At 42.7% G+C, this 72089-nt stretch overlaps 1 protein-coding gene across 1 annotated transcript; it reads right to left on the minus strand.

Moving 5' to 3' along the window:
- Positions 1-8727: 8727 nt before the first annotated feature.
- On the minus strand, positions 8728-59632 carry LOC124711772 (UDP-glucosyltransferase 2-like). The gene is made up of 5 exons (XM_047241987.1): positions 59423-59632; positions 41845-42428; positions 33144-33366; positions 31361-31580; positions 8728-9056 (listed from the first exon to the last, which is right to left on the minus strand). The coding sequence occupies exons 1-5, from the start codon at positions 59571-59573 to the stop codon at positions 8756-8758; spliced, it is 1479 nt and encodes a 492-aa protein (XP_047097943.1). The 5' UTR covers positions 59574-59632; the 3' UTR covers positions 8728-8755.
- Between the last annotated feature and the right edge of the window lie 12457 nt (positions 59633-72089).

Here is a 72089-nt window from a genome sequence, read left to right on the forward strand (position 1 = left end):
TCACTGATGACATTGTAATTCTGTCAGTGACAGCAAAGGACTTGGAAGAGCAGTTGAACGGAATGGACAGTGTCTTGGAAGGAGGATATAAGATGAACATCAACAAAAGTAAAACGAGAATAATGGAATGTTGTCGAATTAAGTCGGGTGATGCTGAGGGAATTAGATTAGGAAATGAGACAAAAAGTAGTAAAGGAGTTTTGCTATTTGGGGAGCAAGATAACTGATGATGGTCGAAGTAGAGAGGATATAAAATGTATACTGGCAATGGCAAGGAAAGCGTTTATGAAGAAGAGAAATTTGTTAACATCGAGTATAGATTTAAGTGTCAGGAAGTCATTTCTGAAAGTATTTGTATGGAGTGTAGCCATGTATAGAAGTGAAACATGGACGATAAATAGTTTGGACAAGTAGAGAATAGAAGCCTTTGAAATGTGGTGCTACAGAAGAATGCTGAAGGTTAGATGGGTAGATCACATAACTAATGAGGAGGTATTGAATAGAATTGGGGAGAAGAGGAGCTTGTGGCACAACTTGACTAGAAGAAGGGATCGGTTGGTAGGACATGTTCTGAGGCATCAAGGGACTACAAATTTAGCATTGGAGGGCAGTGTGCAGGGTAAAAATCGAAGAGGGAGACCAAGAGATGGATACACTAAGCAGATTTAGAAGGATGTAGGCTGTAGTAGGTACTGGGAGATGAAGAAGCTTGCACAGGATAGAGTAGCATGGAGAGCTGCATCAAACCAGTCTCAGGACTGAATACCACAACAACAACAATAATATCACAATTATAAAATAGATAAAAGTGTATAATGAAATTAAATATAACGGTTTTGTTGGAGTCATGAAACTGAGCTGCAGCTCAAGTGAACACTACGCTATTACTAGAGAAGAATTCTTCAATATTGTGGATGGGTTGCTCTTTTAGCTTACACAAAATAGTAGTTTCAAACTGCTCCCGTGGTAAAGACTGAATGTGATCAGGTAGAGCATTAAACAATTTTAGGGCCACCATTGGGAAGCTGTTTTGTGTCTTTGCTAATAGACACCTTGGCATGTCGATACTGTTTTTGTTGCTAGTGTTGTATTTGTGAACTTCATTTCTCTTTCTGTAAATATCATGATGTCTCTTTATGTGGAAGAGGCAGTTCAGTATATACTGGCTGTAAACAGTCAGAACTCCTAACCTAGTGAAAATGGGTTTACAGTGGTCTGTTTTTTGCTTGAAGTAATGATCCTCATTGCTTTCTTTTGCAGTAAAAGCACATTCTTGCAGCCTGCAGAGTGGCCCCAAAGCAACAGCCCTTAACTGATGTGGCTGTGGAACATTGCATAGTACACAGTTAGAAGGTACTGTTCTGGTACTATACTTTTCAGTTTCCTCAAGAGGTACAGGACCTGTGAACATACACAGAACATACATGTTTCGTGCGCTGTTGCCAGGTTAATTTGGTATCAGTGAGAAAGCCCAGAAGTTTAACATCATCTGCGTTACCCAGTGCTCCAGTATTGATGAGGTTGCATATCAGCCTCTGAGATTTTTCCTCATTAATTTTTATGTTGTTCATGATAAACCAGTCCTTAGCTTCATTGAACAAGACTTCTGCTTGGACTGCCTGTTCAACATTCTCTCCTTTTGAGAACAAGGTTGTACCATCCACAAACTGCAAGGTGTGCCCATTGGAGCCTATGTTATTTACTAAGGAACAGCAGGGGCCCTATTACTGATCCCTGTGGCACACCATGCTGTAGCTTTTTCTCACCTGAATTAGCTCCTTGCTCAGAGACAATCTGTCGTCTGTTTCTCAGGTAGGATTCAAGAGTTTGCAGGACAGATCCCCCTATACCATATGTTTTTAGCTTTCTGAGCAGGGCCTTATGTGGGATGCAGTGAAATGCCTTACTAAGGTCATGGAGTACTAGTGCTATAGACTCTTTGCCTTCAAAACCCTGAATTATGCTTGTAACTAAGTCAAGTACAACTGTTGTTGTTGACCTGCCCTTCTGAAAGCCATGTTGTGCATCAAAAAAGAGACTATTTTCTTCAAAGTAACTTAATAGTTGTACTTCCATTATCGATTCCATCGCCTTCGTTAGTACTGGTATTATAGATACGGGCCTGTAGCTTGACACTTCTTGTGGACTGCCTTTTTTGTAAACAATCACTGTGCGTGTTGCTTTCAGTAAGTCTGGAAATTCCCCTGCACGGAGGCTTTTATTTATTACTACTGCTAATGGCTGTGCAATTTCACTGATTATAGTTTTTAACATAGTACAGGACATGCCATAAATATCAGGGCTCCCTGAAGATTTGTAGCTTTTTACAATTTTTATTATTTCTTTTGGATACACTCTCTTCCACATTACCATGCTGCATTTATTCTTAAATTTCACAGCAGCTGCAGGATCTATTCCAAAGTCAGGAATTTCATCCACTGTGTTTTCCACTATTTTTATAAAATAGTCGTTAAACTCATCTGGACTGCAAGAATTAGAGCAAGAGGTGGGCTTTTTCCTGTGCTCATTAACCAGGTCCCATGCTGCTTTACAAGGATTGTGAGCTTCTTAAGTAAATCTGGCATTGCTTTCCTTCTTTGCTTTTTCTACTTCCTTCCTGTAGATCCTTTTGGTCTGTAAATAACTAGATTACAGTCTATCCTTAATATCTATATCTTTAGCAGCTTTGACCTTGTCATTTAGTATTTGGACAATACATTTTATTTTGGCTAGTCTAGGAGTATACCACATCTTTACTTTGTTAGTTTTTTGTCTACATTTTGATTTAGCATTTGAATATCTCTAGTGTTTTAATAGGAAATGTTCATCAAATTTCACTTTAAGGGTCTGGAACATGTGATTGAATGCAGAATTTGGTGGCAATTCATCAATTATTTGGTGCCAACCTATAGAAGACACTGTAGTTTTGAAATCATCTAAGCTTTTCTTTGTAATAACTCTATTTCGGAATACATAATTTGAATGCCAGCTGGGAATTTGTCATATACTTACTGAGTTTGTCCATAACTTCATGATTACTGCATGGTGATCTGCTAGTATAGGATCCACCACACTTACTTTGTAGTCCCAACTATTTAGGTTTGTCACAATTGTGTCAAGACAAATAGCTCCTCCTGTTGGTAGAGAGTTTCCTACAAATAGCCCATAGCTGCTTACTAAGTTCATGAAAGCTCTTTCTTTATCATTAAATTCTCCAATATGAATGTTGAAATCTCCACATAAATCCCATTTCTCATTCACTAGTTTGTCTTTAAGAGCATTAATATTTGAGGTATTCAGCATTTGTTTCTGTAGCACAATTTTTGTTATTTTAGGCACAACTGAATGTTTGTATTCTATCACCTGACAGAAGTTACTGTAAATTACCTTATCTATAACATATTTGTTGATTATAGCATAATCTATTGTAGTGGAGCAAGTGTCTGTCATCCTGGTGTCAGAGTTCACTATATTTACAAGATTATATCAGATCAGTACAGTTTCAAGTTTACTATACTATTTGAGTTTGCATCTATATTAAAGTCACCTGATATAGTAAGGTCATTAGAACTGGCCTGACCAACAAAACTACTAAGTTTATCCATAAACGACATTATATCAGCATTTGGTGGCCTATATACTCAAATCACTTTATGCTTTGGTAACTTAAGACCATTACTGTGGAGTACAATACATGTAATTTCAATTGATCCTTCTTTGGTGTGGTGTTCAATAAAAGGAAATTTTTTAGCTTCTATATCCTTATTAACATAAACATTTTGGCTATGGCGACAGACCATGCACAGAAAACTCCAACTTATTATGATAAGACACTTTTATTAAGGTTCGTATAATTACAGAAAATACAAGAAAAACAATGCAGAAATTCACGACACGCATATCACTCAGTCAAGTAGTAGACAGGATGCCCAAAGTACCTTGACTCTCCAAAGACCATTTACTATTTACTCTGCACTTCGCTAGTGGAGTTACTGGCGGTCGCCACAGCCCCCCCCCTGGGAGTGCGGAGCACTGGGGGAAGGATGTGGATGTCTTCCTGTGTAGTGGCGTTGTGGGATGCTCACTGGTTGATATCAGCATGTGCTAAGAGTCCATACTGTTTGTGCAGGGTGGACTAGTGCTTGTATTGTCCACCATCCAGTGGGGTGGAGGGTGGGAGGGGGGGGGCAGACTGGTTGACCTGCACGTGTGAACTGGACTGGCACAGAAGATGTCGTCGTTGCAGTACAGGCGGAGACGGGGATGCAAATCTTGAGCATCCCACCAGTGCTGAACGTTGCAGCTATGGCAGATGTATCCATCCCATTTGGGATAGGGACTGTGCACAGGATAGTGATATGTGACGTGGGTGTGGACCCACGTGAAGTTTCCCTTATGCGGAGGATGAAGATGGATCCGTCGTGGAGCTGCAAGGAAAGCTCATCACTTCGGCACTCAAAGGCGTTTATTGAGATGCGAATTTCATTGACAGTGCATGTAGAGGGCACTAGGTGGGGTGGGAAAAGTAACGTAGTTATGGAGAAACACTGGAACACTCTGTGGGGGATTGGGTGCCAACACTTGGGATGGGGTAATGTCCCACACAGCATGTGGTTGAGCCTGAGGTTGTGGATTGTCACACTGTGGGAAACAAGGGTAGAGTATTGTCATACCTAACCACTGAGTTGCCCACAGGTGTAGGCTCGGTGCACATATGATAATGGTGGGGCGCAGGGGAGTGGACAGTCTGTATGAGATTGAGGTCGTCACCTGATGGAAGAACCCTCGACTCGAGGGGGTGTGGTACAGGTTCCTCGATCGTCCAGGCTGGTTTCATGCATTGGAGGGAAACTGTCTGCTGGCAGACACTGACAAGGATGTCCATAGTATTGTCCGTGCGAGACACTACTCGATGCGGGCCAGAGTAAGGTGGCTGTAATGCCGGTTTGACTGTGTCACCCCGTAACATAACAAACTTGCAGGAGTCCAGTGCCGTATGCAGGAATACCTGTGGACGGGTATGTGGTCATGGAGGAGGTGTGCGGATCACGGCTATGTGTGTCCGGACACGCTCAACTATCGTGGGAAGGTCGGATAGATCGGCGATTGCTTCGTCACTGACGAACTCTGCGGGGAGAACTAGGGTCTCACCAAACAGGAGCTCTGCGAGTGAAGCCCGCAGGTCTGTCTTGTGAGCCGTACGTATTCCTAGCATAACCAAGGGAAGGGCGTTGCACCACTCACCACCGTGGCACATGAGTGCCGCTTTCAGAGTCCTGTGCCACCACTCGACCAGTCCACTGCTCTGAGGGTGGTGAGCCGTAGTGCAGAATCTATCAGCCCCACAGAGGACGAAGAGTTTGTCGAACAACAGGAATTCAAACTGTCTTCCCTGGTCGGTGGTGATGGATGTAGGGCAGCCAAATCGAGCTATCCAGGAGGATACGACTGCGTGTGCTACGGAACCCGCTGTGATGTCCTGCAGGGGTATTGCCTCCACCCAACGTGTAATGCGGTCAATGATGGACAGGATATACCTGAAACCATCAGACACGGGTAACGGTCCTACGAGGTCCACATGTACATGTTGGAAGAGGCCTTTCAGGATGTCAAATTTACCTAGACTGGGTTGTGTGTGCCTGCCGACTTTGCTGCGCTGGCACAGTAAACAAGCACAAGCCCAAGTACGACAGTCCCTCTTCACATCTGGCCACACAAAGCGTTCTGTAACCAGACGCGTAGTAGCCTTAGCACCAGGATGTCCCAAGTTATGTAACGTAGGGAACACTTGACAACGCAGCACAGGAGGAACAATAGGCTGGGTGGTGCCCATGGATGTATCACACCACAGTGGTTTTGCCGAGCCCGGTAGGTTGCACAAAACGATCTGAATGGAAGTATCTGGGTCCTGTCGGAAGTTGTACAATTCGGTGTCACTGTCCTGTAAGTGAGCCAATTCGTCGAAATTAATGGCGGACGAAATTGCAGTGATAAGTGATAGGTAGTCAGCCACCACATTTTCTGAACCTCGAATGTAACGGATGTCTGTTGTGTATTGGCAAATTAAGTCCATTTGCCGAAACCTACTTGGGGGAAGGTCAGCAGCGGGGTTACGGATAGGTTCCGCGAGGGGGCGATGGTCTGTGAAAATTATTATATTCCTTCCTTTGATGTCTGTGCAGAAATATTCTACAGCTTCATAAACAGCAAGCAATTCACTGTCAAATGCTGACGATTTACGTTGAGCTGTAGATAGTTTTTTGGAAAAAAAACCGGAGTGGTTGTGTCGAGTCATTGACATGCTGTTGGAGGACTGCACCTATTGCAAAATCACTTGCACCCGCTGTAATAGAGATGCAGGCATCTGGCAAAGGGTGGGTGAGAGTGACACCACGTGCTAATGCTGATTTAAAGTCTTCAAAAGCTCTCACCATGTTGTCAGACCACTGTACTCGGCGACTGTCAGAGATTTGTTTCCTGGCCAATGCATCAGTCAAAGGGGCTTGAATTGCTGCCGCCATCGGCAGGTTACGACGGTAGAAATTGACAGTTCCTAAAAACCGGTGTAATTCACCAAATGACACTGGGAGAGGTAGATCACGAATGCAGTCAAACCACTCCTGCGGGGGGCCTATATCATCCGAAGAGACGGTGTACCCCAGAAAAGTGACAGTGTTGCAGCGGAGTTGTGACTTGTCATTATTGATCTCGACTCCGTTACGTGTCAATAAGTCCTGTATCGCGGCCGGGTGGAGTTCATGTTCCCTGTCGGAGGGGGAAAAAATTAGTGTGTCTTTGAGGTGTGCGTAGCAATATGTGCAGTTAAACAGGAGTGAGTCTATAAAACGCTGCCAAGGCTGGGCCTCGTTTATGAGACCATAAGGCATGTAACAGAATTCGTACAGGCCAAAAGGTGTTATCACTACTGTCTTTGGTATGTCACACTGTTCCATTGGTATCTGTAAGTAAGCCTTGCGGCAGTCCGAGACACTGAAGATGCGTGCTCCGCTAAGTACTTGCACAAAGTCTTGTATGTGTGGTATCGGGTAGGCTCACTCATTGTTTCCTCTTGCATAACGAACTACCCACACAATATGGTTGTGGAGCCAGACTGACAGTATCCCATACATTGGTGTAATGTTCCCTTCTTATTGCACTCCCTACTAAGTATACTCTTTCATAATCCCTAAATTTAATATTAGCAGAAGATTAATGGATGGCAGAACTGGTCCATAAAGTGGTTTATATTTTCAGATATAAGGTTTTGCTTCTCTCCTGGAGCAGGGGCAGGGTGGTTGTGGTTGAGGCCTCTCTTCATGTTTTCTCAGTCCGGGATCAATGACCACTCCCCCTTGCAAAGACCAATCTTTTACCCCTCTGTTTTCCCAGTTTTTATATTTTGGCTACCGTTTTTTTACCTCCTCCTGCATGTGTCTTAACTTCCTCATTTTTACAGTTTGACTCCTCTGACTGGATCCGTCCACTTTTAGCACACCCTCTCCCTTCTGCTTCGGATTTGCAGGACTAATGCCCTCACCGTTTAGTACTGTAACCTTCCTCTCAATTAATCGATCCTAATCCTCTCCAGTCTTTTTCCTTCCTCTTCAATTCTTCTGCCAGAAGAAAGAGCCTGGAGGAGAGGCGCTGTGTGGACCTCACCAGCAGTTGAGCTCCTGTGAGGAGATTGTATTTGGTATTTGGAGCTTGCTGTGAACAGTTATCTGTGTACACATGTTCATGTTGCATCTTCATTTTGTAATACAGTGTTTTATAGCAACATTATTCCGCTTTCTGTGATTCATTGCAAACAATCAATCCAGAAACTCCGCACTATTTTAAGAACCAAGAGTCTCTAAAATATTTGTAATCCATCGTTACATATAAATTTCGGAGTGGCAGAGTCAGAGTCAGACCCAACGTCGGCACATAGTCTACTCTTCTCCAGAAGCGCCAAAGGAGCCACAAACTTTAACTTCCCCTTTCTTTTGGCGCTCATCATCTGTTGTCACGTGCATTCTCTCCGTTAGACACTGTGACCAGTTTTGGATTTTACACGGGTTACTAGTGTGTAGTTAGACATCAAGAATTGTACACTACCACCTAGAATTGTGTACTACTACCTTTCTTCCTAGAGCCTAAGCAGTTTTCACCCATTACCAAGATTTGAATCACCACTTCTACTCTGAGAACCAGCCCTCTAGCTTCATCTCAGCTGTAGAGATAAGTTTATTATAAGAGCTTTCGACAGATAAAACAATGTATGGCTAGTTGCATAAAGACATTGTGATTTATGGAACATTTGAGAAAAGAAAATAACAGATTATTTTAAAATGTTGGTTTATATTTTTATTGTAATATTCTAGTGTTTTTACTTTTTGAATATTGTACATAGCACCTAAAACAATCTCACTTATGTAGTAAAAAAATGTAATTACATACAAAACTTCTGTAAGTAAGTAGAAAATACGAAAAGTATTGTTTTTGAACAATTATTAATTAGTGAACAGTCTGTATATGGTCACTCCATGGTTTTCTCTGATATTTGAGACGAACATAAAGTATTCTTGTACCACTTTATTTTGTGTCCGTTCTTATATCAAGAGGTAGTTTCTGTTCCAAGAAAAATGAATAAATATTGAACATTGGTGTGTCATTTCCTCTCTAATCACTCTGCCTACAGCTGGCAGACTTCACTTTGATCCATCCTACAGCTTGTTATAGTCTGTAGGTCCCTGGGACCTCAACTTGACAGCTTCTAATCCTTCTTAGCTCCTTTCCCCTTCTTTGAGGCTGAGCCACTCTTGCTGGAAATAAGCCTCACAATGACCTTCACTGCCACGACTGCTGCCGCTACAGCTGCTGCTGCGCACGCCAGCAGGAAGAGGATGACATCTAGCAGCAGGTACTGGTACCACGTCAGGTCCAGAGCCGCAGACCGCATGTGGCGCGCCCCACCGTGGCGCAGTACGTACTCTATGGAGTTGATGGCCGTATCCAGAGGCTTCTCCGGTCGGTCGTGGAACAGCCGGGAGTACTTTTTTGCGTTCTCCATATATCTGAAATAATTTTATACGTGTACCCAGTACAATTAGTGTGCAAGGAGAGAGAGAAAAGGAAAAACAATAATGATATAAAATTGGTTTAGGGAGTGTGTCAACAATAAACTGACTGAAATAAATTCTCTGACCACGAATATCTTGGCATCAGCTGTACTAGATATACTACCTACTGGTGACACACACAAATTTGTGCCGGACCGGGACTCGATCGTGGATTTCCTGCTTATTGCAGGCAGTCACCTTAACCACTTCGACTATCCGTGCATACCTCGCAGACCGACCCAAACTTCCATGTGCCACACTGTCCACGTTCCTATACAGTAGTCCCCCAAATTCATCATTTAATGCTCACAGCTTTACCCCGTATTCATGTGCCTGTGAGAACGAGGCTATGACCATTAAGTAATGAGTGCAAGGGACTGTGATACGGGTATGTTGACAGTGTGACGTGTAAAAGTTTGGGTCAGTCAGGAAGGCATGCAGGGTAGACCAAGTGGTTAATGCAACCACTTGAGGTTGTCAGGAAATTTGGGTTCGGGTCCCGGTCCCGGTCAAGCACAAATTTTCATGACACCAGTAGGTAGTACATCTGTAATTAATACAGCTGATGCTAAGGTATTCAGTCAGCGAATTTATTTGGGACAGCTGTCAATCATAATTAATCCTAGCAGTATCAAGGCATTTTCCACAATGCACATTACCGAGGGGGGGAGGGGGGGGCAAGTGGGGTACTTTATGCCTACAGTAAAATGTTGAAAGAAACAAATCTCATTAACTGTTGTTGAATTATATGAACAACATACTTTTCAGAGAGATACTGATGTGTAAGTAGGGTCCAGAATTTGAAAACAGCTTTTAGAACACTCTTGGCAACATCAATAATGTGTACTTCTGTCTTAATGACCACTACGAAAAAATTTTAAAAATGCAAATTTTGTTCATTGTTGGTTGACTGTTACTCTCAACTCATAAGTAGGGCCCTGAACCTCAAAATACTGAATACAACGTTCATTGTGGAAAGTAACATCAGTTAGCCTACTCAGATTTAAAATTTTGGTCTAAGTTTAACTGAAAAATTTAAAACCTCCGAATTTATAGGGAATCAGGTAGAAGGATTAATTAAAAACAATAAAATTAGAGAACTGACTCTGCTCTATTTTGTTGTACAATCACCGTAAGTTATAAAACATATGATGACACAAATTACATGTAAACATGTTCAAAGGTTAAATATACTATTCTATTTTATTTTATTCAGAATGGGAGAAGCCTGTACCACTCAAATATTACTGGAAAGTGACATCAGAATGAGGTGCACTTGTCCAGCACATTTTCCAACTGCCGTAGACTTTCGTGGTGGCATAGACTGTTACAGAAGTAAGGTGTGAGTGGTGATGAGCGGCGGGGAGGGGGGGGGGGGGGCATTTGTAGGCTATTCTGAGCTCAGTAGTGAAGCGGTGAGGCATCCCCTTTAACAATACAGCAATGTGATAGTGTTGATATGATACCAGCAGCTAGGGACAATAATTCTATTTAGTCCCACTGTGACGTGAAAGTAATGTTGCGTCTGCTCTGTGCTGTGAATGGAACTGATGAGAGTGGTTGCTGTTTTCAATATTACAGTAAAGGTTACGTGGTGGACTCCCCTTGTGTCAGGATGTCACAACTAACATTTTATATTCTTAATGCAGAAATGGAAATGACTTGTAGGTTATAGACCAGTGAACAAGTCACATCTTTGTTTTCCAATCAGACTCATGTGTATACTTTGCAAGAAATTGCCTCATTTCTTTTCCTGCCAAAGTAATTCTTTTATTTTGATGTCAGTTCAGGAGGACAAATGTGTAGTTAATCGAAGATAACTAATAAAGCCTTCCGTTGTATTCCAATTAATTATACTTTGTCTGTTGATTCATTCGTGGAACAAAATCTATACTATAAACATCTTCTAGTTATGCTTACAGAATATTACATGGCCACCACACCTTAGAAATGCAATGCAGTATTAACACGTGCACTACAAAAATTGTGCTTGTAGAATTTAAATACGTGTGTAACTGCCTTGGCATAAAAAGAAACAAGGTAATTTGTTGCAAAGTGTACACTTCAGTCTTTAAAAAAAGAAAAACCGGAACTTGTCACACAACTCTAGTATCACATCCATATATGTTGGTGAATATATGAACCTACTTGTATTAGCACATTTTTTAACACTCACTTTCGCGTTACCTTCGCGATTTACCCAGTTAATGTAGATGGGGTTCAGACTATTGTTCTTAGAATTTGTTCAGCCCCTTTCCCTGGCATGGTCAAAAAGTCGAACAAACTCAACACAGACAGACAGAGATGTGTATAACACCAAATATTAAACAACTTACTTCAATTAAATTAATAAGAAAGTACCAGAATGTTTTACAAATACGTTGGTGTCTAAAAATATTTGAAAATAGCAGGACCCAAACCTGCTCCTTTCGAGTTGATAACTACATGTCTTTACCCACTATAGTGCAGTGTAGTCACTGAACTTCTGACACTGCGTCTCATCACAATCTCCTGAAAGCTTTTACCGGCGATGGGACATTAACAGAAATTTACTTCTAACAAATCGTATCGAAAGTGACATGTTTGCGATAAATGCTAAATGCACAGTTGCCGTGAAACGACATGGTGTCACATGACGTAACTTAAGTTAAAATACAAAAGCAGTGAAATACGTTAAGTAAAAACGACGCCTCCGGAGTTCTTTATTAGTCGACTGCTATCGAGTTTTCATGGAAGACACGAGATTTTGAAGTCATTTCCCAGGAAGCTTCGAGTGACACTGTTTCCTCCCTTACAGAATACATCTGTTTTCATGTTGTATTTTCGTTAGAAGTACTGCATATCAATGAGTGACAAAGACGCCTCTCTTCCTAAATTATTTTCATTTTCTTTTTTTGATATTTCAAACATCTCAAAAGTAAAGCCACTTGCTCTAATTTCGACTTTAATTTAGTTTATTTATTGATCATTTTAACCGAACTAACAGAACAGCCGCTGAGGCTAAATAATATCTTCGAGACGGAAGAAAACGTCAACACATATCCGTGACATCAACAAGGTTACTTTGCAAGAGCAGTATTTGGTATCATTGAGAGGAGCAGAAAGGGTTACTTCTGTTCCCAACAGACTGAAAATTCGCAGTAAGTAGCAAGTCCAGTACAAATTTAGAAATGGCTGATAATGAAATTTTCACTGACATCAATAAATGGTCTAAAGGTGAAATAAAATTTTGAAAATACCCACTATATGCAATTCAGAATCTGTAAGAGATTTCCTTCCAGCATTGGTTTAACGTGAAGGCATGCAGATTGAAGAACTTGACAATGTTAAATTTCTGGAATTACAACTCGATAATAAATTCAGTTTGGAAGGGCATAACACAGAATTGCTGAAGCTCCTGAACAAATCTGTACTAGCGATGAGAATGATGTCGGACGTACGAAATATATAAAATAAACTTGCATACTCTGCTTCCTTTCTCTCTAGTATGCCATACGGGATCATATTGTGGGGTAACTCGTCATACCGAGCAAAAGTTTTTAGCGTGTAATAAGACTCACTTTTGGTGTAAATTCAAGGACATCATGTAGAAACCCGTTCAAGGAACTTTGAATTGTAACCACTGCTTCTCAGTATATTATTCCTTAATGAAATATCTCTATTTCCAACCAATAACTCAATACATAGTATCAATACCAGCAATAAGAACAATCTACATAAAGACCTAAAATCACTTAGTATTTCAGTTTTGACAGCACTTGGTCGCCGGCCGTTGTGACCGAGCGGTTCTAGGCGCTTCAGTTTGGAACCACGCGACCGCTATGGTCACAGGTTCGAATCCTGCATCGGGCATTGATGTGTGTGATGTCCTTAGGTTAGTTAGGTTTAAGTAGTTCTGAGGTCTAGGGGACTGATGACCTCAGATGCTAAGTCCCGTAGTGCTCAGAGCCATTTGAACCATTTGAGCACTTCGCCACAACAGTCAAGAGGCTTATACCATGTGAGAATGCTAAAACTTTGCTATCGAATCCCTGTCTTGTATATTATGCTTTAATGCGTTAATCGACGTTCACTATTTTGTTTTGAAATCGTTTTAGATACTTGTTTTTCTTCTTCCATTGGCTATTCTAGCCACTGTTAATACAAGTTTGGAAATCTCCCACCAGAGTGCATTAGGATGCTGTAACGTAAGTATCCTTTCATCATAAGACAATGATTGGTCAGAAGCCGCAGCACACGTACTGTGGTGTTGTTACGCTCTTGGAAATACGTCCTACTTATGTATGAGATATCTTATTACTAAGTTACGTTAAATGAAACTTTAAGATATTCAACTGTATTAACAGTCATCAACGTTTTTCTTAATCTCGATTTAGCTACGTAGTTTTTATTTCCAAAATCGTGTAGTCACGGCTTCTACAACGTTGTTCTCCGATTGTCGCGCTATTAATGTGCAGCATGGAAATGGCTGAGCCTGCTTTCTGTTCCGTAGTCAAACACGCGCGTGGAACACGGTTAAAAAGTGCCGAGAAATAGGCTGCTCTTAATCTTTTTCATAAATTTACGGAGATAATAGGCTTTGAAGTTTTCCCAGTGACATATATAATGCAGTTGTTACACAAACCCTCCTTGAATATGTAGTGCAGTCGCTAGCGTAATGGAATGTGAACCAGTTGAGGTTAAAAGTGCGTTGATTAAAATCTTCGTGGCATCATCGTTGTTTTTTTTTTCTCGCTCAATGTGAAATACCCACATCTCGTAATTATAAAACTCATCATCATTTTTTATGAATAATGGACGTCTTCTTGTTTCTAATTACACAATGGACGCGAAATTCCTGTTTCCATTTCAAATACAAATTCTTAATTATCGTTGTTTTATGCAAGACTTCATAGAAGTTGTTGAAGAAAACATAACAATTTAATTTTTAAGGCAAAAATGAAAAACCCAAATCCTCTTTATTTGGACTATGTCTATCGTTTTGCCACAGAGGTAGATAAGTATCGTACAAACATGAAGAACAATCATTTTCACAGCATCGAGCACATCGTACAAATGCTCCGTTTTTACATTTTTTACTGTACCATTACCATACGAACCCAACAGAACTGATCTGGACCCAAGCTGCGGGATTTGGCCCGAGAAGTAACAAAGACTAAGCTGCGAGTCGTACTGGAACTTAACGCAAGCAGCTTTTTCACACGTCACTGCCGAACGTTGGCGGTATGTATAACGGCTCGTCAAAAGAAAAAATGTAGCGCCTGGTTGGCTTCTTGGATTCTGTTATTGATAAGCTCGTTGTCAACGTAGCAGGTGACACTTCCAGAATAGAAATATATTTATCGGATTCCGATAAGGAAGGAGCTAAGAGATTATCAGACAACTGATTGTAAGTAATACCTTCAGTGGCTTCAATATTTAACTATACGTTGAAAACCCATAATACTCTCTTACGTTACACACAGCTTATGCAGAAGAATTATCCTCTGCGTTGCCTAAAAACGATAACGTGTTGCGGTTTTCGTCTAGTCGTCTAAGGAGCGTATTATGGGAGATTTGCAGCGTATTATTTCGTTCAGCTTAAAAATTAAATGACATTCGAAGCTGTATTGGTCCTCTGCTCGTCGCTTTTGACAAGTGAACTGCAGCTGGTCACGTCACTGCAGACTAGCTGTACCAGCTGACCGGCCAGTGCTGTCCAAGTTAAATGTGCCGGTAAAGCTGTTCCGTATTATCGCCAAGTGGATGTGTGCGTAGCGCACAGCACAAAACGTATCCTTATTGTCGTACGCGACAGTACTCGAGACAGCTTGGGTGTAGTCCAACGTGAAACGGAAATCGAATGGGGTTCCAACAAATGCGGAAGAATACATAGTGCAGTTTTTCATCACGTTTATTCTTGCGATGAACAGCTTATAGCGACAGTTTGACGAACAGTTAGTAGAACAAAGCGCGCGAAATATGATCCGTTACTTTAGTTTCCTTGCTTGTTGTGTTCGCAGTAAACGTGCGTTATTTTTGTGATTGTGTTTCTTTTCTTTGGAGGTATTGAGCGTGAGTGAAATGCGCTATACTATCTTAAGAGTAACTGCAGCGTATCACGAGTTCAGAAACAGCGCAGTATGAATTAGTTGTGTAATTTATTAGGTAAAAATTTGGAGCATGCCGATGGGATAAAAGTGAAATAACTTGGGGCGCCCACACCAGATCCGAAAATCAATCAAGAACAAAAACAGTGTAAATACTGGCAAGAGTACACACGACATTTTAACAGAACAATGCAAAGTGCAGCTGAGTGGTTGTGAAGTGAAATACGCATTTTTCTGTTTAACATGTCTCTTGACAAACAGTAGTGATAGTGCCTGGACTGAGGGTGGTACCACAAACTTAAAAAAATTTCACGCAAAGGTGAAAAAACACAATTCTAGTGAAAAACATGTAAATGGTTTTGTTGAATTTTCAGCGCTAAGGAAAGTGGACATTATGTGACAACTAGATAGTGCTTACCGCCTTAACGTAAACACATACAACGAAAATGTCTCAAAAACCGGTATATCCTGAGTAAACTGATAGACTGCATTAAATTGTGCGGCAAATTCGACCTGGCCTTAAGGCGCCATGACGAAACAGAAAATTCCAAGAACCCAGGAATTTTTCGAGGACTAGTTGATCTGATGGCAGAACTCTACGGCGTCTTGAAGCAGCATATCGAAAAATCAGAAAATCGGGTTTCCTTAGGCCTCTCCAAAACAATTCAAAATGTCGAAGACATATTTCCTTGCTATCGGAGTGAACCAAACCACTGACTGTGAAAATTTGTCAAACTGGTCGAAATAATTCGCGATGAGTTGCTGGGGCAAATTAACGGTAGATTTATTTCATTTGTACGACCAAGAAGTCGCACTGCAGAAGATGTAACTAAGGCTGTTCTCAGCAAGCTAGAGAAAATGAACGTAAGTGTGACACCTGAAAAACTGAGAGCTCAGTGTTACGACGCTGCTGCTGTTAAGAGTGGCCCCAAAAGTGGAGTTCAAATCACAATTAAAGAGGTGTATAAAAATGCTGCTTCATTCACTGTTACGCACATTAGTTAAATTTAATTGTTAAACGTTGTGTGACATGAATAAGCAAATGCGGATCTTCTTCAGCAACTTGGAAGGAATTTGTACCCTTTTTTTCCCAGTCTCCTAAACACATAGCCGTTCTTGACGATATAGTGAAGAAACGTGTTCCTACTTGTCCCCAGTCAATCCGGTGGAATTTCAAATCACTGAGCGTAACAGCTGTACACAAATACCAGAAGGAAAGTTTTGTGGGTGGAAAATGTCATTGGTGATGATAGTAATAATTAGAAGACAATAAACAAGGCTATGAGGCTCAAAGGTTTCCTGCAAGACGGAGATTTCGTCTTCTGGCTACATTTTGTTAAAATAAAGTCCTGCCTCGTTGTGACATTCGCTTCAACGGACTCCATCAAAGGAATATTGATGCAGTGAAAACCGTTGAATATGTATCTCAGTTCGGAGCTTCTGCCCAGCATGTTAGGGCCGTTTCACTGAATCAAGAATGGCGCATGCATGAGACGTCTGAGACGGCAACGTGACTCAGATCAATGATTGATTCAGTTGTAAGGATCACTTGTCAGTTACACAATTCTTTGAACCGTCATTCTTTCCAAACATAAAATTGTTTTCGCAGAAAAGGAATTGAATGTAGCTGTCAATTTTTATGTTATGTGAAGTTGTGAAATGCTAATTTAATTTGCAGTAATAAGTAGTTCCAATCACGACAGCAACAGCAGATCGGCCATTTAGCGCCCTTAGACGTCTGAAGTCATATCTCCGATCAACAATGGGACAGAAGCGATTGAACAACTTGGCTCTTCTTCATGCCCACCGAGATGTTTTGTATGAATTGGATATCCGACCGGTCATCAACAACTTCATATTCAATTATCCAGCCAGACAGTCGACATTTGCACCTTTCTAAATACACTCTGGCCCTAATGATGGCATTTAAGGCAATATTAAAAAATCTTTATAAACTAGAGACTTAAATACATACATAATGTTAAATTTTCAGTTTCGAAATCTTAGTACTAGTTTAGTACTGTATTACTATATTACTGCAGGCCGGAGTGACCAAGCGGTTCTCGGCACTACAGTCTGGAACTGCGCAACCGCTACGGTCGCAGGTTCGAATCCTGCCTTGGGCGTGGATGTGTGTGATGTCCTTAGGTTAGTTAGGTTTAAGTAGTTCTAAGTTCTAGGGGACTGATGACCTCAGCAGTTTAAGTCCCATAGTGCTCAGAGCCATTTGAACCATTTTTGAACTATATTCCTGTATTACTTATTCGAAAATACTTAAATATTTTTAGGGTGTAAGATCCAATTAAAACCCGCTATTTACATACTTCTTGACTGAAAGTATTAGGCATACTGTATTAACTTTATCAACTGTACTAAAGCATTAACTTTGAGATATTCTTTTTATTTAATGATCCCTGAGCCTTATTCAAAGTAAGCTTAAATTGTCTATTTCACTTATTAATGAAAGTGCTATTATTGTGCGACAGCAAAATTTTATGTTTTATTCTTTTAATGATAGTTTAGGATTTATTTAAATATAATTTCAGTCTTTTCAGAGCTATATACTCACTGCTCTGTAATAGTCTACAAGCATGATTATTACTGTAAATTAAATTAGCTTTTTACGAAAATACTGTGTGTGTTTATGCTTTGTTTCTTTTTTCAAAGCTAAAAAAGGTATCAGGTTTCTCGAGCTTCCCAGAGTGTCGAGTTATCGAGAGTCCAGTTTTCGGAGTTCTAATGTTGATCATATGACTCTAAAATGCATAAAAAACTTTAAAACTCACTATTTTTCATCTAAAATTTAGAAAATTTCCCAGACCAAACCCCCAGTATAGGCTCCCCCAATATTTTTTATATGTCGGGGCCCCTGAGTCCTCATAATACTAAACGTGGCGTGATTTGATCCCTAGGTTGAGTACCACTGAAAATTGCTTAGAGTCCTGTCGTAAGTCCTATTTGCTGCCGAATAACAACATTAGAAATTGCCTGGATTGTTATGGGGAGAACTGCGTCAGACTTGACTGAAAAAGTAGCTATTTGAGTTGCCATTACAGCTGTATTGTAGCAAAAGCCGGAAAAGAACGAGTATAATCCCACTGGATTAAAGATTACATGCTGGAAAAGACAGCATCGGAAACTGGACTGTCGATTACTACTGTTTGTGACTATTACGGTTTCTGTCGAAGAGTGTCTTACGTAATTGTGACTAATGATGGTAGTGGTCCAGTAGATGACGTCAAAAAGTTTGTAGAAGCAGATGAGTTGCACATAACAACTCGAAAATATGGGAACGGACGACTTCTCAAGAACGAAACTGAACCGATTAGGGTACTCAGAGGCATAGAAGAAGCTTCAAAAAAATGTTTCATTGTGAAAGTGTATTCCAGAACTAAATTAACTTTAGTGCCTTTTGTTGAGAACTTAATTTTCCTGGCACCAAACCCATTACAAATGGATGGAAATCGCACAACGCTTTGAATGAAGAGGGATTTCATCAAGAGCTTGTATTCCATTCTGTCTTCCGATGATCCGTCTGTGTACACACAGAACATAAAGCGATTATGGTAATCCCTGAAATCATCCGTCTGAAGAGAAGGACGATGGGGAGACCGAGATGATCTGTAGTTTTCTATACATCTACTTCCACAATTTGCGGTTACATGGTATAAAACTTCCCTGTGAGACTTTGCCAGTTTTCTTAAGAGATACTGCTAGAATGCACCCTCGGAATTTCCCAGTACGAAGATATGGATGACAAGCAAGGTATTGGAATAACATGTAACGTCGTCATTGGACAATTTTCATGCATTGTTTTTGTTGTTGCCAACGCTATAACCGAAATCCACATCTTCGTCTTTTGTTCTAATAGTTCCGATCGCTGTAAACAAAATCGATGTCTTGTTCCAAAGACCTTGTAAAATATAACTAGACTCACTGATGGCGCTGCAGTCGCGGGATAATTTGAACCTTCGGCTGGACGCCATTATAGTGGTTGTAGTCTGATGTGTTGTGTAGTATTGTTGTTTATGAAGACCCTTATTCAACGTTGTATATTTGTTGGGGCGTACATACAGTATTTGTTACTCGTAATTCTACTGTCTGTACGTTCCAATCAAAAGAAGTACAATGGTGAAGAGTTGTGCAGCGATTAATTGTACAAATAAATTCGAGAAAGGAACGAATATTACATTTCACAGGTATGTGGATATTTTAAGTTGTTTTGTATGTCAGCGCACTTGCTTAATAAATGTTTTTGTAACACGGTATTAGCATAATGTCTGTGCATCTATTTGACGGTTTCCTTTCTCAAAACCACAGCTGTTACAAAAATGGTTACACGCTGTCAGGAGGCAAGATTTCCGACCGACAGAATACCATTTTATATGTTCTCATCATTTTGAAGAAAGTTGGCTGATCGGTAATGTTTTCATGGTCTAGGCTAGGTTGAAACATGATAATTTGGTCGTGAGTTGCCAAAGCACTATGGCATATACAACGCACTTCTCGTCAAAAAATCTGAAGCAGGGTAGAGTCAGAAAATGTCTATATAGTGGGCAAATCTTCGAATATTTTGATACATTTTGCGTACATCTATCATAAATGAACTACGAAAAATGCTAGGGGTCCAGTACATAACTTTTAGCTACGGCAGATTCCATGTAGCACGTAAGATAAATTCATAAACAGTGACTAGTTGCTGTTTGTTCATAAATTAAAAAGTATATTGTAGTGAGGTATTTAAATGAGGCATTATGTTTGTGACATAACTCAAGGGGAGGCATTTTATAACCAAAAGCGATGTATAAACATTCGAACTCCGCGCGTCAGTTTACCACTCTAATGGCCGCCGGCCAGCTATTCAATTTGTCCGCTCTTCACAGTCGACCTCTCGTGCGGTTGTGGGGGCCTGTCTTGTTCCGCGACAGTCGCGCGTTCGATATATATCGCTTTCATACGTTCTTGGAAATTACCCAACAGCGATTTTCGAACAGCAAAGTGATGAAGTTGCGGTTGCTAGAGTTTAATATCTGCTAAACAACGTCCAGTTGAGCTTCCTGACCAGTGAAAATCTTTCTGACGTGGATGTTTCGTAGCGAGTTGCAGAGAACAAGACGCAGCAGCGCTGAGTCAAGCGGTGCCACAATACGAGGGGAACAGGAATGGCTGGTAGCGAAGTGTGCCCAGCAACCTCGACGAGTACGCGCCGGCCGCGGTGGCCGTGCGGTTCTGGCGTTGCAGTCCGGAACCGCGGGACTGCTGCGGTCGCAGGTTCGAATCCTGCCTCGGGCATGGGTGTTGTGTGCTGTCCTTAGGTTAGTTAGGTTTAAGTAGTTCTAAGTTCTAGGGGACTTATGACCTAAGATGTTGAGTCCCATAGTGCTCAGAGACATTTGAACCATTTTGAACCGAGTACGCGGCGTGCGTGACTCAGCGGAGGCACCAGGCAGCGGGCACTCTGAGCGAGATAACGTTTCTGGCATTGGGTAGCGACGCTGCTTATCTTGACCGTGATACCGGCCAAGGTCTCCTTCCTCGTGAGATCTTCTGCGGGGTCTCGAGGGAGCGAGATGGCGCAGTGATTGGCACACTGGACTCTCATTTGGAACGACGACGGTTCAAATTCGCGTCCAACCATCCAGATTTATATGTTTTCCGTGATTTCCCTAAATTGCTCCAGGCAAATGTCGGGATGGTTCCTTTGAAAGGGCACAGCCAGTTTCCTTTTCCATCCTGAAATCATTCCGAACTTGGTGCTCAGTCTGTAATGACTTTTGTGGACGAGACGTCAAACCCTAACCTTCCTTCCAAGGCCTAGAAACGGTGCTATTGCTGCTTTGTCTCTATTCACCTGCGTCCACCGTTCAACCTCCCGGTCATGCCGCGTCTCTAAAGGGCACGCAGATGTGTTTGCTGTGCCATCTTACCCCCACCCCCACGGCTCAACTATTCTACGTCAAACGCACGCATCGGTAATTTGGAAGAAGCATTGGTTACCGAAGTCGGGGACGCAATAATAGCGATACAACGAATACCTCGCTGCCGTGACGGGCGAATCTGGATCTTGTTTTCTGCGCTGCCAAGGGAATATCACACAATGGCGTAAATATTAATGACTGAATCTGTTTTGATATCTACCGAAAGTAAATTTTTCTTGGCGGAAATTAACTCGTCGAATATGTACACTGGAAAAGTGCTCCGGGTTTTGTTGGAAGTACAGCTTCTTGCTAAATGCCGAACAAAAAAAAATTGCGTCGAATGTCACGGCCAGACATGCGCTAATGTTTACAAGACAATCTGTGGTGTCGAATTCCCCTTCGAGCTGTATTGCATAAAATGTAAGAAAAGGACATCAGTAAGAAAGAAGACTCGGTTTGACTCGTCAAAACTGAGCACTGAAAAGAGTGTCGTTATCATTTCCTGCTTGATGAGAAGCTATACATTAGGAGCCACTGCTTCTGAAAATGAAGTGTCTCTCACGACGGTCGGACTATTACGGATTCTGTCGCGAAGTGTGCTATGTCTGTGACACAAACTAAAGTGTCCCCACGTATGGTCATAGCAAAACCGTAGAAACTGACGAGTCGCACCTCACGGCAAAGGACGGCTCCTGAAAAGCGAAATCGAACACATGTGGGTCTTTGGTGGCATAGAAGAAGAATCGAAGAAGTGCTTTATACTTCATGTGTAGTCTCGGGATAAGGTTCCTTTTAGTGCCTCTGATAAGGCATTTTACTTTACCTGGTATGACAGTCGTAACAGGTGGGTGAAAGTCGTCGATGAAAGTCGTAGTGCAATTTGCGGAAAGAAGCTATCGATCACGATTTCGTCAGCCGCTCTATAGAGCTCGTTTCCTCTGATGATCTGTCCGTCAACACGGAGCGTGTAATCAAATCCTCAAAGTCATCTGTTAAGAGTGAACGTCGTTCGGGGGAAGAGATGAACTGCATGTGTTCCAGCACATAAACATTTCCATAACTTACGCCGGACGCAGAAATATCTTTCATCTGAAACTCTCCCCATATTTCTCAGAGATACTGCGCGAGTTTATCCTGGCTACGGAAAACAAGAAATTCTGCTGCTTGTCTATACAATACGTTGCATTGTCCACAGTGAGGATATCGCTGACGAGGGAAGTACGCGTTCGTCTTTTGTCGTCTATGTTGACAACAGTTACACAGATATGCATTGTTATTCTAAATGATGGACGCATCAAAAACTTCGTATTTATTCAAGTACAAATCCAAAATGAACAAGCTTTATACCAATGGAAAGAGGAAGTTTCAAGTTGTTTTCATAATGTTTGATATCAGTCTAATAAATTTAATAATTTGTAAATAATTAGGTTTTAATAATTATTTAACACTTAAAAATGTAATAAATGTTCAATGTGACCACCTCTGGCTGCACGGCAAACATCGGTAGCCAAAGCCGTCCCACACGCGCGAAAGCGTGTCTGCTGTTACTGAATGCACGGCAGCAGTGATCCGGTTCCGCAGACCGTTCAGAGTGGTTGGTAGAGGCGGGACGTAAACAGCTTCCTTCACATAACCCCATAAGAAATAGTCGCAGGGTGAGAGATCAGGAGATCTCGGTGGCCAGAAGTCCCCTGCGACCGAACCAGCACTGACGAAGGGAGTCATTCAAAAAGCCTCGCACAACACGATGCCAAAGGGGGCGAAGCTCCATCCTCTTGGAAAGTGAAGTCCTGGGAATCTTCCATAACTTGAGGGAACAGCCATCCTCCCAACATGTCCAGGTACGGGAATCCTGTTACAAATCTTTCCGCAAAGAAAAATGGTCCATAAACCTTTATACGGGATACGGCACAGAACACGTTCAACTTCGGTGAGTCTCTTTTGTGGTGTAATGGTGAATGTGGGTTTCCAAAACCCCATCTACGAACTTTGTGTCTGTTGACTTTTCTAGTAAGGTGGAACGTCCCTTCAGCACTAACAATTACACATCCACATTCTACATTTATACTCCGCAAGCCACCCAACGGTGTGTGGCGGAGGGAACTTTACGTGGCACTGTCGCAGAAAGCCTGTGTGAGCGCTCGAATCTCTCTAATTTTCTTACTTTGTTTATGAGGCGACAGCGCGGAACTGTATCGAACGCCTTCCGGAAGTCAAGGAAAATAGCATCTACCTGGGAGCCTGTATCTAATATTTTCTGGGTCTCATGAACAAATAAAGCGAGTTGGGTCTCACACGATCGCTGTTTCCAGAATCCATGTTGATTCCTACAGAGTAGATTCTTCGTTTCCAGAAATGACATGATACGCGAGCAAAAAAACATGTTCTAAAATTTTACAACAGATCGATGTCAGAGATATAGTCCTATAGTTTTGCGCATCTGCTCGACGACCCTTCTTGAAAACTGGAACTACCTGTGCTCTTTTCCAATCATTTGCAACCTTCTGTTCCTCTAGAGACTTGCGGTACACTGCTGTTAGAAGGGGGGCAAGTTCTTTCGCGTACTCTGTGTAGAATCGAATTGGTATCCCGCCAGGTTCAGTGGACTTTCCTCTGTTGAGTGATTTCAGATGTTTTCTAATCCTTGGACACTTATTTCGATGTCATCCATTTTTTCCTTCGTGCGAGGATTTAGAGAAGGAACTGCAGTGCGGTCTTCCTCTGTGAAACAGCTTTGGAAAAAGCGACTCGCTGTAGAAATGCGTCATCCTCCATCTTTGCTAGCACATAACCGCAAAATGCGAGATGCTTCTCTTTGTCATTGCGGTTGAGAGCCTGCACACGTTGTGATCGGTAGGGATTGCACAGCAAACGCCGTCTCAGAACTATCCATACAGTTGGTTGGGGTCTTCCAAGTTCTCGACTGGCTCTATTGGTAGACTTACTGGGACTGCACACGAAACTTTCTCGAATCCGTGGGACATTATCCTCTGACACGCGCAATCGGCCTGTGCTTTTTCCTTTGCCCACACTCCCAGTCTTTTTAAATTGCTTAAACCAATGGGTAATGCTTTTGCGAGTTGGTGGTTGAATACTGAATTTGGTACGAAATACCCGCCGCAGTGCAATTTGCGACTCACTTTTCGGGAACTCAAGAACGCAGAAAACCTTGTGCTCCACAGTCGCCATCTCACAACTGCCAGTGAAACGCAATGGCGACCCTATTGCCCTGCGAACTCTACCGGCCGCTTCTGAAACCATCACCGCCCTCTCGCCGAAAACTGCAACTTCCTCGTTTCATAGGTATAAACTTGTTCATTTTGGGCTTGTACTTGAATACATATGAATTTTTGAAAATGGGTCCAGCGCTTAGAATACCGCTGTATATCGGGCTCAGTGCACACGCGACTTCGATACCCAAGGTTTCTCCTAAATTACCCACGCATCTATATATGAAACCTCTGCTGAACTCAAAAACCTCTACCCAAGTGGACTACTGCCAACACACTAAGCGGACCCATGCTGCTGTGTCACGCACTCGTGTCGTTCTGCCACATCCTGGCCCATAAAGCGCAGCCGTGATGCGGTGTTTTGAGGTACATATCGAAGATTCCCCTGAGACCTTTACGGCTGTGTCGCTTCCCCTTCTTGTCCAGTCCGAGTTCGCAGCCCATCTCTAACGAACTCGTGATGAACTGCCCCTTTTTTTGCTGCTGATTTCAGTCAACATTATCATCTCCTAAAGAATTGAAGCATATCTGATACAGGTACGTTATCATCCCTTGATAAATAAGGTATTAATGCAGCTTACGTTTATATAATGAGAAACAGATATGTTTAAAACTGTTAGTCAGGATAATGGAAAAATCAGAATTGGAAGCTGGTCCAGGGAAGAAGATCGTGAAATTCAAATTACTGAACTGAGAAAACAAAGAAGAAATACGATTTAAAAAAAAGGTGCCTAAACCAAGAGCGTGACTAGCGAGGAGCAGGTAAGCGCCAATGCCCTTCTAGACCCCTTAGAAAAAGCGAACTCAAACTCACTCCAAAAAAGCTCACACAAGTGTAAATCCAGCATCAGTTTTAAGAAATTGAGAGTATTTAATGGACACTGATTAGAAGCGAGTAAACTTACAAATATTTATCACGTAATCTCAAAATTATTTACTTGTTAGCTGAGTAACCCTTCATCGCCCAAGTATTTATTTATTCCACTCTTCTATTAGTCCATCTCCCTCTTGCCCCCCTCTCTGCCCATCTCCTCATCCTCTACCCCGCTCTCTCTGTCCACTTCCTGCTGCTCCCCTTCTCTGTACATCACCCTGTTATCACGCCCAACACATCCCAATGAGACTTGCTGCGTTTTACCTGCTCAGTATTTCTTTCCAGATAACAACGGATGGTGTACCAAGTTTCGTTGAAATCGATCCTGTAGCTTGGGAGGACATGTTGAATATTTATAATACTTGCAGTACCGTTGTGTTTTCAATTCGTTATGTTGCTCCTATTTTTAACCAGTCGATGTCAAAAACCACTGAAACATCGGTATAGGAAGTGCGTACATGTGTCACAACGTTACCTACCTGACAGCAAAACAAGATATACAAATCTCAGACAAACTGTACTCTCTCCGTTAAGAACGTAGTATGTAGTAGGAACCAACTATGAAGTTCTTCCCGGAATGTGTTTGGTGATTAATAAGGACACTGCTGAGTTTTATTTCATAAGAAATTGTGTTTCGTTCCCTTCACTTCTCTTCCTGTATTGCCCCTCTCCCCATCAGTTCAGATCCTGGGCATACTCTCGATTTCAACTACAGTTGTGTTGATGATGAAATTGTATTGTTTGCCCTAGTATTGGTAAGCGTCGTTAGTGGAAGTAGTTAACAGTAAGTTTGAAAGAAAGACTGAAAATGAATTACACCAAGCCTGAAATAATGCGTAATTATCTCGTCGAAAAGGAAATCGCCGTGTTACTATTTTCTTTGAGGGCAACACTAACACCCAGTCCCGGGTCAGAGAAAATCCCCAACCCGGCCAGAAATCGAACACGGTACCCTGTGATCCAGAGGCAGCAACGCTAGCCATAGCCACTAGACCACGAGCTACGGACTTGAGACATGGGGAGGGGGAAGAAGTGAGATTAGTATTAGATAACGACCGATACCACAGCAAAAGAATTAAAGGGAAGAACTAAATAAGATTTTAAGAACAAAGTTATGAAAGATTACATTAAACGTGTATAGGTACATCTCTGGGTACAAACATAAATATTTTTGTTTATTAATTATTTTTGGCAGTAAATGTCAATACATTCAGACATTACAAGAATATAAATGTTTGAAGGTATCCGTATGTATCTTTGCTGTCAGAGAGCCTGTCTTCGACTGTGGAGACCGAACAGTTGAGCGGTAGGACTGAGACGAGAAAACTTTTATTGTTGACTTGTGGTATTGCTGATGTGTTGGTTTTCATGCGCAGAGACGCATTAATAATGAGGGACCTGTGACCTCTGCTTTGTGCGTGGATCATCTCAGATAGTTTACACGTGTGCAACGAATGCAAATAGGTTGGCCGTTGATGAAACAATACGTGCGCACATCAGGTTTGTACATTTCTAGGAGTGTTCTTTGATATAACTGTATTGTATCAATCAGTGAAATAAAACTATTTCGAGTGTGCCACGGAGCTGAACATTGTAAAGGCGAATGTGCTCTGTAAATAAGTTAGTGCCGCGTTTTCCAAACTGTGCCTACCCTGGAACTGTAACCCCACGACATCAGGTTCACCACGGCAGCTGCGACATTACAGGAGTCCTTTCGTCATCCGTTTTCTCTTAAAAATGATATGTTCTGCCAGTAGTAATAATGTAATTCGTCTGTATAGAGCACCAAAGTATAAATGTAATGTTTGCGCCACATCCCGCCGCACAAATTTTCTTCTGTTCAGTAAAATAGTAATAAATGTTCTTGGCGTGATCTTTTTGACAGCTGATTCTGGCCCTGCAACTTCTTCGACGTTATTGTGTCTACCGGTCTTCAGAATAAGATTGTTCATCACTTAACTGAGAAACTATGTAGGTCAGGGAATGTACACAGGGTGTAAGCCGAACAACTTGATTTCAGTATCTGAATATTCTTGCTTACAGAAAAACGTAACGTTTCTACCAGCTATTTTGCCAGTTGCTGGGTCTACAATAGACTTGACAGCCTTCACACAAGGTAACTGCCTGCTGATTTTATCATCTGTCAATTTTTTTTAAATTTTGAACAAATTATCACCTGTAAGTTGGCAAGATGAGATTTTCTTGTTTCTCAAATAAACCGCTTTCAGCTGTATATGGACGTTCACAGGATCTGAGTTAACGAGCATTGCGCTCTCATTTAAATGTTTGGACGAAAGAGTCAGCCTACAGGAATTGCGAAACGAACTCTGTCGTACAGGACCATATGCCACAAAGGGCGCAGATTCACCACGAGACAGGAAAACTCACAGGCGTCTATTGTCTATTGAGGCCTAAGCGCTGTAATATGCGAGTGAGACAGACGTGAACCTACATCATAGGGAAACTCAACAAAAGGATTTGGTGGCCAAGGAGACGTAGCAGTGTTAAATATGGTAGACCTAAGATCGGCCATAAAGGGAAACATTTATGAAAACTATTTAATTCTGTAGTAATGCAGGGGATCAAGCCACAGTAATTTCAATCTCCCATCCTCCATAAGTTTTCATGGTGATCCCAATAAAACTTAAATATTTATCGTATCTATAATAGTTTAGGATTTACTGTTGAAGTGAAACTAACAAAGACCTGAATGCTAAAATCTGAACGCTTTGGTCGATCTTAACGATCGACATTTCATATAGAAGCGCTTCATTAAAATGACAAACGTAGTGAATATCAACTCTGTAACTTTATTTGTTTAAAAGATATAGTAATTTTAAAGTATCAGTATTTAAGTTAAGCATCAGATCATCGTTTCCTCCACACAAAACACATTGAACGATGACAGCATGACACCTTATTCAATCATTAGGTAATAGAATACTTGTTGTAATGTTTAGTGCATAACAGTTACTTTAGTTCTTTATTTATTTATCAGGAAGCACATTGGTGCAAAGCTACTGGCCGTGACATTCAAAGTTTAGAAGGATATTATATTGGTTTTATGTAAAAGAATTTAACGTTTATTATCTAATGGATATCATTGTTACTTTATTTAGAACGTGAAAGTGGTCAAGCTTTGAAAATGAAAAGTAATGTAGAATAAGCTGTAGCCAATCAGATGGACGGCTTCAGGTAAGGGAACTGCCCTAGTCAGTTGAGTGACGATGTTCGACGCGCGCGGAAAACACGGCCGGACACGGGCAGAGAGGGGCAGTTCTGGTCGAGACACCAAAGGGGACGGTTCGGCTGGAGATGCCAAAAAGAGACAGTGCTGGCGGTGACGCGGAAGCGGACTGTCGGTGTTTAGGTTGCTGAGAGATGAAACGACTTAGAAAATTTCGCGTTGTGTGGTACCGCGGGTTTAGTCTCTGAGCGCGAAGATAACGAGGTGGAATATTAGACTTGTATTTCGCGATGAGATTGTGAATGATCGAACTGTGTCAAATGGATATGCGCTCGAGTGTAACAGTAACTCTAAATATGACCACTTTCGTTATTAGTTTGCTTTCTGAATAAACATTATTCTAATCAAGTAGCAACTGTGTGGCCTCATCATTTATGGGTCGTTAATTTAGTTCCCGATATTACTATTACTCTTATTATATGTTATGTTAACTTTGTATTTCGCAAACTTGCCATCAGCCAGACAATTTAACCAAAGGGTCACAAGTGTCTAATTTAGGGCGTGTAATGCGACACGTGCGGTTCAACTCCTAGACGAGTTTGAGCCAAGACATTTCGACGAAGAGGAACCGCATGTGAGACCGAACATCTTTGGGATGTTAGCTCGCGCAGAACAAGACCGGTTTATGACTTCATATCACACCTTCACGTGTACATACATCAGTAAAACATGAAGACCTGATACGGAAGGATGGGGACTCTACCTTCTCAAAGTAAAATACTATTACCTTCAACAAGCAGGACTTAATAGTTCAAACTGACCAGTTGAGAAACTGACATGTTAAAAGCACATTTACTTCACACCAGGAAGCGGCGACAGCGGTTTATTTCAGGAACATGGGCTACTTCAGCTGCAGTTGTCATCAACAGAAAACTATTTGAAATTTTCTTGTCTCTTAAGAAATCTGCTTGCAACCTTTTTAGACAGGCTTTCTTTCCCGTACAAGCTTATTTTGTGACTCGATTTCTCTGATGGGCTGTAAGGAAGCACCTTCTCTACCCGTGAAACAGCTTTGCCAAGGGACTAAAGACATTTGTATGATCCTATCTGGGAAGCACGAGTCTCCAACTCATCTACAGTGAGTACAGATTTTAGTTTATGCCAGTACTTCCTTTTTCTTTCAGTTTCCTTCTTACAATGAGTAAATAAATTTTTTTTCAGATGTGGATGCCTTTATCTTCGTGTTTTCCTAACTTTTTCTACCCTGTTTGCGTTCTTTTACTTTATGGGTGCTGTATTTGCTGGCATCTTTCTGCAGCTTTTCTCGAAATCGTGTCTTATGCTTTGCTGACATTGTTTTTCCTTTTTCCTGAATAAATAAAAAGTCACTATTAGTATAAACGATTAAGGCACTTGCTGTACCAACCAGCATAGCTTGAAAATGACAAGGAGTGTTAAATGGTTTAGATTTCAGTAACAACCATAAAAAACTGACACAGATGGGACACAATTACTTTCAACATTCGTACGTTGGTATTTACGTATTAAACACTACTTTATGTGTCACTGCGTGTATTTATTGAGTTTTCTCACTCCTAATCTAAAATCAATAGAATTTTTATAATTGCTTCTTCCTGTTTTTCGTCATGGATGGGGCACTAAAAGCGTAGCTGTTTTTGTAAATTACTGCACACTTTTCTTTAAAAACTGAAATTTGTCTGAAGGATAACGTTCTGCTCTTAAAACTCAAGAACTGAAACAACTGTGGCTGCAACGTAAATTTAGATAACTGCCAACGTAAAAAGCAAACATTTTGTCCTCCATCCTCATCTACTGAAGTGCTGACTTGGTTTAACTGTATTTCCTCAAATGATTTTGTAACTCCGGTAATTTTCTCACGACACGCAAATTGAACTTTTGTAGATTCAGAAAATTTGGACGTAAATTTAATTAAAAACCAAATTCAGAAAAGTCTCTGACTTTTTCACATGGAATCACCCATATGTGTTGGAGTTCCGTTCGAGTTTTGAACTTCATGAAGAGCGGAATGGAACGTCATATATGTGTCCACATAAATCTGTAATTCAAATACTGACTAAGTCTGATGATCGTTAGGAAGAATGGAAACTGGTGGCAATAAAAAAAAGTTAAGAGAATGTGACAACGGTTTAACACGATTTGAGACAAATGCCTGCTAGCTATAGGGCGCTCCAGCTACAGGAAACGTATTCCAAAACTTACGTTGTCAGCCTAATCCAGATACAAGAGTTCATTAGAACTTCTATTAACTGATATAATTGGGACGCTCTATCAGCGTTCTGCAAAAACTGCGCTTGACTTGGTAGATTAGAAGTCTCATAATTAGACCCAGTGAGCACTTTCGTCCATGGTAAGTCAGGACCAAATGATGGTAGAGAAAAAGGGAGGGGGAGCGAAACGAATATGCATTGACTCTGACGTGTCTTTCTCTCGTATCAAGACAGCTGACGATCGAACCGTATCGTGTTGCTGAAGCGCCATGTGTTATCTACAGTTTTATGTGGCAGAGTATTTAGAACTAGCCAGATGTAACACCAGAAAACCCTTAGGCAGCATGTAGTTCAAATGGCTCCAAGCAGTATGGGACTTATAATCTGAGGTCATCAGTCCCCTTGACTTAGAACTACTTAAACGTAACTAACCTAACGACATCACACGCATCCATGCCTGAGGCAGGATTCGAACCTGCGACCGTAGCAGCCGCGTGGTTCCGGACTGAAGCGCATAGAACTGCTCAGCCACAGCGGCCGGAGTAGCATGTAGTACATGATAATTTGTTATCTACTGTGAAAGCTACATCCTAAGAGTTTCAAGCACCAGTCTCAACTGTTTGAGAGCTTCCAACAGCTGAGACAGCAATAAAGAAAGTATCTACTTACGTTCTTGTGCAAGCAGATTTAAAGTAATCTGTAGAAACATTACCTTGGATTTGTGAGAATTTCTTTTAGAGCCCAATTCAAAGATTCTTCTGTGACATTGTTAAAGTTGAGCATAATGCCGTATCCAGACTCTTGTGCTTTGATAAGATTTGGTGTTTGGTCACCAAACACAGGAAATCCAAGTAGAGGCACGCCATTATGGAGAGCTTCTTGCAAACCCATCATTCCTCCGTGAGTCATAAACAACTTTATATTTTTGTGAGCTGAGAAAGAAAGAAAGAAAGTAACATCATAAATTGTCAAGCATGTTGATAAAAAGAGAAAACAATTTATGACTGATTGTAAGGAATTAATAAGCAGCAACTGATAATTTTTTATATTTTTGTGACCTGAGAAAGAAAGAAAGAAAGTAACATCAGAAATTCTCAAGCATGTTGATGAACAGAGAAGACAATTTATGACCGTTTGTAAGGGGACGCTAGGTTTCATAGCATGTCTAGTGTTCTGTTGTATTGTTTATTCTTTGACATGTGAAATTGTGTATGATTCTGTTATTTCCATTTTATTAACTTTCGTTGAGTACCAGACTCTTGGGGATACTATGACAACGTCCATATTTTGTTTCGCCTCTGCTGATTTATATGCGCGTTTAGAACGTTTCACCTGCGAGTTTAACGTTCGGATTGGTACGCAACTTAAGAGAGAAGCCGCTCTTCCAATCTGTTCGGCAGACACTGTTACCGAAATAAATAATTTTGTTCCGTGAAACCTCCAGACTCAGTTTTGTTCACCTGAAGCAAAGGTCGGTTAGTCCACGTCAAGCTAATCACAGCACAGTTGTTAACCCTGTGAGAAATTGTCTTTATGATTAAAAAAAGACTTTACAACTTTGTAATGATATAGAAATTTATTGAGATAACTTACGAAATCTGTAGATGTGTCATTTTGTTGCAAGCAACCACAAGCTTGTGAATCAGTACCCCATTCCGCCACCGGGAGCGCCAGTGCAGTGCACAGTTAAAATGGCTGCCTTCACTGCTGTGGAGCGTACTCGCTGTGCGCTTTGAAACTTTTTTTGTTCCACAGAGTGATGAAGCACTAACGCGTCAGTTGGACACAATTTGGCAAGATGTCCCACGGGGAGCCATCCGACAAACATATAAATCAATGCCAAGCCGAATAACTGCTTGCGTAAGGGCCAGATGTGGACCAGCGTGTTATTTACTAACCCAATTTGTGAAGCTTTTCCTCCTGAATGGATCATCAAATTTTTCTGAAATTTTAATCATTGATTTGTCTATAAATGTACCTCATATCTACCGAATTGCGTCCCATTTGGATAATTCCTTCGTGATGCGTCTTTTTTTGGTCTTACATTGTATTTGCTTTACTGTTGCTCGTAATGCTTAGTTTGCCAAATAGAACTTGGAGAATTAACTGGAGAATCGATGACTGCCAGATTACGTACCTCACATAAATGTACATGAACCTAGTCGAGTGACTCAAAAGTATTTAAGAACTATCAAAAAAGTTCAATACGGTTGATGTTCTTTGCTGGCGAGTGGTGTTGATCATTGATGTGATCGTCTCATCGACGCCATATTATCGATATGTTCGTCCACTCAGAAGTACACTTGAGGATGCTGGAGAGAGTGGAAGAAGGGGAAAGAAAAGGTGATTCACTAGAATATTATTGATCTTTAATAATGAATGACAATATAGGTGAAGAAGCAAACGTGGGAGAGTGAATTAAAAAAAAAAGGCAGGCGATACTGAGGATGTTTTGTAATTCTTATTACAGGCAAACGGCAGGTATACAGACTTACCTAGTATATCACTCTGAGGAAACCATTTTCCAATCTTGAGGTTGTCTGGCGGATTGGCGAGAGTATCTGTTTCAAACTTCCAGATGATTTTCTCTTTGAGCTTGGAGAACACACCGAGGAAGACGTTAATTATGTCTTCTGGCAAGTCTGCACTTTGTACGGCGCTACCCAAGCTGAAGTAGATCACACCGTCTGTTGCAGCATCCAGAAATTTTTGCAGGTCCTGGAATGAAACGCATCTCTGTAGACGACACATTGCGATAATGTTCGGTTCACAGTTTCGCTAAAATTGTAGTAAAATATAATTTTAAGTTTTTCCTCGCAGTACAAGTTATCACTCTTCACTCGTGGTCTTTTTCGAAATTATGGATTAACGTAACTTTCAGCACCAATCTCTCCTGTGCAACTTTCTTCATGTCTGCAAAACTACTGCGACCTGCATACATTTCAGCTTGCTTATTGCATTCAGTCTTGCTCTCAAGAATTTACTTCCCCCCAGTACCAGGGACGCTTCATTACCAAATTAACTATTCCTTGATGGCTCAGGATGTATTCTTCTGATCAATTTTTACTATAAATCCATTCTCTCGCCGATTTGATTGATTATCTCTGCACTGGTTAGCCCATGTACCCATCTAATCTTCAGAATTCCTGTACCCCTCAAAAGCTTGTATTCTGTTCCTATCTGTTCTACCATAAACGTATCAGTTCCATATGACGAAAGTTTTACAGAAATGCTTCCAAAAAGATCTGCTAAAATTTACATTCTCTGTTAACGTATGCCTCTTTTTCAGAAAACTTTTTTCTCTTTACTGCCAATCTGGCCTCTACTTTGCAGGCGCCAGTTAGTTTCCAGTCCAAATAACAACACCCATCTACTACATTTTGCCTCTCATTGCTTAACCTAAAACTCCCCTACATCACCTGATTTAATTCAACTACACTCATCATATTACTATTTAATATTCATGTTATCTTTCTATGACACTGTTCGGTTCCACTATTTTCTTAGTCCTTTACCATCTCTAATAGATAAACACTGCCATTGGTCAAGTTGAGCAATTTTATTTTTTCCCCCTAAACTTTAATTCCTTTTCCTTTAGTGCTGGTTGTGTTCACAGTCAGTAAGTTACACATCCAGAGTATTTCATGAACAGTTCAAGATACTGCAGCAAGGTGAGAATGACCCTTCTCGCGACGACGTCCTTGTGTAAATGTTCTTCGTTTTCTGGCCACGTGAAATACAACCTCAAGCTTTTGACGATCACCACTGTCACCTTCATCAGGGCCGGCCGCGTTGGTCTCGCGGTTCTAGGCGCTCAGTCCGGAACCGCGCGACTGCTACGGTCGCAGGTTCGAATCCTGCCTCGGGCATGGATGTGTGTGATGTCCTTAGGTTACTTAGGTTTAAGTAGTTCTAAGTTCTAGGGGACTGATGATCTCAGATGTTAAGTCCCATAGTGCTCAGAGCCATTTGGACCTTTATCAGGAGCAACTGACTGCCGAAACTCCTGGTGTAGTGGCCTCCCGCAGCCGACAGTTGACTGGTCAGCAAACGTGATCATTACGTCATCCCACGAGAGACTGTGTCAACATTTACATCTATAATCTGTAAACCACTGTGAGATGCAAGCCAGAGAGTAACCTCCAGGATTTTTCCCCATTCCATTCAAGGATCGATGGGGAAATAACTGTTTCAGTGCCTCTGTGTATGCTGTAATTAATGTAATCTTGACCTCATGATCCCTATGGGAGCGATACGTAGGGCGTTGTAGTATTTTCCTAGAGGCAGCGTTTAAAAGCAGTTATTAGAATTTATTTAGTAGGCTTTCCCTGGATAGTTTACGGCTATCTTCAAGTGTGATCCAGTTGTAATGGGAGTGATCATATCTTGTAAAATACAATACTCTAAAATTCATGTATTCATGTTATGAAATAAATCTGTTTCAGTTTTATATATTAGTTCTGTTTATGAACTAATACAGGGTGTATCAAAAAATACCATCCGATTTGGTACGTCTATATTTCTGAAACTAATAAATATATACAATGAATTTTGTTTTTTGATTAATAGGGAACTCAAAAAGTTTTTTTTTCCTCATGCCTTCTCATAGGTGTTCAATATGCCCCTCTTGAGATGCACGGTACATGCCAATGCGGTATTCAAATTGTTTCCACATTGCAGCTAGCATGTCTTGAGTTACAGCTTCCACAGCTGCTGTTATGCTATGTCTCAGTTCATTCATTGTTGTTGGTAACGGAGCCACATAAACTGAATTTTTTTAAAAAAAACCCACAAAAAATAATCACACACAGTCTAGTCTGGCAACCTTGAAGGCCAGTAATGTGAGACTGAATAATTTGCACCAGTGCAACAGATCCATCGTTCAATAATCCTTTGATTTAAAAATTCCCGCACTTCCAAATACCATTGTGGCGGTGCGTCATACTGTTGGTAGATGAAATCGTTCGAATCAGTCTACAACTGTGGGAAAAGGAAGTTCCCAAGCATATCGAGACATGTGCTTCCTGTAACATTGTCTCGGAAATGAAAAATGGACCATACACCTTTTCCCTGAAACTGCACAAAAGACATTAAATTTTGGAGATTCCCTATCATGTTGTACAACTTCATGTGGTTGTTCCGTACCCCATATTCTCACTTTTATAACGGTTCACCTTACATGCAAATGGAATGTTGCATCGTCACTAAACACTATGTGTGGAAGAAGACTGTCATCCTCCATCTTGCCAAGAACGAAATTACACAACTCCACTCGTTGTTGTTTGTCGCCTTAGCGAAGAACTTGCAGTAGCTGTCTTTTGCATGGTTTCATGTGTATGACGCCAGACAGACATCGGGTGATGTTGAGCAGTCGAGCTGCACGGCGAACGGATTTTTGCGGACTCCTTGTGAAACTATGACAGATGCTTTCGACGTCTGTGCCAGACACTTGGGGACGGCCCAGCGATTTACCTTTACACTAACAACCTGTTTCTCGGCCTTGTTCATACCATCGTGTAATGCTCTGTGCTGTAGGAGGATCCACAGCGTACCTAGTACGAAAGTCTCACTGAACAGTTATTGCTGACCGGCACTGCGCAAAACGTAGGACACAAAACGCTCTCTGTTGTCGCAACACCATTTTTACCAGAACTGGAGTGGGTGCACACTGCTGCTACCTAGCGGAACCATGTAAAACTGGAGTTTTTTCTTTCCAACAGTACATTTTTCACGCACATATCTCAAACAACATAATAGTCAACATTTTTAAAAATCGGATGATTCTTTTTGATACACCCTGCATAAGAATTAATTAGACTTTCATATCTACCATCATGTAGAGGTGACCCACTGTAATCAAAACTGTAGATCTAAAATTCTAATTCACTCTTATATTAATTCACAAACAGAACTAATATATAAAACTGACACAAGATGTATTTCCAATTTCATTTGAAACTGTAATTTCAATTTAAAATTACTCTCATTATTTGTATTTGTATAATTATTCCGAAATGCCTACGTTTCTAGAATATGTAGGCTTAGAGAAAGCTTTTGACAATGTTGACCGGAATACTCTCTTTCAAATTCTGAAGGTGGCAGGGATCAAACACAGGGAAGCGAAAGGCTATTTACAGTTTGAGCAGAAACCAGACGGCAGGCACGAAAGGGAAGCAGTGGTTGAGAAGGGATAGAGACAGGTTTGTAGCATATCCTCAGTGTTATTAAATCTGTATATCGAGCAAGCAGTACAGGAAACAAAAGCAAAATTTGGAGCAGGAAGTAAAATCCATGGAGAAGAAATAAAAACTTTGAGGTTCGCCGATAACATTGTAATTCTATCAGAGACAGCAAAGGACTTGGAAGAGCAGTTGAACGGAATGGACAGTGTCTTGAAAGGAGGATATAAGATGAACATCAACAAAAGCAAAACGAGGATAATGGAATGTAGTCGAATTAAGTCGGGTGATGCTGAGGGAATTAGATTAGGAAATGAGGAACTTAAAGTGGTAAAAGAGTTTTGCTATTTGGGGAGCAAAATAACTGATGACGGCCGAAGTAGAGAGGGTATAAAATGTAGACTGTCAATGGCAAGAAAGCGTTTCCGAAGAAGAGAAATTTGTTAGCATCGAGTATAGAAGTAAGGGTTAGGAAGCCTTTTCTGAAAATATTTGTATGGAGTGTCGCCATGTATGGAAGTGAAACATGGACAATAAATAATTTAGACAAGAAGAGAACAGAACCTTTCGAAATATGGTGCTACAGAAGAATGCTGAAGATTCGATGGGTAGATCACATAACTAATGAGGAGGGGAGCATTGGGGAGAAGAGGAATTTGTGGCACAGCTTGACCAGAAGAAGGGATCGGATGTTCCGAGGCATCAAGGCATTACCAATTTAGTACTGGAGGGTAGCGTAGAGGATAAGAAATCGTAGAGGGGGACCAAGGGATGGATACACTAAGCAGATTCAGAATGGTATGAGTTGCAGTAGTTATTCGGAGACGAAGAAGCTTGCACAGGATGAACTAGCATAGAGAGCTGCATCAAACCAGTCTCTGGACTGAAGATCACAACAATAACAACAATTATTCCGAAAAAATAGATAAGAAGTATTCAATTGTGAATGTATTCAAGTGTTATATGAATGCGTAGTGACTGTTTTTTCGAACATGTCGGAAAGAACAGATACTACTCGGTATCTGCACCTGTGACACATATTAAGTAAATTAAAGGTGGAGCAGGGAGAAAGGAGAGGAAGTGGGACGAACTGTTGATGTCAGCTGCATAAGGACTTTCTGCGGCAGCAGCGGCGGAGAGTGAAAATGTGTGCCACATCGAGATTCGAACCTGGGATCTGCAGATTGCTAGGCTGTTGTGTGAACCACTGCGCCATCCGGACACAGTGTTTACAACACCTGCGCGGACTTCCTCGACCGACCCACATTCCCACCCAGCGTCGCCTGGACGCAGTCCCCCGTCCGTGTCGCCGTGTGTGTGCTGTCCTTAGGTTACTTAGGTTTAAGTAGATCTAACTCTAGGGGACTGATGACCTCAGATGTTAAGTCCCATGGTGCTTAGAGCCATTTGAACCATTTTTTCCCAACGTGGGCACGTTGTTGCTGCTCGTCTGCTGGGTGATTCCGTATCCGAGGGAGCCGAAGAGTGTGGTGTTTCAAGAGGCACCGTATCGAAGATTTATACCGCATGCGGGGAAAACGGAGAAACGCCATCCGCTGAGTCACAACGCGGTCGAACGTGTGTGTTGACCGATCGTGACACACGGTCACTGAAGAGGATTGTGACGAAAAGTAAGAGGATGACCGCTGCGAAAGTCACTGTAGAAGTGGGTGTCTCAGTCCCGAACCCTGTCAGCACTTAAACAACACGAAGGTGCTCCATAACCAGGGTACGCAAATGCCCGTAACAGGAAGAAATGGTCCCGAAGACACAAAACCTCGGCTGTTGAACGGTGGGAGCGCGTCATTTGGTCGGGCGATTCTCGTGTCTCACAGCTTCCAACTTCTGGCCAAGTTTACGACACAAGAGCGAAGAATGACAGGGTTCGCTGATGATTCGGGCAACCATATGATGGTACTCCACTACCGGCCGATCAGCCTGCTCTCGTCCCCCTCAAAAGTCTTTGAGAGGTTGTACGTGGAGCGGCTGCCACGCCACGTGACGGAACAGCAACTCATCCCCGAGGAACAGTTCGGGTTCCGGAGCGGCCACTCGACCACCCAGCAGCTGTTGCGCCTCGTGGAGCAGGCGACGCGAGCGCTGGAGACGCGGGAGAACCTGGGGGCGGTGCTTCTCGACGTCTCCGAGGCCTTCGACTGCGTGTGGCTCGACGGACTCGTCTACAAACTTTTTGTGCACGGAGTACCGACGTCGCACGTGGTCCTTCTGCGCTCGTATCTCTCGGGACGCACATTCCACGTCGGAGTAGATTTGAGCGGGAGTGCCGCAGGGGTCGGTCCTCGGCCCCCTGCTGTACTCCCTGTACGTCTCCAGCAGAAAGAGGCTGCCGCCGGACCCGCCGCCGGTCACTATCGTGGGGGGCCCCATCCCACGGTTGCGGACCGGCAAATACCTCGGGGTGACGTTGGACAGGCACCTGACGTGGCTGCCACACGTCCGAGACGTCAGAGGGCGGGCAGTGGGGCGCCTTCGTGCGCTTTACCCACTGCTCAACGCTCCATCGACACTTCCTCCGCGCCACGGCCTCACCATGTACCTGTCCCTTGTCCGGCCGGTACTGGAATACGCGGCCGTGGTGTGGGGTAACGCGGCAGCGACGCTCATTGCGACGCTCCAACGCGTGCAAAATAGGGCGCTGCGACTTGCGCTCCACAAGCCGCCTCGCTACCCGACGAGGAAGCTGGCATCCCTTTCCTGCGGGATCGCTTCCGGCAAATCGCCAGAGTGTTCTACAGCAATGCAGAACACTCTCGCAGCCGCCTCATCCCTGGTCTGGGCCACCAGGTCCACCACAGGCCAACGGCACGTTGGACCGACCTACTGCGAGAGTAGTCTTCTCTTGCAGGCCGACATAGAAACAACGGGCGTCACAATCAACGACACCCAGTGAGGACAGCTCAACACGTTAGGTCCCACTGCACCCAAAAGAGGGCGCCGCAGGAACAGCAGCTCCGCTGCTTAAGCTGCCCCCACACCTGGCATACGGAGCCAGAGTTTTAGAGCGAGCGAGCGAGCGAGAAAATGTAGCATTCGCACAGACGAAGTTGCCGAAGTTCTGTTCTCGCTTCCGTTGCTATGAATCCACATGTGAGCACACGACAGCTCGAACACGAGATTGGCATTCCTAAAGCCAGTGTACATCGTATTCTTACACGTCACTGGTTGCATCCTTACCATGTAAACCTACATCAAGAACTGCATCGGAATGATTTCCAGAATTGTGTACAGTTCTGTCAGTGGGCACAGCAGCAAATCCTCGCCAACCCGAACTACTTTTCCAATGTTATATTTATCGATGAATGTTCCTTCTCAAAGGAAACGTAAATACAAGGAACATGCATTATCGGTCCAGCGACAACCCACAATGGCTTAGACAGGTGGAACATCAGCGTCAATGAAGAGTTAACGTCTGGTGTGGGATGCTTCGTACTACAGTTATTGGCTCTTATTTCATCAATGTTAGTCTAAACGGCACAGCGTATGCGGACTTCCCCAGACGAATTCTTCCTCCTGTTCTAGATGAAGTGCCGCTAAGAACCAGAATACTTATGTGGTATCAACACGGTGGATGTCCAGCACATAATGCCTTGCGTGCACGTTGTATTCTGAACCGAAGGTATCCTGTCAGATGGGTTGGTCGAGGAGGAACAGTTACTTAGCCTGCTAGGTCTCCTGATTTAAATCCTCTGGACTTTTTTCTTTGGGGATGCATTAAAGACGTTGTGTATCGCTATATTCCAACAACTCCAGAGGACAGTAGGAACGTATCGCTCTTTAGCAGCCAACACTGGAAGCAGTATAAATAATTCTTTCATTCAACGAGTGCACCAGTGTATCGGTGTCCAGGGTCACCACTTTGAACACCTTTGAATGTTTACACCTGGGCAATGGTACAGGAGAGTCAAAGTCAATTTTGTGTTATGATTTTACTTGGTTTTCATTTGGTTTCTGACAACTCCAGCAAGTGGACGAGTTTTTGATTCCGGGCTCAAAGACAATGTTTGTTATGTAATTAATAACGTTGTGTTTCAGTGAGTGGTACACTGTGATACACTTTTTAATAGGTCTTTAGGAGAGGAAATGAATTACCGAATAAAAAATACAGGGTGCCATTTGAGAAAGTCATACCACCGTTCATATCTTTGTAAAAACAGAGCTACAACGAAGGCAATCTTGCCGATTGATGTCCCCCTGTCGTCTAAAGAACATTTGCTTCAAACTTTTTTAATTTGCATCTGGACAAACAGTTATTTAGGGTGGTCAAGATAAATGGGACACCCTGTACATATATTCTTTACTGTCGTTTCTTGTTAACGATATCCGCTTATTCCCAAGAATTAGCAGCTTTCACTCAGTTAATTCTAGGCAGAAATCCAATCTGGCATTTTGGATCGCACTTTCCTAACTCTTGTGCAGAAAGGTGTGCAGTACACTCCAGCACCCATCTTCAGTAAGCTACCAGAAGAATTCAAAAATCTTAGCAGTAATTCACGCGCTTTATAATCGAAACTGAAGAGTGTCCTCATGGGTCACTCATTCTATTTTGTAGAGGAGATGCTTGAAGAATTAAGCTGATTGCTATGTTATATTGTTGATCACGTTCACTTAAACTTAGGGGTTGACTTTTTTTGGGTTCATAAGCATTTTATTTTAGCTGTTATTAATTTTATGTTGTAATTTCATGTACTGACACGTTCCATGACCTTGGAGGTTTGCTCCTCAATTTGGTTCTACGGAACTAGACGTGTAAATAAAATAAATAATACCGTTAGTATTTTTGGCTAGGTCATTAACGTACAATATGAGCAGCAAGGAATCCAAAACACTTCCTTGGGGCACATCCGAGAAAACATGCTTTGTCTTGCCTACCAACAATAGGCCGTTTGCGGTCGTGTGCCTTGGTCGCATAGTTCCGTTTGTAGCTTCATTTCCCGTAAGGAGTAAGTATTAATACGTGCTAATGTTTACAGATATGAGAAAAATGTACACAACTTACTTGTGGAAGTTTCTTAGGGGGTCTGATGTGCATACCGGCGACCTCCACGGCGTTTGGTACGAACGGCCTCGCGTATTGGAAGCTGAAGTGCGAATTGAGCAGCAAGAGGGAAGTATTGCGCTCTAGTTCCGCTATAGGAGGCACCGTGATGTCTTTGAAGTACTCCTTGACCACTCTGTCCATAGCTGGGAGATAAAAGAACTGGCGGTAAAGTCTGAAAAGCGATGCGGTGAAGACGTTGTTGGCACGCTGGAGGAGGTTCATGTTGCTGGTGTACGGTAGGCAGGTTTCAGGGACGTAGGCCAGCGGGTAGGGGTTCCCGACCATGTCGTTCATCCAGCTGGCTCCACCGCCTAAAGCGACCGCCTGCACGACTGGAGTCCCAAACTTGTGCGCGAAGGCGAGCAGACACTCGTTGAAGAACGTCTCCAGTATGACGAGGTCGAACTTCCGGTCCCGGGAGTCGATCAAGGTCCGCAAGGCTTCGTCTTCCATATACTCCCGACACCCGTCGGCAGAGCCGGAAAGTATAAACATCATTTGCAGAGCAGGCGGAAGCCTGCCGAAGGAGAGAAGAGTGAATCCTGCAGAAAAGAGAGAGAGAAATTAGCATATTAGTATTCTGATTGTATCGACCCAACATAATAACGCAGTTCGTGCAAAGTCTGAAGGAAAATAAGAGTTCAGTGTCCCGTCGATAGTAACGTTTCTAAGGACCGAGCGCTGGACGATATCTGGAAAGAAACTCGGACGCTGCTCCTTGGCTTCGCATAAACAGCTGATGTGTTAGCCTCACACAATATTAAGGAAACTGGAAAAGTCAGTGATAGCCGAACTAACGGACATAAGATCTCGTACGAAGATACGAATTTCTTCAAATGTTCAAATGTGTGTGAAATCTTATGGGACTTAACTGTTAAGGTCATCAGTCCCTAAGCTTACACACTACTTAACCTAAATTGTCCTTAGGACGAACACACACACCCATGCCCGAGGGACGAGTCGAACCAACGCCGGGACCAGCCGCACAGTCCATGACTGCAGCGTCTGAGACCGCTCGGCTAATCCCGCGCGGCCGAATTTCTTCACTTATCCTCCGTCTTATGAGGGCCCTACAATGAAATAAACGGTAGAAATTCAGAGGTAGACTTGCAAATATAACAAATGAAGTGGCTGCAATAGTAGGGGAGAACGTGCCACGCACAGGAAACACAGACGTTCAGAGGAACCGAAATCTGCATGAACTTGTCTGCCGAAAACGCAGAAAATCTAACCTACATGGTAGGGTGGCAATTTTAACCTTACTCACGAGTCGGGTGCGTGCACCATCGCACCATCTATCCATCTCATAATGATTGACCCCTGACTATGACCGTTAGTATTTTTGGTTAAGTCATTAACGTACAATATGAGCAGTAAGGAATCCAAAACACTTCCTTGGGGCACTTCCGAGGAAACATGCTGTGTCTTGCCTACCAACAATAGGCCGGTTGCGGTCGTGTGCCTTGGTCGCATAGTTCCTTTTGTAGCGGCATTTCCCTAAGGAGTAAGTACACTATCGGCCAGATCATTACGACCACCGACCAACTACCAACACAGAACAGTCCAGGCGATAGCAGCGTCTCCTGACGAGGAATGACTTCTAGTTACATACACGCACGGTGCATGTAGTAACAGTGAGCGTGCTGTCCGTGTGTGGAATCGGGAAGGCGAGCCATTGGCCCGAAGGCTCGGCACGAGAGTTTCGGAAACTGCACGACTTGTCGGGTGTTCTAGGACTGCCGTGGTGAGCGGCTTCAACAGGTGGCGAAATCACGGTGAAACCATGCCTAGACGTCGTGGTATTGGGCGACCACCACTCTTTACAGATGTCGGACGTCGTAGGCTGGGCAGACTGGTAAAACAGGACAGGCGGCGAACTGTGGCGGAGCTAACATCAGACAGTAATGCTGGTCAGAGTACAAGTGTGTCTGAACACACAGCGCGCCGACACTCCTGACGATGGGTTTCCGCAGCCGACGACCCATGCATGAACCAATGTCAACACCACGATATCGGCAACTACGACTGAAATGGACAGGTGATCATCGGCACTGGACGTTGGCTCAGTGGCAGATCGTTGCACCGTCTGATGAATCATGACACCTTCCTCATCACGCCGACGGATAGGCGCGAATCGGCCTTCTTCCAGGGAGACCCCTGCTTGACATTTGTACTGCGGGACAGAGACAAGCTGTCGGCGGCTCCATTATACTCTGGTTAACATTCACGTGGATATCCACGGGTCCAGTGGAGCTCATGCAAGGCAGCCAAGGTCTATCGTAGACTGGCTACAGACCACTTACAGTCCTTCAGGACGATCGTGCTTCCCGATGGCAGTGGCATTTTTCAGCAAGATAATGCGCCATGTCACAAATCCAGCAGTGTGATGGAGTGGTTCGAGGGAAAATGAGTGAGCTGCAATTAAGATGCTGCCTCCCCCTACAACGCCGGAAACGCGTATCCTCCTATTTCCATCTATTGTACTATAAATTGTTTTCCTTATTTTGTTACCTGAAGATATGACATTTCTGTGTCCTTATATATTGTAATTGTTTTACTATATATATATATATATATATATATATATATATATATATATATATATATGTATATATACATGTATGTATATAATAACAAAATATGGCAAAATTGCCCAACTCTGCCATTTTAAATACCTCGGTGAAACTGTACAGTCCTCAGGATTAAACGGAATTGCCAATGAACAAAGAATCACCAAGCTCCAGAAGGCCTACAAGCTAACATGGGCGCATTACAACAAGAAGTGCATTTCGACAGACGCAAAATTAAGGCACTATACGACAGTGATTCTTCCAGAAGCAATCTATGCAGCTGAAACAATGGTGATTGACGGTCATTCAAAAATTAAGGAAATAGAAAAGCAGGAAAGAAAAATTCTCAGGAAGATTTACGGTCCAATCAACAAAAATGGCATTTGGATGAAGAGACCACAAAACGAACTCTATAGAAAGATCAACATAGTAACAGATGAAGTCAGAAAGCGCCGAGCCAAATTTTATACACACATCTACAGGATGGAAGACTCCAGAAGGGCAAAGAAATTATTCAACGTTATAACAAGGAGTAAATGTGGCACAGAATGGCTGAAAGAAGTCCAGAGGGATCTACAGCAGATCAACATAAAAAATCTCGAAGATCGCACCGAGTGCCGGCATAAAATCACAAGTGTGAGGTTTGGGGAAAGAACATCGCGTCAGCCCGGTAAAAAATGGACAGAGGAACGGAAGAAGGAGCATTCTGAGAGGATGAGGAGGTTTTGGGAAGCAAAGAAGAAAAACATCCGAAGATGAAATTATGAATTCAAGTTCAATCGCTCTCCTAAAGGGGAACAATCTTTATAATTATATATATATATATATATATATATATATATATATATATATATATATATGTCGATGTATATATGTCGATGTATAATTGCTTTGAATTGTAAATATTATTTGTATTTTTACGCTGGGTCTTGCCTAGGGAAAACTATGCTATCGAACGATTACATCGATAGGTCGTGTGGAGGACCAAAGTGTTTAGGATCTTTGGTAGTGTTAACTCTGCCGCGTGGAGCGCGGGCAGAGAGAGTCTGGCTGGGGTGGTGCAGTGGAGCAGGTGTGTTGTGTGACACTCCCGCGAGTTGCCGCGCTTTCGCGGTTTGGCAGCATGTAATTGCGCTCGACTTGCTATGATAGTTTCCGACACGGTGTCGCGGACGGGAAGCATTAGCTGCACACATCAAGAGCCCGTTTCGCCTGGTGACCGTGTCGAGAAGAAGGCGCGCCAACATCCAGCTTCTGCAACAGCGACGGCCGACAATGAGTGACTGTCGCCATCTCCTCGATCGACGGCTTCAAACCTTCAATCAACCAACATGGAAGACAGCTTTTAAAATTGTTCCATTTGCCTCACAAAATTACAGCAACATAACAGGAATCTTTGTTGCTCATTGTCCCAATTGCATTACCAAGCAGGGTCCCTTCCTTTTCCGGAATGAACCCGAGTGTCGTCGAAATTCAAACGCCAGCATTAAAGTAATATGATTCGATTTCACTGCTTTAATTTCAAAGTTTAGTTAAGGTATTCATAGCTGGCTACAATATTTAGATTACACAAACACAAATTAAGAGTGCGAGTTTTGTTACCATATTTTAGCTTATCTGTGACTGCAGCTCAGCTTGGTACGTACTAAATTTTACTATTGTTAATTGTTCAGAATCATTTAATTCACGGTCAAAGTCAAATCTCTTATTTCTAAATTGCGTAGATTCAAGTAGCTTTTGAAATGATTGTTGAGGTAGCCCAAGACTAACCTTATTTTATTTAATTTCGTAGTGCTTCAGAAACAAAGCTCACTATTAATTTGTCACTAAATTAACTTTCAATTTTTCGGTTTTATTAATTCTTTTGCGAAATTAAGTCAGAGTGTAGCGAAATTTATTACTTCTGACAAACATTCAGTTTTCACACAACACGTGTCAACCTTAAGTTGCCACGCTTTTAGTGCTATTTGTATGTGCATTAACCTTTCTTTTTCAGTTATTATAGTAGTTGTCCATAGGACTGGCGACCGTAATTTTCCCCAAATCTCAAATATCTAATGAACGCTAGTTAATTGTTAACGTAACGACCGCACATTTACTTTCTTTATTAACTTTACCCTTTTTCGAAATTAATTTCCACCAATTTCATTTGCATTTTTCCTTTGATTTAGATGTAACCCTTCCTGCCTCTTTAGCGACGGATTAACTTCGATGACGATTGCTTTCCATTAGGTACACGCGGTTTAATTTTTCACTGTCATTAATGTCGATAAGTGAGGGGACGGTTACATCCCCTCCGCCCCCCCCCCCCCCAAAACTCACCGCCAGATCTGAACCCGATCGAACACATCTGGAATGTCTTCATCAGTAAACACTTCCGGGCTAAGTTGCCGTGGTCGATCTGTAGAACTTCTTCTCCCTGACGTTTCGTTCTCAACTACGGAGAACATCTTCCGAGGGATGTGATTGAAAGTGGCGTCAGAGCTCATCACGCCCCCCCTCCCCCCCCCCTCCCCCCGGAATTTACGGTGATTAGGTAGCTTGTGTGTGCAGATGTCGTGACAACTCCCTCCAGCAATCTACGAAGTTCCCAATTTGCTTCCATGACACGACGCGTCGCCGCTGTTATCCATGTCGAAGGTGGACATACCCGCTATTAAGTAGGCTTGTAACACCACAACTCTATCCATGATCATACATTTTCTACTTGTTTTGCGAAGTTTGCTTTATTACTTGTGCTGAATATTATTCTTGCAAATATGTGGTCAAGTTATAAATTCTGTTTGTTATTTAAAAAAGAGAATACGCATGGAATGTTAACATTTTGAAAGTAGACACGCTGGCCTAGTCAGGGAAAAAGCTATTGTCAAAGAGTGTAATAAATTGTAAAAGCATTATCGCTGGGCGTGCGAGCGCGCCAAAAATGTAGCAGTTAGGAGTCGCAAGGAGACGATTGGTGTCGTTGGTTTCGTGTATTCCACGGTGTGGTTATGCAAAGTGCGAAGACAAAAAGTCTGTTTCCGTGGTTCGGAGCAGTAAAAACTGAATTGGTTGTTTTGGCGGATGTTTAATGTGGGCAAGCTGTGGATTTATTGGGTACAGTACAAATGCAGCAACAGTAATTCACATAACATCAACAGTACTGTGGGCCCTTGTTATTGGCTATGGTATGGCCAGAAGATCGACCTATGCCCTATTTACCGCTAAATGAAGTCACTCGGTAAACCAACGGCATCATGAAGAGAAGTAGGGTTTACACTTTTTATATAGCTAGAATTGTAATAGCCTGCCTAGCGTAAATGGAATTTTATTGCTTAAATAACATTGTTTTCGTGCATGTCACGTAAATAATTTTCCTAGTCATTATCCAAGTAGTATCCCTCCTGTCCCTTTGTATGAACCGAGGTAATCAGAAAAAAACTGAAATTGAAGTGAACATTAATTTATCAGATTATCAAAACAAGACTCCAAGAAGAATATAATAATTCCAATTTCAAAGAAAGCTGGTGTTGACAGATGCGAAAATTACCGAACTATCAGTTTAATAAGTCACAGCTGCAAAATACTAATGCGAATTCTTTACAGACGAATGGAAAAACTGGTAGAAGCCGACCTCGGGGAAGATCAGTTTGGATTCCGTAGAAATGTTGGAACACGTGAGGCAATACTGACCTTAAGACTTATCTTAGAAGAAAGATTAAGGAAAGGCAAACCCACGTTTCTAGCATTTGTAGACTTAGAGAAAGCTTTTGACAATGTTGACTGGAATACTCTCACCCAAATTCTAAAAGTGGCAGGGGTAAAATACAGGGAGCGAAAGGCTATTTACAATTTGTACAGGAACCAGATGGCAGTTATAAGAGTCGAGGGGCACGAAAGGGAAGCAGTGGTTGGGAACGGAGTGAGACAGGGTTGTAGCCTCTCCCCGATGCTATTCAATCTGTATATTGAGCAACCAGTATAGGAAACAAAAGAAAAGTTCGGAGTAGGTATTAAAATCCATGGAGAAGAAATAAAAACCTTGAGGTTCGCCGACGACATTGTAATTGTGTGAGAGACAGCAAAGGACTTGGAAGAGCAGTTGAACGGAATGGACAGTGTCTTGAAAGGAGGATATAAGATGAACATCAACAAAAGCAAAACGAGGATAATGGAATGTAGTCGAATTAAGTCGGGTGATGCTGAGGGAATTAGATTAGGAAATGAGACAAAGTAGTAACGGAGTTTTGCTATTTGGGGAGCAAAATAACTGATGATGGTCGAAGTGGATAGGATATAAAATGTAGACTGGCAATGACAAGGAAAGCATTTCTGGAGAAGAGAAATTTGTTAACATTCAGTATAGATTTAAGTGTCAGGAAGTTGTTTCTCAAAGTATTTGTATGTAGTGTAGCCATGCATGGAAGTGAAACGTGGACGATAAATAGTTTAGACAAGAAGAGAATAGAAGCTTTCGTAATGTGGTGCTACAGAAGAATGCTGAAGATTAGATGGGTAGATCACATAACTAATAAGGAGGTGTTGAACAGAATTGGGGAGGAGTTGGTGGCACAACTTGACTAGAAGAAGGGATCGAGTGGTAGGACATGTTCTGAAGCATCAGGGGATCACAAATTTAGTATTGGAGGGCAGTGTGGAGGGTAAAAATCGTAGAGGAAGACCAAGAGATGTGTACACTAATCAGATTCAGAAGTATGTAGGTTGCAGTAAGTAATGGTAGATGAAGAAGCTTGCTGAGGATAGAGTAGCATGGAGAGCTGCATTAAACCAGTCTCAGGACTGAAGACCACAACAACAACAATAATTTTTACAACTTTGGACAATTACCTGATAATTAAATCTTTCGCTGTAGTATGAATGATGTCAGAGATAGAAGATGCAAAAGCCAGTATTAATTAATTAATTCATTCATTCATTCATTAGAGCAACTTTCATAATAAAAAAATTGGTAATAAAACTTTACGGAATTTGGACACTGAATTTCATTGTCAAAGCGCAGTTCTAATTTATAGCTTTTGGCAAAATTTGTAACTTTTATTACAAAGAAATGTCGAAGTAACTGCTAAATTCAAACAACCTTTCTGCTTGCTACAATTACGACAGTGAGTATTACGGTGAGTAACGTAACAAAAAGCTTCTGTCCACATTCAGTAAAAACTCTTACTTTAATTGATATGTTGTATGTGTTTGCTCAAAAATGTTCAAATGTGTGTGAAATCTTATGGGACTTAACTGCTAAGGTCATCAGTCCCTAACCTTACACACTATTTAACCTAAATTATCCGAAAGACAAACACACACACCCATGCCCGAGGGTGGACTCGAACCTCCGCCGGGACCAGCCGCACAGTCCCATTGACTGCAGCGCCTGAGACCGCTCGGCTAATCCCACGCGGCTATGTGTCTGTTATTTGATTATTATCTGACTACTGTGATGTGTGCTGTTAACTTCTTGAAAGTGTGCGTCAGGTGCTGTTCATACGTCATGACGCCAATAACTAATCTTACGTAAAATTGCTTACGAGTATAAAGTTCAGTTTCAGTTTAATTACTCTTGTTCCGGTAAGGAACTAACGACCGTTGGTTATTTCATTAATGCCATACTTTGAAAACGTTTCTTCCAAATTTTCCACTAACTACTATTAATTGAAAAACTAGTTTACGTAATTAAAAATATATAAAGTTAACCAAACTTTGTTTCTAAACGTCATTGCTACAATACTGAGCAGTGGCTATTCGGTTATGACTTCATCTACTTCTCTCAGTTTTGCATTATTCTTCGGAGTAGATGCCTTTTCCCCGCAGATTAGGGGCTTTAAGTACACGGCCACATAGAAAAGCCTAATTAGCCAGAGAGGTAGGAGGGTTACAGACTATTGATCAGGATGATCAATGTGTATTGGTTACATCGCATGACGAAGATCAAAATGTTGTACCTTGACGGAATAGTGAGAATGTCTACTTTTACTTGTTCTGTGAGTATCACATCTTAGTCGAAAACGGGGCGACATACGCAGTAACAGGTAAGAGGTAAGGTGATTTTTCGAGAAATTTTTGGCGACTGTTGACTATGAAGAGACATCGAAGCCAGACCATAAGTAGCAGGAAATATACCTTTACATGGTTTAAAGGTACTGCCGCTCTCTCTGTACAGGCGGACGTTCGTTATTTTGTGATTGTTCGTTTGATCGCTACAATGTTAGGCGAAAAACGCTAAGACTGAACTTACCGTTGGAGCTGTTGCGACTGAAAAAGCATCGATGTACAGCTCGATCTTTCATTTGTTACATTATACGTCATTACTAATGAATAACCCTCGTGTTGTCAGTTAAGAGCTTGTACAGCAGTTGTTGTAACACCAGGAATCCATGTGAAACTATGGCGGGGCGTAGCTGTAACACCAGCACGATGTCGTTTTCGACAGCGAAATGTGCACAAATCAAAAGGGGTGGTTTCATCGACGCCCTTTGTGCCACCTTCTGAGTGCTTTTCATGTCGATTCTGAGCAGCGGTCTGTATCAACTGTTTTCCTGGCCCACCGGTTAGGAATCCGCGTGATTTCGACGCTATGTGTGTCACGGTTATGAGCTCCATTGCAGAGCCGTCGAAAGAACGGATGAAACTTGGGTAAGAGGGGGTATAACTACCGTCTCATCGTGTGACATGCCCACGATGGGCTTGGGCAGGATTGTGCTGAAATTTGGTGCCAATGTCAAATCACATGCTGACATGAACTTCTAAGCTGGGGCTTCCTTTTACGCAACACATATATTGTTGAATCAATCACAGTAATCAAATATACTAGAAATATACAACTATATATGTAACAAAAGAAAGCAAGAACTCAAATTGGGTTACAAAATATATACATACCGGTATGTGAGCTATTCATCGTCGTCACTCAGAAGATCGAATAACTCTTCTGTTTCATGCTCTGACAGAACTGTAGTTGATGTAGAGGGTTGAACGTCGCTCAAAAGATGATGTTGCAGTTCGACTGGTTTTGTCGCAAAAGAGGAACTTTCGTTCGTTACAATAAGCTCCAATACGTCTGACGGTATGTCAAAAGATGCACAATCTTTATTTTCTTTCTTCAGCTGGTCTCTCAATATGATCAAAGTATTAATTGTCTTTAACGATAATCTGTTACGTTGTTTAGTTTATATAAGGTTCATAGAACTGAATATTCTTTCCACTTCTGCATTTGAATGCGGTAGGCATAGAACAGTCATTGCTAGCTGTGAAATCAAAGAAAAAGGATTCTCCCCTGCGGCATTTTTATACTGCAAAACCTCACTCCAAAATCGAACAGTGTTAGCAGTGTTATTCCCCCTAATGAAGTTGATATTATGCCATTCTTGCAGCATACCGTCTATGAAATCGCCACTAAAACCCAATTCTTTGGCTACATCCGCTACTGCATTATTTTTATTCACTTTTACTGTTTCTTCAACATTCAGCATTGACATTTTTTTCAGGATCGTAACGTTACTTGGCAGTCTTTGTTGAATTCTTTAATGAGTTTCAGACTAAATTGAATGCATCTCTTCTTCAAATAAACTTTATTTTCTTCAGACAAACTTGACTCAGACAATTTCTGTTCAAACATAAAGCCAAGGTTCGGATTCGCGTACATACGAGGGTTATTCCAAAAGTAAGGTCCGACTGATTGCCAAATTGAAACCACAGTGAACATCAGAAATGTTTTACTTGTAACAATTAGCTACACCTTTCAGCTACTTCTCTACGTAGTCGCCGTTCTGACTTAGACTTTTGTCATAGCGTTGTACCAACTTTTCAATAGCCTCATCATAGAAGGCAGCCGCCAGTGCTTTCCGCCAATTCTCCACGCTGGCCTACACCTCGTTGTCTGTGTCAAAATGTTGTCTTCAAAGACAGCGGTTCATGTGACCAGAGATGAAACTCAGGGGGAGACAATTGCGGACTGTATTGTGGGTAATCTCACATTTCCATTTGAAAACGATGCAGGAGCATCTTCATTGCCCCTGCAGAATGCGGCTGAGAATTGTCTTGAAGAAGAAACAGCACGACAGTTATATAATGTTAGCTGCATAGCTTCAGGCGAAATTTCTCACCAGGCCCTCGTACTTGGCGGCAGACACTATTTTCTAGACATCTTTACGCACTCACTGCCAGCTCAGAAATGAGAAGAGCGACGTGATGCTAACTGGGGTTATACTAGAGACACTACCCAACACATCTGTGCAAAGCTTTATCGGATTTTCATAGTCGTTTCCATTTCGCGACCGATCGGACCTTACTTTTGGAATAACCCTCGTACATTCTCTTGGAACTGGTGTTGTCAACAAATCAACAGTTGGAAAAACTATGTTTTGTCCGAGTGACTGCATGAGAAATACAGGTGTATCAAGTAATTTAGTGGGGTCATTGTCTTCTTCTTCAAAAGCTTTTATTGCTATTTGTACGTCTTTTAAAGCATGTTTAAGGTAAAACATGTAAAGATGATTTGAGTCGTCACAATGCATCTTGTACAAAAGATCGGAAGTGTAACAATTGTCTTGAACCATGGCAAGTGAAAAATGTAGCTTTTGTTCTTCCCACTGCTCCAGAATTCTTCGTGTTGCTGGTTCAATTGAAAGCCAACGTGTTGCACAGACCTTCAAAATTTTTAGTGGCTGTTTTCCACAATTTATTGTCTCATAAACCTTTTTATATTCCTCTTGTCCTTTGGGTGAAATGGAGAACCAATTGTAGGTTTCCCGTACAAGAAACTCTATGTTTCTAGGTATGGTATTCACTGAGGCGTGTGACACTGCAAGCAGAAGAGGGTGACAAATGCAACGGATCAATACCAAATGCTTCAAACCATATTCTCTCTTGAGTTGTTCGAAAAGCCCATCGTTTATTCCAACCATTGCAGAAGCATTATCTGTGCCAATTCCTACCATATTAGCGATTGGAAGTTTGAAATCTTTCAAAGAATTCACAAGAACAGCAGCCAGATTTCTTGCATCTGCAGTTTCTACTACAGCGAGTTTGAGAATTGCTGATCTAATGGTTTGATTGTTTACACTATAGTACCGTATAACGGTACCTAGCATTTTAGATATTGATACATCTGTAGATTCATCTATTAGTACACTGTATTTTTGGTTACCTATATCTTCAACCAATGATTGTGTAAAATATGGAGCCAAAACTTTAGTTATAACGTTAGTGCACTTTGTACAATGTAATTGCATGTTTTTAGCGTCCTCATCACCGGAAAACACCTTCTTGCACAGTATTCCTAAATGATCTACAGCTAGAATAGAACAGTGTTCAGCAATAAATAAAGAAAGCGTGCCTTCTGCTCTGCTTGCTATTCTAACTGTAGTTTTCGGAACAATTTTCACAGGTAAGATGATTTGTGTTTTCTTTTAATCAATTTTTTGTTTATGCTTAATAGTTTTCGAATGCTTTCTAATATCACACAATTTAGCATCAAACTCTGTTGTACATACTTGACATCTTGCCTTGGATAAGTCTCCAACGGCTGGTTTCAGCCACCCATTGAATTCAAGTTCTGCTTCCCACGCATCCCGATATTTCTGAGCGTACTGCTCTTCTTCTGCGGTAAATCCATTATGTAAGCCACCACAACATAAGTTTCACCAATTTATAATCACTGAAAATACACTAAAACTCAGGTGAACTAGAGGTCACGCAACAATCTACTCACTCGGTAACGCGATATCAGTCTTATTGTTCATTGTTTAAAACGTAATAATGTCTGAGATATCCCCACCGAATTGTTCTTGCGTTACCACTGTGCATGTGGTAATAATTTAACTGCGAGTTAACATTTCGAAAAATTAGAGGTTGCTGGACAGAAATGTATTTTATTATACTTAATATTACGTATGTTATTTGTCAATTCGAAAAATAAAGGGAGTTCAAAAGTTGAAGAATTATAGATCGATACGTTATCGACGATAACAGGCTAGTGGGTAATGAATAATGAATTTTCTATAGTCAAGGTTTTCTTACTCTGTACGCAATTCCCACATTCAGGTTTACTAAATGCTGAACAATGCTACATGATCTGCTAAGAACTTGATTTAACTTAGTAAATCAAGAACAAATTTAGTGTAGTACCTATTCTATGGTTAAAATTTTAGTTTTGTTAATGAAAATACTGGCCCAAAATAGTTTTGATTTGTACTTCAAAAGTCGTCAGTACTCCAAAAGTCGCCAGATAAGTAGCTAAATAATTTTTGTAGCTAAAAAGTTTTTTTTTTTTTTTGTCGCTAAGACGAAGGCAGAAGTCGCCATTTCTAGCGACAAAGTCGCTAAATTGGCAACACTGGCCTGTTTAGGTTTTATGTTGGTAACGCCACGTAGCGCTCTGTATGAAAATCACTCGCTGTGCTGTGTGCAGCCTGTGGCTGGTTGGCATTGTTGGAATACTCGCAATTGTAGTGTTGGGCAGTTGGCTGTGAACAGCGCGTAGCGTTGCGCAGTTGGCGGCTCACCTCCAACTGCCCAAGACTACAATAGCGAGTATTCCAACAATGCCAACCAGCCACAGGCTGCACACAGCACAGCCAGTGATGTTCATACAGAGCGCTACGTGGCTTTACCAACATAAAAACCTAAACAGCCTACTTACAACGAAACTAACTCAAACTGACTAATGCTAAGAACAACACACACACACCCTCATGCCCGAGGAAGGACTCGAACCTCCGGCGGGAGGGGCCGCGCAGTCCGTGTAATTTCTAAACAGGCCTGCGTTCTAAACGTTGTAACTACTCCGAAAGCAGTAATCGGATTCTAAAGAGTGAAACGACTTTCAGTTTCTCTCCTGAAGAATTGCAGTACTAGGAGCAAAAATTACTACAGTTGCCCTCAAATAAGCAAAATTGATACCGAGACGTCTGTAATTAATGTAACTACACTGAAGCGCCAAAGAAACTGGTACAGGCTTGCGTACCAAATACAGAGATATGTAAACAGGCAGAATACGCCGCTGCGGTCAGCAACGCCTGTATAAGGCAAGTGTCTGGTGCAGTTGTCAGAACGGTTACTGCTGCTACAATGCCAGACTATCGGGATTAAACTGAGTTTGAACGTGGTGTTGTAGTCGGCGCATGAGGGATGGAACACAGCGTCTCTGAGGTAGCCATGAAGTGGGGAGATTTTTCTGTCGACCTTTTCACGAGTGTACCGTGAATATCAAGAATCCGGTAAAACATCAAATATCCGACATCGCTGCGGCTGGAAAAAGATACTGCTAGAACGGGATCAACAAAAATTTCAGAATGAGATTTTCACTCTGCAGCGGAGTGTGTGCTGATATGAAACTTCCTGGCAGATTAAAACTGTGTGCCCCACCAAGACTCGAACTCGGGACTCTTGCCTTTCGCGGGCAAGTGCTCTACCAGCTGAAGTTCGCACGAGAGCTTCTGTAAAGTTTGGAAGATAGGAGAGGAGATACTGGCAGAAGTAAAGCTCTGAGGACCGGGACTGAGTCGTGCTTCAGTAGCTCAGATGGTAGAGCACTTTCCCGCGAAAGGCAAAGGTCCCGAGTTCGAGTCTCGGTCGGGCACAAAGTTTTAATTTGCCAGAAAGTTTCATATCAGCGCACACTCCGCTGCAGAGTGAATATCTCATTCTGGAAACATTCCCCAGGCTGTGGCTAAGCCATGTCTCCGCAGTACCCTTTCTTTCAGGAGTGCTAGTTCTGTAAGGTTTGCAGGAAAGCTTCTGTAAAGTGTGGAAGGTAGGAGACGAGATACTGGCAGAAGTAAAGCTCTGAGGACCGGGAGTGAGTCGTGCTTCGGTAGCTCAGATGGTAGAGCACTTGCCCGCGAAAGGCAAAGGTCCCGAATTCGAGTCTCGGTCGGGCACACAGTTTTAATCTGTCAGGAAGTTTCAACGAGAATTGTTCAGTGTGACAGAAGTGCAGCCCTTCCGCAGATTGCCGCATATTTCAATGCTGGGCAACCAACAAGTGTCAGCGTGCGTACCAGTCAACGAAACATCATCGACATGGGCTTTCGGATCCGAAGACCCACTCGTGTATCCTTGATGACTATACGACACATAGCTTTACGATTCGCCTGGACCCGACAACACCGACACTGGACTGTTGGTGACTGGAAACATGTCATCTAGTCGGGCCAGTGTCGTTTCAAATTCTATCGAGCGGATCAACGTGTACGGGTATGTAGACATCCTCATGAATCCACAGACCCTGCATGTCGGCAGGGGACGGTTCGAGTTGGTGGAGGCTCTGTAATGGCGTGGGGCGTGTGCAGTTGGAGTGGTGTGGGACCCCTAATACGTCTACATACGACTCTGACAGGTGACACGTACATAAGCATCCTGTCTGATCACCTGCACCCATTCGTGTCCGTTGGGCATTCCGACGGACTCGGGCAATTCCCACACGTCCAGAATTGCTACAGAGTGGCTCCAGGAACACTCATCTGAGTTTAAACACTTACGCTGACCATCAACCTTCCCAGACATGAATGTTATTGAGCGTATCTGCGACACCTTGCAACGTGCAGTTCAGACGAGATCTTGCGTATTTATGTTCAGCCCTGCAGGATTCATGGTGTCAGTTCCCTCCAGCACTACTTAAGACACAAGTCGAGTCCATGCCACGGCGTGTTGCGGCACTTCTGCGTGCTCGCGGTGTCCCTACATGATATTAGGCAGGTGTACCAGTTTATTTGGCTCTTCAGTGTATGAAAAGAAATAGTGCGTCATTTAAACAGGACTCTTTGACAGTTAGATCTGAGTGTAAACAGAATTACGGCGTCTTAACCGGTTCCTGCAAAACACTGCCCGGCAAAAAAAGTGGAACATCCACATGACACGGACAAGTGCTAGTGTAGGTACTCCCCATCCGCGGGTGTCTCAGTGGAGGTCTGTGACAGGTAGAACGGCCACCAGACTGCATCAGCGTTGTTCTTCTTTAGTGTCGATACAGGCCTGCTAGGGCGTATAAAGGGCGTGAGCAGCGCCAGATGTCGAGTGATCGCTGAGAAGGGCGCGGGAGTGCCGCGTAGCGTATGAGACAGCGTTATGAGCACCTGAGTGACTCTGAAAGGTACCCCCGTATCGGTCGTCCGCCGGTCGAACCGACAGTATTCAGATTTGTGGGGCATACGACTGTGACTGGTCCGTTAGTCCAGCAGTTTGGTGTTTTTACCTGGAAAGTTTTCCCAGAGTCTTAAAAATAGATATTATTGTAGATTTTGACGTACTCTTTCCAAATTTTCACTGTGGTAACTTATAAACTGAAGAGGCAAGGAAACTGGTACACATGCCTAATATCGTGTAGGGCCCCCGCGAGCATGCAGAAGTGCCGCAACACGACTTGGCATGGACTCGACTTGTGTCTGAAGGCGGAGGTAACTGAGACTATGAACCCTGCGGGGCCGTCCACAAATCCGCAAGAGTACGAGAGGGTGGAAATCTCTTCTGAACAGCACGTTGCAAAGCATCCCAGATATGCTCAATAATGTTCATGTCCAGTTAGTATGGTGGCCAGTAGAGTGTTCCTGGAGCCACTCTGTAGCAATTCTGGACGTGTGGGAATTGCCCTAGTCCGTCGGAATGCACAACGGACACGAACGGGTGCAGGTGATCAGACAGGATGGTTACGTACGTGTCACCTGTCAGAGTCGTATCTAGACGTATCAGGGTCCCATATCACTCCAAATGCAATAGTCCCATGCCATTACAGAGCCTGAACCAGCTTGAAGAGTGCCCTGCTGACATGCAGGGTCCATGGATTCATGAGGTTGTCTCCACACTCATACACGTCCGTCCACTCGACACAATTTGAAACGAGACTCGTCCGACCAGGTAACAAGCTTCCAGCGACGAATACTCCAAAGTCGGTGTTGAGGGACTCAGGCCAGGCTTAAAGCTTTTAGTCGTGTAGTGATCGAGGGGACAAGAGTGGACCTTCGGCTCGGAAACCCCATATAGATGATGTTTCGTTGAATGGTTCGCACATTGATACTTGTTGGTGGCCCAGCATTGAAATCTGCAACACTTTGCGGAAGGGTTGCACATATGTCACGCTGAACAGTTCTTTTCATTCTTCGTTGCTACCGTTCTTGCAGGATCTTCTTCAGACCGCAGCGATGTCGGAAATTGGATGTTTTACCGGACTCCTGATATTCACGGTACACTCGTGAAATTGTCGCTCGCGCGCTGGCTATAACACTACGTTCAAACTCACTTAAAACTTGATAACATGCCATTGTAGCAGCAGTAACCGTTGTAACAACTGCGGCAGACACTTAATGTCTTAGATAGGCGTTGCCGGTCATAGCACCATATTATGCCTCTTTGCATATCTCTGTATTTGATTTCGCATGCCTATACCAATTTTTTTGGCGCTTCAGTGTATAATCAGTGTTACAGTCTTATAAAATAACGATAATACTGATAGCCTTTTAAAAAAATTTAGTTTTTTGCCCGAAACACTATCGAACCGTTTGTTTTTACCCCTCAGAAAATATAATTTTACCCCTCTGGGGGCAATCATACCCATGTTGGGAACCGCTGAGCTATGCAGTACAGTGATATGGATTCGGATCTCTTGACGGTTACACTCTTGACTCGCGTGGAATCTCCATTACCACACTTCACTAACCGGCTCTCTTGTACGAAATTATGTGGCATACATTTCGGTTTATAGCGATTACTGCCGAAGGTGACACAGTGCCTTCCACTAATCGCCTATGCTAATCGTCATTACTCGGCTGTAAAAAATTCTTCTGGCTACTTTGCAGGTCTGTGTTGTATACGAGTTCTAGATATCATTACGAAGGAAAAGTATGGGAGTGGTGGGTCTCACGTATTACACATCAGCAGACAAGTGATGCAGGACCGCCAGCTAGAAAACGGGTTTAATGGGGAGCTGTTGCCAATTACTTTCTAGATTACGGATCAGAGGAGGAAGGAAATTCACGTACCTCCAAGATCAATAACAGGGTCGGCCATTTTGAGAAGTTCCCAGTTCTCGTGTTCCTCCTTGAAGGGGGTCACCACGGTGAGGTGGTGGCCCCTCCTGCCCAGCTCCACCAGCATCTCTCGAAAGACGATCCAGTGGCTTTTGCCACCCATGGGAAATAAGGCCAGGATGTTGGCGCCATTCGATGGCAGCACAAAGCAGCACGCCAGAGTAGCCGAGACGAACAGAGCCACACCCTGTAACGACAAGATCAGCAGGTGGCAACCACTTCTGCACCTGTACTCTCCAAACAGCCTTAAGTGCCTGCTCCACAATGTACCCCAAACACATACTTGTCTGGACACACATTAATGGACATTACACTGAGGTTACAAAAGTCATGGGATACCTCCTAATATAATGCCGGACTTCGTTTTGCCTGGTGTAGAACATGCAGCTGTACATGGCATGGACTCAGCAAGTCTTTGGAGATCCACTGCAGAACTATTGAGCTGTTCTGCCTCGATAGCCGTCCACAATTCCGAAAGTGTTGCCACTGCAGGAATTTGTGCGTGAACTGACCCCTCGATTGGGTCTCCTAAGTGTTCAAAGGGATTCATGTTGGACGATCTGGGTGGTCAAATCATTCACCCAAATTGTCCACAATCTGTTTCAAATCAATTTTAAACAACTGTGGTTCAAAAAAAATGGTTCAAGTGGCTCTGAGCACTATGGGACTTAACATCCATGGTCATCAGACCCCTAGAACTTAGAACTACTTAAACCTAACTAACCTAAGGACAGCACACAACACCCAGTCATCACGAGGCAGAGAAAATCCCTGACCTCGCCGGGAATCGAACCCGGGCGCGGGAAGCGAGAATGTTACCGCACGACCACGAGCTGCGAACGTAAACAACTGTGGCCCAGATACAAGGTGCGTTGTCATCCATAAAAATTCCGTCATTGTTTGGGAATATGTTGTTGTTGTTGTTGTTGTTGTTGTGGTGGTGGTGGTGGTGGTGGTAGTGGTGGTGGTGGTCTTCAGTCCTGAGACTGGTTTGATGCAGCTGTCCATGCTACTCTATCCTGGGCAACCTTCATCATCTCCCAGTACGTATTGCAACCTACGTCCTTCTGAATCTGCTCAGTGTATTCATCTCTTGGTCTCCCTCTACGATTTTTACCCTCCACGCTGCCCTCCAATACTAAATTGGCTATCTCTTGATTCCCCCAGAACATCAGAACATGTCGTACAACCCGATCCCTTCTTCTAGTCAAGTTGCGCCACAAACCCCTCTTGTCCCCAATCCTATTCAGTACCTCCTCATTAGTTATTTGATCTACCCATCTAATCTTCAGCATTCTTCTGTAGCATCACATTTCGAAAGCTTCTACTCTCTTCTTGTCTAAACCATTTATCGTCCATGTTTCACTTCCATACATGGCTACACACCATACAAATACTTTCAGAAACGGTTTCCTGGCATTTAAATCTATACTCGATATTAACAAATTTCTGTTCTTCAGAAACACTTTCCTTGCCATTGCCAGTCTGCGTTTTGTATCCTCTCTATTTTGACCATCATCAGTTATTTTACTCCCCAAATAGCACGACTCATTTACTACTTTAAGTGTCTCATTTCCTAATCTAATTCCCTCAGCATCACCCGACTTAATTCGACTACATTCCATTATCCTCGTTTTGCTTTTGTTAGTGTTACAAGGCCAGATCAGTCAATCATCCAGACTGTTGCCCCTGCAACTACTGAAAAGGCTGTTGCCCCTCTTCAGTAACCACACTTTGTCTAGCCTCTCAACAGATACCCCTCCGTTGTGGTTGCTCCTTCGGTATGGCTACCTGTATCGCTGAGGCACGCAAGCCTCCCCACCAACGCCAAGGTCTATGGCTCATGGGGTGGTTGGGAATATAAAGTGCATGAATGGCTGCAAATAATCTCCAAGCAGTCGAAAATAACCATTTCCAGTCAATGACCCAGTCCAGTCCATTAAACACAGTCCACAACATTGTGGAACCACCACCAGCTTGCATAGTGCTGTGAGTTAACGAGCATTACGATCTCATTTAAGTATATGACCAAAAGAGTCAGCCTACAGGAACTGTGAATCGAATCCTGTCATTCAGTACTTTGTGTCACAAAGGGCGCAGATTCACCACAAGTTAGGGAAATTCACAGGCGTCTATTGTCTACTGAGGCCTAAACACTGTAGTGTGCGAGTGAGACAAAAAATGGCTCTGAGCACTGTGGCACTTAACAGCTGAACTCATCAGTTCCCTAGAACTTAGAACTACTTAAACCTAACTAACCTAAGGACAGCTCACACACCCATGCCCGAGGCAGGATTCGAACCTGCGACCGTAGCTGTCGCGCGGTGCCAGACTGAAGCGCCTAGAACCGTTCGGCCACTCCGGCCGGCGCGAGTGAGACAAACGAGAACCTACGTCATAGGGAAACCCTGTAGAAGCCTTTTGCGGCCAAGGAGACGTAGCAGTGTTAAATATGGCGGATCTAAGATCGGTCATAAAGGCAAACATTTATGAAAACTATTTAATTCTGTAGTAATGCAGGGCATCTAGCCACTGTAATTTTAATCTGCCGTCCTCCGTTAATTTTCATGGTGGTTCCAATAAAACTTGAATATTGATCACATCTATGTTTAGGATTTACTGTCAAAATGAAATTAACAAGTTTTGTAACAAAGACCTGAATGCTAAAATCGGAACGCTTTGTTCGATCTTAACGATCGACATTTCACATAGAAGCGCATCATTAAAATGACATACGTTGTAAATATCAACTCTGCAACTTTATTTGTTTAAGAGATTTAGTAACTTTAAATTATCAGTATTTACAATTAAGCATCAGATCATCGTTTCCTCCACTCAAAACACAGTGAACGATAAGAGCATGACACCTTGTTGAAACATTATGTAATACAATATTTGTTGTATAGTTTAGTGCATAATAGTTACTTTAGTTCTTTATGTATTTGTCAGAAAGGACATTGGTGCAAGGCTACTGCCCTTGACATTCAAAGCTAAGAAGGAAATTGTATTGGTTTTATGTAAAAGAATTTAACTTTTAATATGTAATGGATATTATTGTTACTTTATTTAGAACGTGAAAGTGGTCACGCTTTGGTTATTTAAATATCTTAAAATGTAAAATAATGTAGAATCAGCTGTAGCCAATCAGATGGACGGCTTCAGGAAAGAGAACTGCCCTAGTCAATTGAGTGACGATATTCGGCGGAAAACGCGGCCGGTGACGGGCAGAGAGGGACAGTTCTATTCGAGACACCAAAGGGGACAGTTCGGCTGGTGAGACCAAAGTGTACAGTTCGTCTGTAGACACCAGAAACAGTCAGTGATGGCGGAGACGCGGAAGCGGACGGTCGGCGTTTAGGTAGCTAGGAAATGAGACGACTCAGAAAAGTTCGCGTTGTGTAGTATCGCGGGACTTAGTCTCTGAGCGGTGAGCAGCCGCGCGCCTGGTATGAACTCTAGCTTTTTGCGAAGATAACGAGGTGGAATATTGACTTATTTCGCGATGAGATTGTGAATGATCGAACTGTATCAAATGGATATGCGCTCGAGTGTGGCAGTGACTCTAAATACTATCACTTCCGCCGGCCGGGGTGGCCGAGCGGTTCTAGGCTCTACAGTCTGGAACCGCATGACCGCTACGGTCGCAGGTTCGAATCCTACCTCGAGCATGGATGTTTGTGATGTCCTTAGGTTAGTTAGGTTTAAGTAGTTCTAAGTTCTAGGGGACTGATGACCTCAGAAGTTAAGTCCCATAGTGCTCAGAGCCTCTGTCACTTGCGCTATTAGTTTGCTTCCTAAATAAACATTATTCTAACCAAATCGCAACTGTGTGGCCTACATCATTTATGGGTCGTTAATTTAGTTCCCGATATTATTATTACTGTCAAGTTATGTATGCTGTATGTTATATATAGAGGGGTCCAAAAAAAGTATCCACTGTTTAAAAGTCCACAACTGGCAAACTAATTGACGGAGTTGTCTCATCTTTGGTAGTGTAATAGTTGTAGTTCCGGCAATCACCACACAAGCTTTGTATTGCGTTGTTTTGTTTTGTCAGATGACAGTCGCTAGATAGTCAGTGTTTTGTTCTTAGTTGCACCTAATTACTCGGGTAAACATAGCTGGCGCAAGGCTTACATTCGATGAAAGGAAGTCAGTTTTGAAGTGGTATTTTAAGTACGAAAACATTAATTAGGTTCAACGGTAATGGCGAAATGAGTATCAAGCAGAGCCACCGACACGTTTAGCGATTCGTCGTATTCGAGACAAATTTGAAGCCTAAGGCTGTGTTAAAGATTTACACAAACAACGACCTGGACGACCTGTAACAGTAACAAGTCCAGCTAACTCCCGTCGTGTGTTACAACAATTCACTCACTCACCACAAAAGTCTGTGAGACAGTGTGCCCGTGAAACTGGAGTGAGTCGCTCAAGTGTTCGGTGAATTTTGAAGACAGCAAAGTGGAAGTGCGACATCCCACGATTGCTACAGCAATGAACGAGGACGACCCAGATCGTAGAATGGAGTACTGCGAGTGGTTTACTAACATGGTGCGCAACGATGAAGAGTTTGCAGAGATGACTGTGTGGTCTGACGAGGCACAGTCCAAACTCAGTGGTACAGTAAATCGCCACAATTGCATGTACTGGGCCGCCGAAAATCCGAACGTCGATGTAGACAAAACCGTGAATTTGCCAGGAGTAAATGTGTGGTGTGGGTTGTCTTACCGGGGCCATTCTTCTTTAATGGCACAGTTACTGGTGAGGTGTACCTTCTGAAGCTTCAGACATCCATTTTACCTGCCATCCGAGACTTGTATGGAGACAGAAGAGTTTACTTTCAACAAGATGGTGCCCCAGCCCACTACCAAAATCGTTTGAGGGCGTATCTCGACGAAAATCTACCAGGAATATGGATGGGCCGCAGAGGTGCTGTGGAGTATCCACCACGTTCCCCAGACATAGCTCCTCTGGACTTTTACCTGTGGGGAACACTAAAGGACGTCGTTTATCGACAAACGCCACGCACATTGGATGAACTTTGGGAATCCATCGTACAATAAAGTGCAAATATCCAAATGAACACGTTGCAGTCAGTAGTTCGTGCTGCAGTTCGGCGGCATCGTTTGTCTGTCGATGTTAATCGAGACCATTTCGAACACCTACAGTGATATCTTTAAGTTGGACTTTGAACTACACTGTCACCAAAAATGAGACAACTCCGTCCATTAGTTAGCAAGTTATGGACTTTTAAACGGTGGATACATTTTTTTGGACCCCTCTGTATGTTATATTCACTTTGTATTTCGCAAACTTGCCATCAGCCAGACTATTTAACCAAAGGGTCACAAGTGTGTAATTTAGGGCGTGTAATGCGACATGTACGGTTCAACCCCTAGACGAGTTCGAGCCAAGACATCTCTACGGAGAGGAACCGCATTTGAGCCCGAACGTCTATGGGATGTTAGCTCCGACTGCCTGGTTGACAACCTGGATCCATGACTTCGTGGGGTCTGCGCCACACTCAAACCCTACCATCAGTTCTTACCAACTGAAATCGGGACTTATCTATCAAGCCCAGGGCTTTCCGGTCGTCTAGGCTCCAATGGATATCGTCATGAGCCCAGGAGACGCACAGTAGGTGGTGTCGTGCTATTAGAAAGACGCTCATGTCGCTCGTCTACTGCCATAGCCTGTTAACGCCAAATTTCGCCGCACTCTCCTAATGAAAACGTTCGTTGTACGTCCCGCATTGATTTCTGCGGTTATTTCACACAGTGTTGCTGCCCTGTTAGCGCTGACAACTGTACGCTGCTACTCTCGGTCGTCAAGTGTTGTCCATGGTGAGAGGTGATGCTTGAAATGTGGTACACACTGTGGGGCGGCGGTTAATTTGTAAAAAACCTATCTAATTGCTGTATAAATGCTTGCATGTTGAATCAGTTTCTGGCTTTTAGAATGTTGTTGATGCTGTCTTTCGCCGTTCTCAACACTGGCTCTCTATTTAGTTTTTAGCACCCAGAAAGTGATTTAACAAAACGTGGAGCCAGTAATTAGAGATCCTAGTGCCCACTTCATCTGAGAATACCATTATAGCTGCAGCTTATAGCTCTGAGGAATTAGGAGATTGTCCAGGATTTCTAATCAAAAACGGTTTTCCAAACTAGTTGAGTATATTCTGAAATTCACTGATAAAAAACACAAGTATCCCTACAACCTTACTAACAGAGCAGTTCAGAGTCTAATGCGCTGATGCAACTATAAATGTCCGAATTAAATGTTAAAAAGAATGCTCGCCATAATTTGATGAAAATATTTCATCAAACGCCACGCTAAATATTTGGTAGAATGTCTGTCCCGCGACGGCACGTGAAAATACGACAATACGCAAACTGAAGCTAGATAATGAAAATCATCCCAGAATTAACACTTCACTTGAAATGTTTTCATGGTTCCGCATATCTCTAGTAACTTAATACGGCACCCGAGGCTGTTTGTAGCAGTGATACCGATGCGACGCGACTCCCGACACAGATGGCGTGTCATTCAGCGTCTGGAGAGAACTGGGGCCTTCCTTCCTCGCGCAGCGTTCTTATATATAAAGCCGCGGTGCGGACGGCTAAGGGAACGCCTGATCAAATCGGCTCTCCCGACTAACCGCTGGGCTAGTAACGCACCACTTCAAGTTACATAATAATTTATAGCTTCTTTTGCTGATGGCCAATGAAGCTCTTAATTTAAACGTGCATTCAGCACGCAGGTAAGTATTGATAATAAAATTTTGACGTGGCTAAGTTAAATATTTTGGGCGAGAGAATTAATTTAATTACACTGCACACAGTAGATAAGCTCTGAACTGGCCCTTTTGAGATCCGCTATCGCTATAATTTTATAGGTATTCAAAAGAAACTTTTCACATCTTCATAGTCATAGCGGACCTCCAACCTATTTAAATCTAAACATCCTAGCCTTATTTATTAGCCTACTTAATCTATCTTGCTTCCTTCAGTTTTGAGATGAAAACCAGAAAATCATGAATTTCCACTAAAATCTTAATTTATGAAATCCAAAGTACTGTTTTTATTAAATCATTATGAAAGATGAATCTAAATATAAATTTTGAAATCTCTAGCTCATTTCTGTTGCGCCAATAATTTTTTCAGAAAAATGTCCAAATTTCGAAAATGGCTGAAGTTATCGAACTGATATTTAACTCACATTAATTTAGTATTATTCCTGACATGCTAGAAAAGTTTTAGGTCATTTCCTTGATTTTTAAGGTATTGCGCAACATTTATGACGTCAAAGCTACACTCCTGGAAATGGAAAAAAGAACACATTGACACCGGTGTGTCAGAGCCACCATACTTGCTCCGGACACTGCGAGAGGGCTGTACAAGCAATGATCACACGCACGGCACAGCGGACACACCAGGAACCGCGGTGTTGGCCGTCGAATGGCGCTAGCTGCGCAGCATTTGTGCACCGCCGCCGTCAGTGTCAGCCAGTTTGCCGTGGCATACGGAGCTCCATCGCAGTCTTTAACACTGGTAGCATGCCGCGACAGCGTGGACGTGTACCGTATGTGCAGTTGACAGACTTTGAGCGAGGGCGTATAGTAGACATGCGGGAGGCCGGGTGGACGTACCGCCGAATTGCTCAACACGTGGGGTGTGAGGTCTCCACAGCACATCGATGTTGTCGCCAGTGGTCGGCGGAAGGTGCACGTGCCCGTCGACCTGGGACCGGACCGCAGCGACGCACGGATGCACGCCAAGACCGTAGGATCCTACGCAGTGCCGTAGGGGACCGCACCGCCACTTCCCAGCAAATTAGGGACACTGTTGCTCCTGGGGTATCGGCGAGGACCATTCGCAACCGTCTCCATGAAGCTGGGCTACGGTCCCGCACACCGTTAGGCCGTCTTCCGCTCACGCCCCAACATCATGCAGCCCGCCTCCAGTGGTGTCGCGACAGGCGTGAATGGAGGGACGAATGGAGACGTGTCGTCTTCAGCGATGAGAGTCGCTTCTGCCTTAGTGCCAATGATGGTCGTATGCGTGTTTGGCGCCGTGCAGGTGAGCGCCACAATCAGGACTGCATACGACCGAGGCACACAGGGCCAACACCCGGCATCATGGTGTGGGGAGCGATCTCCTACACTGGCCGTACACCACTGGTGATCGTCAAGGGGACACTGAATAGTGCACGATACATCCAAACCGTCATCGAACCCATCGTTCTACCATTCCTAGACCGGCAAGGGAACTTGCTGTTCCAACAGGACAATGCACGTCCGCATGTATCTCGTGCCACCCAACGTGCTCTAGAAGGTGTAAGTCAACTACCCTGGCCAGCAAGATTTCCGGATCTGTCCCCCATTGAGCATGTTTGGGACTGGATGAAGCGTCGTCTCACGCGGTCTGCACGTCCAGCACGAACGCTGGTCCAACTGAGGCGCCAGGTGGAAATGGCATGGCAAGCCGTTCCACAGGGCTACATCCAGCATCTCTACGATCGTCTCCATGGGAGAATAGCAGCCTGCATTGCTGCGAAAGGTGGATATACACTGTACTAGTGCCGACATTGTGCATGCTCTGTTGCCTGTGTCTATGTGCCTGTGGTTCTGTCAGTGTGATCATGTGATGTATCTGACCCCAGGAATGTGTCAATAAAGTTTCCCCTTCCTGGGACAATGAATTCACGGTGTTCTTATTTCAATTTCCAGGAGTGTAGTTACAGCGGACTGGCTGGCACACAGTGGAAACTGATGTGAATTTACTACAGCGTGAGTAGGCTGCTTCCCTACAACACGGCACACCCTTGACACGAATTCCCTAAAGATTTCCGAAATAAAATGTTCCATGCGTCTAGTCCCAACTACCATTCTGCACTCAAACTCTGTTAATTCCCGTCGTGCCATCATAATCACGCCAGAAAGCTTTTCACGTGAACCACCCGAGTGCAAATGACAGTCCGCCAGTGCACAGACTTTTTACACCTTTTGCACGCGATACTACCGCCATTTGTGTACCTGCATATCGTATCACTATCCCATAACTTATGTCACCTCGGTCTACAGCGTGCAATATTATAACAGCACAAGTTTTGTGTAGTTGATGACGATATATCTAAATCGCGATTCTTCAAAGCTCTAAACATGGTGTATACACAGACGACGACATATTAGCGAATGGGATTAAGATTCTATTTTCCTTTTGGCACTGCAAAACATTTGAAAATTTTGCACGGATATTTAGATGTCCATTCTAAAGGCGAAATCAATAAATGGACGACGATATTGAACACATTCTCCTAAAATAACGATTTTTCCCATAATGGCGATAATGTGTTGTATATAGACCTTCAGTGTGTAGAATGAGGTGTCACCCGTTGACATCACCCGGAGGGCGTCTAAGTTGGCGAAGGAATTGCAAGTTTCCCTCAGATGCCGATACCCGTCGTGTGGAGTCGGTGGAGCAAATGGCGCGCGCCTGCTGAGCCACATCCCTGGGACTCCGTACTACGAGCGTCCCCTGCCACTGTGATATGTTGTTGTTGTGGTCTTCAGTCCTGAGACTGGTTTGATGCAGCTCTCCATGCTACTCTATCATGTGCAAGCTTCTTCATTTCCCAGTACTTACTGCACCCTACATCCTTCGGAATCTCCTTAGTGTATTGATCTCTTGGTCTCCCTCTACGATTTTTACCCTCCACGCTACCCTCCAATACTAAATTGGTGATCTCTTGATGCCTCAGAACATGTCCTACCGACTGATCCCTTCTTCTAGTCAAATTGTGCCACAAACTTCTCTTCTCCCCAATCCTATTCAACACCTCTTCATTAGTTATGTGATCTACCCATCTAATCTTCAGCATTCTTCTGTAGCACCACATTTCGGAAGCTTCTATACTCTTCTTGTCCAGACTAGTTATCGTCCATGTTTCACTTCCATACATGGCTACACTCCATACAAATACTTTCAGAAACGACTTCCTGACACTTAAGTCTATACTCGACGTTAACAAATTTCTCTTCTTCAGAAACGCTTTCCTTGCTATTGCCAGTCTACATTTTATATCCTCTCTACTTCGACTATCATCAGTTATTTTACTCCCTAAATAGCAAAACTCCTTCACTACTTTAAGTGTCTCATTTCCTAATCTAATTCCCTCAGCATCACCCGACTTAATTCGACTACATTCCATTATCCTCGTTTTGCTTTTGTTGATGTTCATCTTATATCCTCCTTTCAAGACACTGTCCATTCCGTTCAACTGCTCTTCCAAGTCCTTTGCTGTCTCTGACAGAATTACAATGTCATCGGCGAACCTCAAAGTTTTTACTTCTTCTCCACGAATTTTAATACCCACTCCGAATTTTTCCTTTCATACCCCTCGACTCTTATAACTGCCATCTGGTTTCTGTACAAATTGTAAATAGCCTTTCGCTTCCTGTATTTTACCCCTAACACTTTCAGAATTTGAAACAGAGTATTCCAGTTAACATTGTCAAAAGCTTTCTCTAAGTCTACAAATGCTAGAAACGTAGGTTTGCCTTTCCTTAATCTTTCTTCTAAGATAAGTCGTAAAGTTAGTATTGCCTCACGTGTTCCAACATTTCTACGGAATCCAAACTGATCTTCCCCGAGGTCCGCTTCTACCCAGTTTTTCCATTCGTCTGTAAAGAATTTGCGTTAATATTTTGCAGCTGTGACTTATTAAACTGATAGTTCGGTAATTTTCACATCTGTCAACACCTGCTTTCTTTGGGATTGGAATTATTATATTCTTCTTGAAGTCTGAGGATATTTCGCCTGTCTCATACATCTTGCTCACCAGATGGTAGAGTTTTGTCATGACTGGCTCTCCCAAGGCCATCAGTAGTTCTAATGGAATGTTGTCTACTCCCGGGGCCTTGTTTCGACTAAGGTCTTTCAGTGCTCTGTCAAACTCTTCACGCAGTATAATATCTCCCATTTCGTCTTCATCTACATCCTCTTCCATTTCCATAATATTGTCTTCAAGCACATCGCCCTTGTATAAACCCTCTATATACTCCTTCCACCTTTCTGCCTTCCCTTCTTTGCTTAGAACTGGGTTTCCATCTGAGTTCTTGATATTCATACAAGTGGTTCTCTTCTCTCCAAAGGTCTCTTTAACTTTCCTGTAGGCAGTATCTATCTTACCCCTAGTGAGACAAGCCTCTACATCCTTACATTTGTCCTCTAGCCATCCCTGCTTAGCCATTTTGCACTTCCTGTCGATGTCATTTTTGAGACGTTTGTATTCCTTTTTGCCTGCTTCATTTACTGCATTTTTATATTTTCTCCTTTCATCAATTAAATTCAATATTTCTTCTGTTACCCAAGGATTTCTATTAGCCCTCGTCGTTTTACCTACTTGATCGTCTGCTGCCTTCACTACTTCATCCCTCAGAGCTACCCATTCTTCTTCTACTGTATTTCTTTCCCTCATTCCTGTCAATTATTCCCTTATGCTCTCCCTGAAACTCTCTACAACCTCTGCTTCTTTTAGTTTATCCAGGTCCCAACTCCTTAAATTCCCACCTTTTTGCAGTTTCTTCAGTTTCAATCTGCAGTTCATAACCAATAGATTGTGGTCAGAATGCACATCTGCCCCTGGAAATGTCTTACAATTTAAAACCTGGTTCCTAAATCTGTCTTACCATTATATAATCTATCTGATACCTTTTAGTATCTCCAGGATTCTTCCAGGTATACAACCTTCTTTTATGATTCTTGAACCAAGTGTTAGCTATGATTAAGTCATGCTCTGTGCAAAATTCTACAAGGCTGCTCCCTCTTTCATTTCTTCCCCCCAATCCATATTCTCCTACTATGTTTCCTTCTCTGCCTTTTCCTACTGACGAATTCCAGTCACCCATGACTATTAAATTTTCGTCTCCCTTCACTACCTGAATAATTTCTTTTATCTCGTCATACATTTCATCTATTTCTTCATCATCGGCAGAGCTAGTTGGCATATAAACTTGTACTCCTATAGTAGGCATGGGCTTTGTGTCTATTTTGGCCACAATAATGCGTTCACTATGCTGTTTGTAGTAGCTAACCCGCACACCTATTTTTTTATTCATTATTAAATCTACTACTGCATTACCCCTATTTGATTTGGTATGTATAACCCTGTATTCACCTGACCAAAAGTCTTGTTCCTCCTGCCACCGAACTTCACTAATTCCCACTATATCTAACTTTAATCTATCCATTTCCCTTATTAAATTTTCTAACCTACCTGCCCGATTAAGGGATCTGACATTCCAAGCTCCGATCCGTAGAACGCCAGTTTTCTTTCTCCTGATAACGACGTCCTCTTGAGTAGTACCCGCCCGGAGATCCGAATGGGGGACTATTTTACCTCCGGAATATTTTACCCAAGAGGACGCCATCATCATTTAATCATACAGTAAAGCTGCATTTCCTCGGGAAAAATTATGTCTGTAGTTTCCCCTTGCTTTCAGCAGTTCGCAGTACCAGCACAGCAAGGCCGTTTTGGTTAATGTTACAAGACCAGATCAGCCCATCATCCAGACTGTTGCCCCTGCAACTACTGAAAAGGCTGCTGCCCCTCTTCAGGA

The sequence above is a fragment of the Schistocerca piceifrons genome, chromosome 8 (genome assembly GCF_021461385.2).
Source record: "Schistocerca piceifrons isolate TAMUIC-IGC-003096 chromosome 8, iqSchPice1.1, whole genome shotgun sequence".
NCBI lineage: Eukaryota > Metazoa > Arthropoda > Insecta > Orthoptera > Acrididae > Schistocerca > Schistocerca piceifrons.

What these genes read in the sequence shown, in the direction of transcription:
- LOC124711772 (XM_047241987.1), bottom strand. Translation starts at nt 59,573, where the DNA reads ATGGGTGGCAAAAGCCACTGGATCGTCTTTCGAGAGATGCTGGTGGAG. An exon ending in CCCTGTTATTGATCTTGGAG is followed by an intron (nt 42,429 to 59,422) that starts GTACGTGAATTT and finishes TCTTTTCTGCAG; the next exon opens with GATTCACTCTTCTCTCCTTC. An exon ending in TCCTCAGAGTGATATACTAG is followed by an intron (nt 31,581 to 33,143) that starts GTAAGTCTGTAT and finishes TTTCTTTCTCAG; the next exon opens with CTCACAAAAATATAAAGTTG.